The 72,089-nt window shown below is 40.4% G+C and overlaps 1 protein-coding gene and 1 long non-coding RNA gene across 3 annotated transcripts; one reads left to right on the top strand and one right to left on the bottom strand.

Annotated features, from left to right (window-relative positions):
• Positions 1-34,212: 34,212 nt before the first annotated feature.
• LOC139172027 (uncharacterized) lies at positions 34,213-35,499 on the bottom strand. Its single transcript, XR_011559829.1, has 3 exons — positions 35,267-35,499; positions 34,767-34,901; positions 34,213-34,658 (listed from the first exon to the last, which is right to left on the bottom strand). It is a non-coding gene; the product is annotated as an uncharacterized lncRNA (long non-coding RNA).
• Positions 35,448-70,897, top strand: ACCS (1-aminocyclopropane-1-carboxylate synthase homolog (inactive)). 2 transcript variants are annotated; one of them, XM_070760652.1, is made up of 15 exons: positions 35,448-36,520; positions 40,861-41,474; positions 49,669-49,728; positions 50,514-50,584; positions 50,704-50,773; positions 53,251-53,317; positions 56,095-56,192; positions 56,623-56,700; positions 57,748-57,848; positions 59,846-59,935; positions 61,461-61,506; positions 61,643-61,784; positions 62,299-62,441; positions 63,947-64,100; positions 66,720-70,897. In XM_070760652.1, the coding sequence occupies exons 1-15, from the start codon at positions 35,863-35,865 to the stop codon at positions 67,016-67,018; spliced, it is 2,691 nt and encodes an 896-aa protein (XP_070616753.1). In that variant the 5' UTR covers positions 35,448-35,862; the 3' UTR covers positions 67,019-70,897. The 2 variants fall into 2 exon arrangements, with proteins under 2 accessions (XP_070616753.1, XP_070616761.1); XM_070760660.1 differs by lacking the exon at positions 35,448-36,520 and adding an exon at positions 39,448-39,631.
• The last annotated feature ends 1,192 nt before the right edge of the window (positions 70,898-72,089 follow it).

The raw sequence follows: 72,089 nt of genomic DNA, 5'->3' as shown, positions 1-72,089 counted from the left end.
AAAAAAAAACATGTTTCTGAAAAATCAACTAAAAACAGCTTGGCCTTGTAGCAAGGACCTTTTCAGTAACTGTGTTGCAAGTGTTTGCGTCAAGCAGCTGGACAGCCAAGCAGAAGCTGTCTCTACCAATCTCTGGGTTGAAAAGGTACATTGAGAAATCTGATGCGAAATTATTTGTAAGAACTTCTGGCGCCTCATACAAAGAGCAGTGGTGCTATTTCTGCCCATTCTATCCTTCACCTTTTCTGACAATATTTATAGAATCGTTCCTCCAGTCAATATGTAAATTCTTTTTTGTTTTCTCAGTTCCCTTATTCCAAGGATACTTGGGGTTGAGGTGACTTGGTTTGATTTCCAGGGGAATTCCTTGTGATTGTTTTGATTTTGGTACGTTGGAATTTTGCCTGCTCATTTCAATACCCCCTGAGAATCCAGATAGTCAAGGAAAAGGCATCTGGGCAACATACAGGATATAAGGCTAATAACAAAAGGGAATTGCAATTATACGGTATGCATCCTCTGTACCTTGTCCTAACATGGGAGAAATGTATTGGTCTAATGCAGGGGTAGGCAAAGTTGTGGACTTCAACTCCCAGAATTCCTGAGTCGATCATGCTAGTTCAGGAATTCTGGGAGTTGAAGTCCACATGTCATAGAAGAGCCAACTTTACCTAGCCCTGGCCTAATGCATAAGATTTACAAGCTTCCCTTTATTCAGAGGATCTTTAGTTATTTCAATCAATTTATATGGCTGCCCATTTTGCAGCAATGAATCTGGACAGCTACCATTAAAACATCAATAAAACAATCAAGAACAATAGCAATAGCGCTTAAAGACTTATATACCGCTTCATAGTGCTTTACAGCCCCCTCTAAGCGGTTTACAGAGATTTCCCCCAACATTCTGGGTCCTCATTAAATAAACATATAGCGGTAGCAGAGGACAGAAACAGGTACATAAGTAAACCAACCTCAACCATCTCATGGTGGGTTGTAATTTATAAAAACAAGGCAAAACAATACAACCTAGTGCAGTGATAGCTAGGTGGCATGCAAAGCCACATCTGCTGGCATGCAAGCTGTTGCCCTAGCTCAGCTCCAACATGCATGTGTGTTCCGGTAAGATGATTTTTGGCTTGCGCAGAGGCTCTGTGAGGGTGTTTTTGGCTTCCAGAGAGCCACCAGGGAGATGGGGGAGGGCATTTTTACCCTTCCCTGGCTCCAGGGAAGCCTTTGGAGCCTGAGGAGGGCCCACCAAAAATTGAGAAACAGGCCATGTCAGGCCTCTAGAGGGTAGAGGAAGCTTTTTTCACCCTCCCCAGACATTGGATTATGGGTGTGGCTATTTGTGCATGCGTGAATGGGCACGCTTACGCTCTTTCGGCACCCGAGGAAAAAAAGGTTCACCATCACTGACCTAATGCATTCTCTATTGGAGAGAAATGAGTCATTTTCTCTGACTACCTTCTAACTATATCTTTTGTTAAGCTTCCTTAATAAAAGATATGGCAAGTCTCAGACTATTAACGGAATTTTGGACATTCTTCTGGCTTCATAACCCTCTTTTCTCTGAAAACACAGTCTTAAATGAGCAACACTGTTAACTTAGTTGACATCAACTCTGTGCTCGATGCTCATACTAGCTTGTTCAACAAGATCTACACTGATAGAAGAGTAGCTCTTCTCAATCTCAGGTGGAGATTTTTTGTAGTTTAACTTCAATCATCAGAATCTTCACCTTGAGATGCCAGAAGAAAAGTGTAACAATCTCCCACCCACGGTAGCTAGAATTTTATATATACAAAGATCCCAAGCTGGGACAAGAAGACATGGGAGTCCCAGGATTTAGGATTCTACCTTGTTTTGTCAAAATAAGCCTGCCATTTTTAAAATGGAGATACAGAAGGGTTACTACTGATGGAATGCCACTGAGGCTACAATTACTTTAAAACAGAAGGATTAAAAAGTATAACCATTACCACTACCATTACCACCATCAATAATCAAACAATCCCCAATTGTTAATCAACAGTACAATGGCAAACCTTGCCCATGTAATTTCATTTCTAAATATTAGGTTCTAGACAATAATTTGTACAATCTATATTGTTATTGTGTGTCTAGAAAGGACAAGCTGATTTAAATAAAATTGATTAGTCTTAAAAGTAATCACTTTACTAAGATAACCCCATTATCAGGAATTCCATAAGACTTAGGAAATGCTTGGTTGTTCCTACCTTATAGCTTTTTTCTAATTCGAGTGAACTCCTTCTTCTTGAAGGCTAAATCCAGCCTACAACTTGGAATAATAATTGGGTATCAAAGTGATGTGGGCTTTTTTTAGAATTTCCTTTTTTCTTATTCCCTCTCATCCACATTTCTTTTTTTATTAGTTGGATTGATTACCTTCCTCAAAGTCTGAACTAGAGAACATTCATTCATCCACAGAAAAAGCACATGAACTGTTAAGTCTCTGCTTTGCCTGATATTTAAATTTATAGTCTTCTTTCTAAATTTATAGTTTTCTTGTTTCCTCCCTTCACCTTATTCAAAGATGAAAAAAGATGGAACAGTTTCCTCTGCATAAAGAAAATTCAGTCCTGAAGTTATACCATAGTTCCTTTTTGTTGTGTTTTGGTTTTGTTATCGAACACCCAATTTCTGAGTTGGTATTCCTTAAGCAAAATGTTACCTCAGTTCAACTAAGCTGGCAAACAGCCCATCTGTAGACATCTGTGCTGTTCAGTTGATATTCTTACAGTATTGAGGAGAGAAAATTATATATTTTTGCACTGCAATTACAACACTATTTTGCCAAATCGATGCAGCAGTGTATAGTCAGCTTTTCCACACTGCCCATATTCTTTTGTTTTGGTTCTTTCCTTAGTTTGTAGCAAGCTAGCACATATCCCTTTCAGAAGGATAAATAAATGTCTGTTGCCTTATAAAGAATGACGCAGATCCATTTCCTGCTATGGCTTTTTCCAGCCAAGTGTAGTCAAACATAGTCCTAACTTCAGATAGCTATATTCTGTAATAACTGAAGCGAATATAAGATAATTTTGATTTTATTCACAGTTGAGATGCGCATATGGAAAGGGACATGTATGAAAAAGAAAGTACAGTGATACCTCGTCTTACGAACTTAATTGGTTCCAGGATGAGGTTTGTAAGGTGAAAGGTTTGTAAGATGAAACAATGTTTCCCATAGGAATCAATGGAAAAGCGATTAATGCGTGCAAGCCCAAAATTAACCCCTTTTGCCAGCCAAAGCGCCCATTTTTGTGCTGCTGTGATTCCCCTGAGGTTCTCCTCCATGGGAACCCCCACCTCTGGACTTCCGTGTTTTTGTGATGCTGCAGGGGAATCCCAGCAGTGCAAAAACGGGTGCTTCACTGGCAACGGAAGTCCGGAGGTGGGGTTTCCCAGCAAGGGGAGCCTCAGCGAAATTGCAGCACCACTAAAACACAGAAGTCCTCGAAACTCCACCTCTGGACTTCCATCTTTTTGTGATGCTGCGATTTTGCTGAGGCTCCCCTCGCTGGGAAACCCCACCTCCGGATTTCCGTTGCCAGCAAAGTGCCTGTTTTTGCACTGCTGGGATTCTGCTGCAGCATCACAAAAACACGGAAGTCTGGAGGTGGTATTTCCCATGGAGGGGAGCCTCAGGGGAATCCCAGCAGTGCAAAAACGGGTGCTTTGCTGGCAACAGAGGTCCAGAGGCAGGGCATCCCAGTGGCGGCGGCTTGGGTTTGTAAGGTGAAAATAGTTTGGAAGAAGAGGCAAAAAAATCTTAAACACCGGGTTTGTATCTCAAAAAGTTTGTATGATGAGGGGTTTGTAAGATGAGGTATCACTGTATAATGACTTGTAGAAAAGGATTGGCATCAGCTAGGAGAATGACTACCAAAAATGTTTGTTGACCAATTCAAGACGTTATTTGGTTTACCAACTGGAAAGTTACTTAATGCTGATTTACTGCTGCAAAGATTGTAAAATAAATATTTATTGGCTCAAATAGAAGCCATATCACTCTTGGGTTCTCTCTCCCAACTTTTTCCATTAATTGCATCTGGGCTAAATCCTGCCTATGCTGATGGAGTCTCATAATCTGCTTGCTATGATGCTGACTGCATGGAAGTAAAATTAACCTCTATATGCTTTACCCAAAATAAATATGCCCTCTAACCCTATCCTCCATTCCCACCCCACCTTTCCATAAGTGAGGCATGAGAAAGACATGATTTCATTATGGCATATGTAGCAAGTCATGAGACATTGTTGTTAACACTGCGGTAGCTATTACACTCCCCTTTTAACTGCCTTCACATCTGGATATCACCAGGAATGAAAGAAGAGTCTTAAGACTGAGCAGCCATGGCTGTGTGCATAGTCCAAGAAATACAAATGACCATTTGAAGCTAATAATAGCATTATCTTGTGCATATTTACTCAGAAACTAGTCATAGGGTTCAGGGCTTTATTCCTGTAAATCAACACAGGAATTGCACATCAGTGTTAGAACTATGAAAAACAGGACAACTCTGAAACATAGAAACATAGAAGTCTGACAGCAGAAAAAGACCTCATGGTCCATCTAGTCTGCCCTTATACTATTTTTTGTATTTTATCTTAGGATGGATATATGTTTATCCCAGGCATGTTTAAATTCAGTTACTGTGGATTTATCTACCACGTCTGCTGGAAGTTTGTTCCAAGGATCTACTACTCTTTCAGTAAAATAATATTTTCTCATGTTGCTTTTGATCTTTCCCCCAACTAACTTCAGATTGTGTCCCCTTGTTCTTGTGTTCACTTTCCTATTAAAAACACTTCCCTCCTGGACCTTATTTAACCCTTTAACATCTTTAAATGTTTCGATCATGTCCCCCCCACTTTTCCTTCTGTCCTCCAGACTATACAGATTGAGTTCATTAAGTCTTTCCTGATACGTTTTATGCTTAAGACCTTCCACCATTCTTGTAGCCCATCTTTGGACCTGTTCAATTTTGTCAATATCTTTTTGTAGGTGAGGTCTCCAGAACTGAACACAGTATTCCGAATGTGGTCTCACCAGCATTCTATACAGCGGGATCATAATCTCCCTCTTCCTGCTTGTTATACCTCTAGCTATGCAGCCAAGCATCCTACTTGCTTTCCCTACCGCCTGACTGCACTGTTCACCCATTTTGAGATTGTCAGAAATCACTACTTCTAAATCCTTCTCTTCTGAAGTTTTTGCTAACACAGAACTGCCAATACAATACTCTGATTGAGGATTCCTTTTCTCCAAGTGAAGCTGTACTCATATGCTTATTGACAGAAGTAAAACCTGCTGAACTCCATAGGACTTACAATAGTTTTGGGGTAAGTAATAATAGCATGCACACACAAAAAAAGAGCCTTATTTATCTTCCATCTGTTTCATTCTTAAATATCCCATTGAGACAACAATTGTCGGCTTAAAATGAAGCAAAAGGACCTTTTCACGGATATGGAAATAGGACCATTTTAGCTTTGCTTGTGATGCCAGTTTCCATCCTCAGATATTTATCACAATTGGCATCGCAAGTCCTTTGACGTGCAGCATGCTCTGATATGCACTGTGCTCTTCTCATCTCAATAATAAGTCCTTCCAAGTACTTTTTTGGTTTTGTTGCCCAACAGGCAAAGCTCACACAGCCTCTTAATGGTAAAAGTTTACCCCATGGAGGGTAAACTATGTAAGGAAAGCTTGGGGGTGGCTTTCTCTTTCTAGAATAGCGATAGCACATAGACTTATATACCACTTCCCAGTGCTTTACATCCCTCGCTAAGTGGTTTTATAGAGTCAGCATATTGTCCCCAACAATCTGAGGCCTCATTTTACTCACCGCGGAAGGATGGAAGGCTGAATCAACCTTGAGCCTGGTGAGACCTGAATTGCCAAATTGCTGGCAGCCAGTGATCAACAGTAATATGCAATACTGCATTCTAACCACTGTGCCACCACGACTATAACAGAAACTTCTTGTCTATGTACATGATAACAATTGATAGTTGGGCTCCTTTTGAACATAGCTGAGAAACCAGACTGGATTTTGATACATGATCAAATAGTTTTACAATCTGTCAAAACTTACCTCTAATTTGAACCCCACACCAAATTGAAGAAAGCGAGAGATTCCCTTTCCCTACTGCCACATACCACCTACTTACCTGTATTCCTGCTAGTTGGTGGTATTTGATAGTTGGAGAGGAAATAAAACAAGGGCACTACACCAATGCCACCATAAGCAAGGATATTAGCATGAGACAGCATTGTACCTTGGAACAGAATAGGGAATCTATAGTACAGGTAGCAATTTTTATGGGGGATACAGTTTTCTGTTGGTCCAAGGAGAAGATCGCTAAAGTATTCTGGAACCAGTGGAGATCTTATGCTCCCTTTTAAAATATCTGTAGACAGACAGTTGGAAACCATTTAGCTCTAATCTGACCAAATAATCTACTTGGCCCTTTTGTTTATCTTACATTATAAAACAAATTGCCTGTAAATAATTAATGTTGGACGAACCCAATGAAGTTCGGGTTCGGCAAACTCACCCGAAATTTGCCTTGAAGTTCGGGTGAGTTCGCCGAACCCGAACCCGAACAGCAGCAAGCCGCTGCGGCATCCTTTTCTGTAAAAATAAACAAGGAGGTGGGGAATTCCCCACCTCTTTTTGCTTCCTTTTATTTTTACAGAAAAGGATGTCGCAACAATGCTGCAAGCAAAAGTAGGTGGGGAATCCCACGATGGGATTCCATGGGCGGGGCTTTGACGTCACGGAGACTCCTTCCTCCCCGTTTCGACCGGCCAGAAAGTAGTCTCTGTGACGTCAAAGCCACACCCCCGGAATCCCATTGTGGGATTTCCCACCTCCTTTTGCTTGCAGCTTTCCCACTCTCCTCCCGGGCGGCGGCGTTTCGTGGTGTTTGAGCAAACGCCGAACCCAAACCCGAACAAAGTTTGGCACGAACCCAAACTTTGCAAGTTCGGTTCGCCCAACACTAATAATAATGCAATGGTGATTACATTTACCACTCCAAGGATCTGTAGAGACATGATAGACAGAGAAGAAATGCTTCTCATACAAATGTTAGGTTGGAAAACTTGCTTGAAATATACATGAAAACGTGTGCACCCTTTTGTACCTATTTTTTTTAAAAGAGCAATGTGATTAGTAGTAATATAAGCAGGATTTAAGATGAGAAAAATAGGTCACAAATTGAAACTGATGCACTGTTCACTTCATCTCTGACTTTTCTCAAATCTTTCAGTAGTAATAAAATAGAAGTTGATCTTGGATCTCCATTGCATCTTTCATGTCTTGGCAGTAGACATGTATCCACTAATCTGTCAGATTGTTGTTTGCAAAACAGAAATTATAAACGTAGAAAAGTGATTTTGCAAAGTGGAAAGAAAGAAGAGCCAATGGAACAATTCTATTGACGTCAATTCCCTTATACAGTACCTTGTTCAGAATCTCTTTTGCTTCCCGTTCGTTCTCGTTTATATATCTTACATCTGGCTTCTGCTTTTATTACTGCAGCTGACCCCACATTTTTGGTAGTTTCTCCATTTCCATTATAGCTCAGTACTCATTCCTTCTGTCAACAATACCTTCACCAATCTGTTCTCCAGAGCCATAGGCAAGCTGATGTTTTTTTATTAACACATAATCTCCAGATCACGTCCAGACTAATTTATTGCAATAATTTTGGCATCCCACGGAGATACAGAGGTCGGCTGCAAACTGATCTATGCTAGATTTTTTTAGGGTGACTTTTGTCTGGCCCACACTATTGGAGCTCGGTTTGAGAGCTTTGTTTATCTTCTCATATTTTTTTTCCATGCATCTTCATACAAGAGCAGAAAAAAAACAGGGAGTCTCAAAACAGCTTGTGATGCTGAGAACCTTTGATCTCTGTCTGAACTTCTAAAAACATGAACTCCTTTGTATGCCTTTAGCACCTATTGGGATTTGCCTTACCAAATATTTTTAAATGTAACTTTTAATTTCAAGAGAATGATTTAAAGCCAGCATGAAATATACTACAGTACTTGCCTGCAAACTTCATGCTTATTTCCAAGAATGACTCACAGGCGTTTATAGAAAAGAAGAATACTTGGTGCTTCCCTATCCAGAATATCTAACATAATCAGGGGTAGTAGGGTACATTCTGGAAACATCACCCTTTCTCATTTGCTTATAGCAAAGGCGTGTTTAGAGATTGGTCTTGCTTCCCACGGAAGCAAAAATGCAAGTTTCCATTTAACAGAACTGAGGAAAACATGATGAGTAGTAGTTTGAAGTCATTCTTGAAAGTATCATGACTAAGCAGGTCATTTGATACCTTATAGCAGTTTTGGCAAAACCTTCCAGCACCAAGTGCCAAAATGGGAGTGTATCCATCCGCACGCATGGGGGCACCAGAAGAACAGTTCCCCGGCACATATGTGCACTCCAGGAAGCTAAGCTTCCGGTTTCTGGTGTGCACATGTGTGCTAGTCGCCTGGTCTTTTGCTTTTTGGCATGTATGAATGAGTGAAGACTAGCTGGCAGGCATGCATGCCAGGGAGCTTCTCTTCTGGATTGTGGTGCTCCAGAGCACGAGTCCAGCTGGCTGGTGTGCATGTGCATGCTCCAGAGCAACAGGCGACAGATGGCATTCCCAGAAAAATGGCTCTGCATGCCACTTCCTGCACTCATGCCATAGGTTCCCCATCATGGCCTTATAGGCTTCTTTTGGTAGGTGTGTGAGGCCACATAGACTTTTTTGCAAAAACCTGTCACCATTCTGACATGTCATAGAGACCAGACTGCTGGGATGTTCAGTTGTTTCCGTATATTGATCTACTAAGATCTGCATTCTCCAGATATTCTTTGTTCCTTCACGTTTTTGTATCTTTATTAGAGAAAAGGTCTAGTTTGTGGTGGTTCTTATCACTGAAGAGTCTCTGGGCACTTTTTAAAAATGGTTAACATTTTTAGTTTTTTCCTCAGGACTTAAACATCCTAGTTTTAACCTTCCCTAAAACAGATAGTCCTCAACTTACAGTCACAATTGAACTTAAACTTTCAGTTGCTAAACAAGATACTGTAGTTGCTAAGTGAATTTTGTCCCATTTTGCGACCTGTCGTGCCACAGTTATTAAATGAATCAGTGCAATTGTTAACTTTGTAACAAGATTCAATTCAATTTAATTCAGTTGATTTGATTTATAAGCCACCCATCTCCAAAATGGACTCTGGGCGGCGTACAACAATAAAAACAATATACAGTGAATAAAACCCCAAAATTAAAACCATTCATCCATTAATCATTCATCACTTTGGGCCGGAGCTGTATGTTGTTGGCCTGGCGGCAAAGCCATGTTTTTAAGGTCTTTCCCGAAGGCCAGGAGGGTGGGAGCAGTGTGAATCTCCAGGGGAAGTTGGTTCCAGAGAGCCAGACTACCACAGAGAAGGCCCTCCCCCATGGTCCCGCCAGGCCAGCCGACACTATTTGGTCGACAATGACCCAGAGGAGGCCAACTCTGTGGGATCTGATCAGTCGCTAGGAAGTGTGAGGCAGAAGATAGTCCCATAAATTTTGTTTTGTTAAATTAATCTGGTTTCTCCATTGACTTTGCTTGTCAGGTCACAAAAGAGGATCAGATGATCCCGGGACACTGTAACTGTCATAAATACGAACTACTTGCTAAGCATCCAAATTTTGATCAGGTAACCATGGGAATGCTGCAACAACAGTCATAAGAGTAAAAAACAGTCAGAAGTCATTTTTCCCCACTGCCATTTGTAACTTCGAATGGTCACTGAATGAATGGTTATAATGGCTATGAAGTGGACATGGCCCATTGGAGATGTGAGTTCCGCCACCTGTTTATTGGATCCGTGTCCCTCCTTGCTGGTTTCGGCCAGCAGGGAGATGACAAGGAGCTGGGTCCAGGAGATTACCAATGCTTCCTTGAGGGAGGGGTACTTTCCAGCTCCCTACAAGGAGGCACTCACGCACTCCCTCTTCAAGAAACCTTCCCTGGATAAAGCTGTATTTAACAATTATCGTCCTGTCTCAAATCTTCCCTTTATGGGGAAAGTTGTTGAGAAGGTGGTATCGCTCCAGCTCCAACCCCAACAAGATGGAGTGGCTGTGGGTTCTGCCTCCCAAGGACACTTCCATCTGTTTGTCCATCACCCTGGGGGTGGACATTTGACCCCCTCAGAGAGGGCATCCTCCTCGATCCACAGCTGACTTTAGAACATCATCTTTCGGCTGTGGCGAGGTGAGCATTTGCCCAGGTTTGCCTGGTGCACCAGTTGCGACCCTATTTGGACAGGGAGTCTCTACTTATGATCACCCATGCCCTTGTCACCTAGAGGTTTGACTACTGCAATGCTCCCTACATGGGGCTACCTTTGAAGAGCGTTCAGAAACTACAAATTGTGCAGAACACAGACGCACGAGCAGTCATGGGCTTGCCCACACATGCACATATTTCTCCAACACTCCGTGGTCTGCATTGGTTGCCAATTGGTTTCCGGACTCATTTCAAAGTGTTGATTATGATCTATAAAGCCCTACATGGCATTGGGCCAAATACCTGCAGGACCGCCTTCTGCCGCATAAATCCCAGCGACCGGTCAGGTCCCACAGAGTTGGCCTTCTCCAGGTCCTGTCAATTAGACAATGTTGTTTGGCGGGGCCTAGGGGAAGACCCTTCTCCATGAGGGGCCCGGCCCCTGGAATCAGCTCCCCCCAGAGATTCATACAGCGCTTTAAGACTCATTTATGCCACCAGGCTTGGGTCATTAGACTCTTGCCCCTGGCCAATGAATGTGTTGAGAGAAAGTCGATCAAATGGAATGACTCTTTTTTTAATGGTTTGGGTTTTTTTTTAGATTTTAAATATAATTAATTGGATTTAAGATGTTATATATCATTTTATTATATGTTGTAAGCTGCCCTGAGTTATTTATTTTTATTTATTTATTTAGTCCAATACATAATACACATTGAAGAGAATAGATATGTAGTAATATAAATAAAGAAAAGAATAGAAGAAAAGATATAAAAGTATAGGTGAACATATTTGAAAGGAAGAAAAGATAAATGAAATAAGGAGAGACAATTGGACAGGGGACGGAAGGCACACTGGTGCACTTATGCCCGCCCCTTACTGACTTCTAAGGAACCTGGAGAGGTCAATCATGGATAGTCTAAGGGAAAAATGTTGGGGGTTAAGGGTTGACACTACTGAGTCAGGTAATGAGTTCCACGCTTCGACAACTCTGTTGCTGAAGTCATATTTTTTTACAGTCAAGTTTGGAGTGGTTAATACTAAGTTTGAATCTGTTGCGTGCTCTTGTGTTGTTGTTCCCGGAGTGGGGCAGCATAAAAGTCAACCAACCAACCAACCAACAAACAAAGAAGAGAACTAGCTGAAATTATAACCATTTCCTGGAATTTCATTACCTGAACTTTTTTAAAAAAATTGTTACCTGCTCTGCCAAAAAATGCTATCAATTGATAAACCGGTTATCTATACAATTAAAAGTACATTACGGTGTTTCTGACTCATGTTATACATGGCTTTCTCTAAATATGAACATTTTTGCAATACATTTCCTCGAGTGCAGTATATTTTTTGTTTACTTTCCCTAGGGTATATATCTATTCTGAGTGCATCACAGGATTATCAAACTATCATTGCTAAACTCAAAAACATTTAAATGGTATTTCTAATAATCTCAAGACTATTTTGGAATGGAACAGGAATAGAAAGCATATTTTAATGCCAACTGAAATTCTAATCAAAGCAAAGGAGATACAAAACTGGACAAGAAACATGGCTGAACCTGGATCAACACTTTCCTAATTTACAGAGTTAAGATAAATTGCTGCTAGCTTTTGTTGCTATATAGGGACTCTTTCTTGCATTTGGTACTATTGGCTGACGGCAGCTGCTACATTCCTTTTGAACACATCTGTACAAAATACTTGTGCCAAATATATATGATGCGTGTCAAAAGGAGGCAGGGCTTTTGTTGCATAGATGCACACACCACTTGGCTTCCACACCACAACCATGGACACCCTCTTCTCCTACTCAAAGAAAATTTCAGCTCTTGTACACTAGACCTCTTTATCATTTAGCTAAGGGCTTGAAAATGTTTTCTTTTTAAAAAATGTTGAAAGGCCAAGTAGAATTCTTTTCCCAAAAAAGGTATTCTGTTTCCACCCGATAGTTCTTATCCATCTTGCTAAAATGGTTGGTTTCAAGATAGAGCTTGCAAAGTTCCTGCATCTGTATTTTTTTAATTTCTTGTCCTCAGTTTTTGAGCTTTAAAAAGTTGGCCATATTACATGACAGCTGTGCCTCTCTCTTTCAATTTCCTAATATCTTATCTGTAAATATTTGATTTAGAATAATTTTCTAGGGGGAAAAAATGCTGGGCTGGGCTCCAGGCAGCCTAATTTCCTTCTTTATCTCAAAACATTCCTCAGTTTTAAAGCTGGAACTCTGGCAGATGAATATTTAGGGGGGGAAACTGGTGTTGTGTTACTCACATACATAAGTACACACATTCCCACACACTAAAGTTGAATTAAACTGAATTAAACTTCACTTTAATGGCGTTAAGCCTCCAATGGCTATTGCTTGTGTATGTACTGGGCCAAATAATATTTTTGCAAGAATCTTAATTAGGGAATATTCTCATTTAGGCCAATAGTGGAAAATCAGTAATATAAAAAACTAGTACCATAACCTTTGAAGGCTCAGAGATAAGTTGTGTCTGGAAGATAGATTTGGTTTTCTGGTTCAGGCTACTTCTTGGAAGCTAAGATTCTAAACCAACATGACCACTTGTCATATCTTATGCTTCAAGTGTCCTTTTTAAGGGATAATACAGAGCAAACAGTATGTATATCATCTATGCCAGTGATGGCGAACTTATGGCACGGGTGCCATAGGTGGCACGTGGAACCATGCCTGCTGGAATGCAAGCTGTTGCCCTAGCTCAGCTCCAACGTGCATGTGTATGCTGGCCAGATTATTTTTGGCTCTGGGAGGGCGTTTTTGGCTTCCAGAGAGTCCCCAGAGGGATGGGGGAGAGCGTTTTTACCCTCCTGCAGCTCCAGAGAAGCCTTTGGAGCTTGGGGAGGGCAAAACACAAGCCTAATGTGCCTACCAGAAGTTGGAAAACAGGCCATTTCTGGCCTCCAGAGTGCCTCCAGGGGGTGGGGGAAGCTGTTTTGCCCTCCCCAGGCATTGAATTATGGCTGTGGGCACTTGTATGTGCACAATAGCATGTACACACACTCTTTTGGCATTTGAAGAAAAAGAAGGTTTACCATCACTCATCTAGGCTGTTTGCTGTTTGGCAAATTGCTGGAAAGCAGAGGCCTTTTTTCCTTGTTTTCCTCCTGCAAAACTAAAGTGTGTCTTACACTCCAAAAAATATAGTAACAGGAATTCATATACAGTAGTGAGATATACAAGGCAAACTGCTTGGTTGGGAAGGACTGCTCTATCTATTGCCCCGTACTGTTGCTTAAATATGCACTCATATAGATCCAAACTGCAGCATACCTCTTTAATTTTCAACAACTGCCCAGCATTATTTTCTATAGTTATGGTGCTTCCATACCTATGTGGTTAAAGGAGTTAAGATGACCGCAAACATTTTCTGGAAGTCACGTAATTTTAAATATATTATATTTTGTCAGTAGGCTGGGGAGAAGAGGTGGTATCTGTTTCCCTTGAGTGCAAATAAACCCCAATGATCTCGTTAAGCAAATATTATAAAGCTGTCATCCTCTGCTGCAAGGATATTTTGGGTGATTTTGCTAAACATAGGCAGGTCCTTGAACTTTTCAACCCAACTCATACAAGCCTCCTCGTTGCTTTTTTCTGAATATATTTAAGTTAACCATATCTTATCCAAACATAAGCCTCAACACAGGAGGGCAAAGGTTTCCACAGCACCAATGCTCTTTCTTTGGGGAAGAGCTGCCGTCACATCTCTGGTGAGAACTTCAAGCTAGGTGGGGTTGTTATGCAATGCCATTGCTGTACATTCTGGACATGAAGTTCATGTTGTAATCTGTTAGATGTTCTTGTCAGATAGATACTTTCCAGAGCTCTGCAAAAGCATGCAGGACAGTTCTCTGCTGCTCTCTGGTACTTACTGTAAATCTTGAGAAGATTCAGCGTCTTATTTGGGGATTTGGGGAAGTGTTGGAAAGTAATTGTCTAGGAAAATTCCTCACTACAACCAACAGTATCTCTGTAAACTAAACTTGCTCTTCACTTTTTTAAACTTAGTGATTCTAACCAGAAGCAGCTAGATTAAAGCTTTTTGTTTCTTGATGTCCAATTTTCCAAGAGCCACTAACTTCATCATCATCTTCACCATCATCACAGAAGTCATCAGTCTTGTGAGTCCCATTACTATGTATAAGTAGCACTATTAATTTATATCAGAAGGGAACCCCCCATCATTATTATTTTTGCTGGGGGCTTTTTTTGAATCAGAGGTCTAGTCACTGCAACCATCAATAACTCCATTGAATATTTGTTTTCCCCTATTTTGCAGTTTAGGCTACATAAAGCGTATCAAAAAGCCTATTTACAGTTTCATATATTTCCAACATCAGAAGGGTTAAAATAACAACAAGTCAGTGGTACTTGTGACACTCTTTTAAATGTTCAGTTGACTGAGTTTCATGTTTAATGAATAAAAAAGATGATGATGATGATTCAAGGTGTTGGTTTGTTAGTACAAGGTACATGGTTGCTAGGGTTTGCCATTGTAAACTACCTATTGTAGTCTCTTGTACTATCACTTTAAATATTTTGGGCTGGTTCGCCATAAGAGGGCGCCAGTACTCCTTCCCTCAATGATGCTTTAACGCTCATTCGCTTTTGCTTTGCCTTGAGGGGGGAGTGTATTTGCTTAGTGCTTATTATATTGGATGGCTTAGTGCTTGTTATGGATTGTTTCTATTTTGTATATATGTAAATAGTACTTATTAAGCATAACTAAGTCTGTGTCTTTTTCTTTGGCTTTACCACACATCCACACTCTATTAAAATTCTCTGCTCAGTGTATGTCAAAGGTCTCATAGCCTAGCTATACCGAGACATACCAACATGGTTATTACCTATAAAGCCCTATATGGCTCAGAAACAGATTATTTATGGGACCGTCTCTTACCATATACCTCCCAGAGACCTATAAGAGCACACAGAGTTGGCCTCTTCCAGGTCCCATCAGCCAAGCAATGCAGGCTGGTGGGACTGCGGGGGAGGGACTTCTCTGTTGCCGCCCCGGCTCTATGGAATCAACTCCCGCCTGATGTCAATACTGCTCCCACCCTATTAGCTTTCCATAAGGCGATGAAGACCTGGTTTGCCGACAGGCTTGGGGGGCCATGAACCAACAACAACTATGGCCAAATTGTATGAATGTTTAGTATGCATGTTGGGTTAGTTTATCGTGTTTATTAGGGTTTTTAATTAATGGTTTTATAACTTAGTTTTATATTTGATTTCTTTTTATTGTCTTGTATTTTATACTGTTGTAAGCTGCCCTGAGTCGTTCGGTATTGGGCGGCATAGAAGTCAAATAAATAAATAAATAAATAAATAAATAAATAAATAAATAAATAAATAAATAAATAAATAAATAAATAAATAAATAAATAAATAAATAAATAATAGTAATAATAATAATAATAATAATATTTTTTTAAAAAGCTGACAATTTTCAATAATCATGCCGTCAGTGCTTAGAACTTCGTTGAGTTTTGGTGCTTCATCTGTCTATGCGAGTTTTGTAGTAATTTGTGTAGTGAATCCATGTATTTTGGAATTGTATATGATATGAACACGAACTGGCAGATAAGTAAGGCTTGAAACAGAAATTGTGGTTATTTCACTGTGATGCATTTAGATGATGTTGAGCTGAATGGACCAGAGTCCAAGAGTTTCCTAAGTTGTAGCACTTAAGAAATATATTATGTTTCTTATTCTCCAAGTTCAGACCTAGCCATTCTATGACCAGTGGGTGATATCCATCCCTTTGGCTGTCCCTGTGTGTTGTGAGTGCTCCTGTAATGCTCTGGTAATGATAGATTCTGAGGAGGATGAGCCAGGCCCATCTGGGTACCCTGGGCCAGTGGTGTTGCCAGCTGATGCAGAGTAAGAGTAAAGGATAAATAGACCTGGATGAGCCCAAGGGACCATCAGAGGTGGCAGATATGTCAGTGAGGGATTGGTCAGAATCAGAGGACGGAGGGGACATTAGTGATAATGAGCCACTCTTAGATACTCGCTTCAGGAGATTACAAAGCAGACAACACCACTTGTATGGTAAAAGGAAGTAGTTTTAACTCTGGGGGTTTCCTGACTACTCGCAGCAGTTATATAAGCCAGGCCTTTTGGGTAATTGTCGGTTGAGTTTCAATGTTGCTTTCATGGATGCTGGGATAGATCTGGGGTTTCAGAAATGTTCCCCGAAATACCTGATTTCTGCTCTGCAAAACTCATGTAGAAGCTGCCTGTCCTGCCAGAATGTGGTGAGCTGATTATATTACCTATAACTCATGCCTGGCTTATCTTGTTGGAATTCAATTATCCCTGACTCTGATGTCTTTTCTGGAAGTCTATCTGATAACTCTGCAGCTGTGAAAACTATTGCAATAAACTTTCAAAACTGACTTTTGCTTGTAAATGTGGCTTTTTCATATAAAGATTGTAATTCAAAAGCTTAAAAGCCTTTTGTTTCAAACTGAATAAGCCCGGAACAGAACATAATGGTGGCTGTGTCAGTGGCCATGGAAATTGTGGGGACTGCAGTGGTGGCAGCCCTACTGGTTTAGCCCTCCACAAGTCCCTGTCTGTAAAACTCTGTTTCTAAGAGGGTGCAGAAGGCAAGGGGTATCAGCAAAAATCCCCCCACTTCTTTCCAAGACATATGTCTCCTGTCTGAAGAAGAATACTGGGATACTTTGTGGACTTTGTGGACTAATTCTGTTTCTTCTGAGTCACTATAAATGGTTTGTATATTTTAAATGTGAGTGAATGTCAGGGTTTTTTTTGGTGGTCATGCCAAAAAACCTATTTTAGTAACATTCATCTGACTCCACATTCCCACATAAGCCCCCCACATCATGCCAAGCTACAGTATCTGAGATGCTTATTGATCTCTTTCCCACTGCCCACCCATTCTTAAGCAACATGGACAGTGTGCACCTGATTAGTTTATGTTAACAAGTAAAATATGAACTTTGCGGTAATGTTTTCAGTAAAATGATAAAGATTCTCTTGAATCAAGGTTGAGTCAAGGGTGATGGAAATGTCCTTCTAGCTTTCTTGCAGAAATGATTTACTGACATCTTATTCTGGGATGTTTTTAGACTGTCCAAACTAGCCTTGAGTTTTTTCTGATGATCTCTTATTAAAGTAATATCCAGGTCTGACATTGCTTAGTTTTTTTGAAAAGCAGCCAAAGCCACCTAAGTATATAGGTGATCTTCTCAGTTGATCTGCCCCAATTACTCAGTGAGGCTGTGTTGTGGCTTTGAAAACCAAGCCCAAAACAGTGCTACCATATTCTGTACTTTTTTGCTTTTCTTTATAACAACAGCAACAGCAAAAACAACAACAGAAGAGTCATCTTCTGCTAGCTTGAAAAGAAGCAGAAAATTCTATTTTTTTCAGAAATGCTAACTATACAAAGTATACTAGGAAAAAAAATCAGTTTCTCAGCGGCCTATCCAGTACATACTTATTAGTGTTTTAGAATGGCTTGAATATTTTTTTAAGCAAAAGTGTGGAATGTTCTTGCTATTTAGGTTTACAAATATGGGTATACATTAACCATTTAAAACTAATCGTTTGTTGTAGTGAAGAAATGAGTTGGGAAGTAAGTGCCTTCAGGAAAAGCTTTTATCATGCTGTCATTTGCAAAATCCTTTGGGTGGTCCTGGCAACAGGTTATATTTCCCCTTTGTTTCTTCTGATTAGCTGTGCTTTAAAACCATTCATCTGGGATTCCAAAAGAATCTGTTGAAAACCACACTAAGAGACAGCAAGAGAGGGTTTATTTTTTCCTTGTAACCCTGATTTCTTCTGCCCCCGTAAAAAATTTACTTCCCCCCCCTTCCTCTTTCTGTCTGTCTCCTTTTTCATCTTCCACTCACGTTATAAGAATCCTCCCAAAAAATTATGATAGAAACATAGAAGTCTGACGGCAGAAAAAGACTTCATGATCCATCTAGTCTCCCTTATACTGTTTTCTGTATTTTATCTTAGGATGGATATATGTTTATCCCAGGCATGTTTAAATTCAGTTACTGTGGATTTATCTACCACATCTGCTGGAAGTTTGTTCCAAGGATCTACTACTCTTTCAGTAAAATAATATTTTCTCACGTTGCTTTTGATCTTTCCCCCAACTAACTTCAGATTGTGTCCCCTTGTTCTTGTGTTCACTTTCCTATTAAAAACACTTCCCTCCTGAACCTTATTTAACCCTTTAACATATTTAAATGTTTCGATCATGTCCCCCTTTTTCCTTCTGTCCTCCAGACTATACAGATTGAGTTCATTAAGTCTTTCCTGATACGTTTTATGCTTAAGACCTTCCACCATTCTTGTAGCCCGTCTTTGGACCCGTTCAATTTTGTCAATATCTTTTTGTAGGTGAGGTCTCCAGAACTGAACACAGTATTCCAAATGTGGTCTCACCAGCATTCTATACAGCGGGATCATAATCTCCCTCTTCCTGCTTGTTATATCTCTAGCTATGCGGCCAAGCATCCTACTAGCTTTCCCTACCGCCTGACTGCACTGTGATCAAGATGCATAGTTGTTGTGCACCACTTTAATAAGCGATAATGAAGACTTTCAGTATTGACTACAATGTTTAAAACAATTGACTCAGGGGTGGATTCTACTTACCTTCCCCACCAATTTGCATTGCAATGGAAGTGTACATTTTGCGTCCATGCACATCATTTCCCAGAAATGATCCTCTGCACATGCACAGTATTATAAAACAAGATGAGAGAACTGGCTAGGGGGCAAGCCAGGCCTGGGTTCCAGCGAAACAGGCTGCTAAGTTACTATAGAACCGGTCCAAACCGGGAGGAACCCATTTATGAATTGACAGTAGGTTGGACTATACGGACGCTTGGCTCAATTTGTGAAATTCATTTCAAGTTTAGAGCTCTTGTTTATACATTCCCTTTTCCCAACTGAAAGCATATGGAATTTTGCCAACTCTTCCCGCTATGCATTTTCTTTCTTGATTGGTAGGGCAATGCTGGAAGTTTTAAGTGAACTTTCCAAAAAGAATGCAAATTAGATTAGATTAGATTTATTGGATTTATATGCTGCCCCTCTCCGCAGACTCGGGGCGGCTCACAACAATGGTAAAAACAGTACATAGTAACAAATCTAATATTTGGCAATCTAAATTACAGTTTTAGGTTAAAAAGTCCAAAAAAAAGAAACCCCAATATATAAAAAACAAGCACACAATCGAATCATACACAAAAACTACAAATGACCAGCTCTTCTATGTTTCTATAGAAAATATTATTTTACTGAAAGAGTAGTAGATGCTTGGAACAAACTTCCAGCAGATGTGGTAGATAAATCCACAGTAACTGAATTTAAACATGCCTGGGATAAATATATATCCATCCTAAGATAAAATACAGAAAATAGTATAAGGGCAGACTAGATGGACCATGAGGTCTTTTTCTGCCGCCAGACTTCTATGTTTTCAAGGAATATACATCCTTCCATTCCCCACCATCTAGTCAGATCTGAAGAAGCTTCTTGGATGAGAAACAAAACGTCTTCAAAGAAAAAATCAGAAAGTGCCTCTTGAAAAAGCCCCTTTGGGATTCCAAATCTTGTTCTATTTTATTATAATCTACAAATACAGGTGCATATCAACAACCCATGATATTGTTGAAGACAGCATTTTAGCTGCTACATTGTAAACAGTAAATTATATTGTATAACGTCCCTAATTTTTAAATACTTCCAGAATTTAGCAATCTCTGGATAAAGCACTAAGTAGAATTGACGTAAAGTAAATAAATTGTTAGCTAATATAAGAACAATCATAAAATGGCAAGACACAAGACACAGTTGGCTTCTTGCAACAGTTGAAATGTTTGCTGTCTGGGTTTAATGCTACTTCTGTCTGGGCGAAAAAAATTAAGCCTGAAACTTGCAAAGGCTAAAAATAATTCTTTCCTCATGAAAAATTAACATTGATGGTAACATTATAGCATGTCTACATGTACATATTTGATGCATCTTGGAATGATGCATAGGAAGACTAGCAATATAAAGTGTCAAGGGAAATAATTAATAAAATATATATTGTCGTGCAAAGAAAACCTTAAAGAGAATTTTTTTATCTAATGAAAATGTAACTGTTCTAAGATTTGTTTAGTTAGAAAAGTGGGGGGGGGGGAGATGGAATTAAATACATACAGTATTTCAATAAGGAACATGTAGTTCGTGCCATATCAGTATTCCTAAAGCTCTATGTCTAACACTATTAATTTAGCTATTCTAAATGTTACCTAGTTATTAACATCAGCCTTAATTAATAGTTTAACAAGAAAAAACTTCGTTCCACCAAATTCAGCACACTAAAGACAGAATATATTCCTGGATTTTAACAGTTATTGTATGTAAGAAGAAAATTAATGGTATTCTACCGTAACACTCTTCTGATTTGCCAAAAATATTTGAATGTGCTAGATACTTCTTAATAGTGACTACAGCAGTGAGTAAATATATTGCACATTCTCTATTAGAAACATGCAGTATTTCATATTGGAAATACTGTACATTATTTCTTTCATACTTGAATGATACAAAGAAGAAATTTTTAAAAACTGCTGTTTTGATTTAGCTAGCAATCTGATGTTTTGAAATGTCCCTTAGTCCACTCATGGTCAAGAGATAAGAATTATTAAAAAAACCCCATACTCATAATTATCACAATGACCTTTTTATTCCATAGTTTAGCCCATTTCTTCTACTTTATCCAACATAAAATTCAAATGCACATTTTTCATCAAGAAAAGAAAAGCTCATTTAAGAGCTTCCACTTTTAAGTGGTTAAATTGCCATCAATTTACTGGAAACCAGAACTTATCTATTCAGAAAAATGTAGTTTGGACCCATTATATTCAGCTTTAAGTCATCAAAGCTATATTGGGCCAAGGTTTGGAAAGAAATTATGAGGAAATTGTTCAATTTTGAAACATACGGAACAAATTTTCTGAATTAAACCAAGGGAAGCAACATTTGGAAAATCAAAATCAACACTTAATAATTCTTTTTCTTAGAATGCTATGACGGCCATTGTGAAAGCACAAATAGCTTTCAGACTGATCATGCCAAATCAGGATCAATAGACTTATTTAAAGCTTATTCATTCCTAATAAAATAGCTGGCATATCTAAAGAGAAAGAAAGAGAGAGAGGTGTATTTATTTATTGTTCACTTGTTTATTTGAAACTTGCTGCAATCCCAAGATTATCAATGAAGTAAAGAAGTGAAACACGAATGAAGTGTTCCACAATGTAATTCAAATTAAAATGTCTAAATGATAAAATCATAAGCATAAAGTCAACTGTTAACTATCACAAAGATCAAAAGGCAGAAATAAATAAAACATGAAATAATAGAAAATGGAGCTAAACTGAAGAATTTCGGTTGTTGACAAATTGTCCAATCACACCCATTTATCAGAAGGTCAAAAGAAAACAATCTGGAACACCTTGCAATTAGCAATGAGATAAGAGATTAAATTTTCATCTCTCGTAGCTGAACATATAATATATGCATATGCATATGCAGGCAAGGGACCGCCTTCTGTTGCATCCCTCCCAACAGTCGATGAGAGCTCACAAAGTCAGTCTTCTCTGGATCCCGTCAGCAGCCAACAATGTTGACTGGTGGGCCTGTGGGGAAGGGCCTTCTCTGTGAGGGATCCGATTCTATGGTACTAACGGCCTCCAGAGATTCATACCCTTCCCACCTTACCAGACTTCCGTAAATCCGTGAAGACCTGGCTTTTCTGGCAGGCTTGGAACTGTTGAGTGAATGGAATACTAGATTGGCTAGGAATGTGAGCGTGAGCATGTATGTTTGGCTGGGTTTTTATTAAATGTTTTAATACTGTTTTTATGTGTTGTTCTTATTCATTGGAAGCCGTTCAGAGTCCTTCGGGAGTTGGGCGGCATACAAGTACAATAAACAAACAAACAAACAAACAAACACTGCCATTTTCCTTTGTGAGATAACAACTTAACAAGTAATTTAAGAGATAAGAGAAATAAAAATAAAATGCAACAAAATGTAGTTTATAGCAGCACCATTCACTATATTTTAACATACTTTTTAAAAATTCAGGCATGCAATTCTTGCTTTTTCCACACGCTAATTCATTTATTGTATTTTGTGATTTAAACTTCTCACTTCTCAAATTTATTTATTATGAAGATTTATAGGGCCACCAAACTCAGCAAAGGTGATTCTGGACAGCTTGCAGAAGTATAAACAGAGAGCAAACTCCACTCCTTTGTAGCATTCAAGATGCCACCTAGTTGCATAATGAAACAACTGAAAGAAAATAACTAAGCTCAGAGAGCACCAAGGACTACTGTACAGTTGAATCCTGAGCTACAAATATTATCTTCTATTAGAAATGAAACTATTCATTTAGAGCTTCCAAATTCCAGTCCTGGTGGTAATCTGAAATGATATTGGCTACAGAGTATTGGCCATGCAGTTTCTTTTCCAAAGCTGAATTAAAGAGAACTCTGAAAGTGGGCTAAGATAAATCCTAAGAAATAAATAGAAGAAGTAATAGCTGTTCACATCCGGCTATCATTTGCCCAAATACGACCCATTTAAAACTAGCATCAGTGAAAGGTTCATCATGTTAATTCTCCTTTTCAAAGATCTCTGATGGCAGAACAAGATGCACAGTTAAATCTCTAAGGTAACCACAGAAATTTGACCAAGTCATGTTTACATTTTACAAGAATGCTTAGAATTTATACTGTAGAAGGAACAGTCGATCAAGAGAGTACATTTGTACCAATAGCATGGCGCAATAATACATTGCAATTATGAAACTAGACAGGCAGAGTAGGCAGCTGATCAGGATAAAAGAAACAAAAAACTGCTGGGCAATGTTGAGACTAGTAAACATAGTGTACCAATATAGTAACTGCTTATGCAGAAAGCGAGGAAAGCAGCACTTGTTTTGTTATTATTTCCTTTGGATTTTAGCAAACATAACATGCACTTCACTGACAGCTTTAAGTTTACCAAGATTCAATGCAAACAAAATAACTTTGACTGTATTTATTCTGTCTATAAGCACTGCTATCCTGTTCCCTTGCTGGGCTTCATTTCACTGTAGACAAATGCTTCCATTCCAGTCAGCTACTGTGTGGTGTGATATGAATAACCTGTCCCCTCCAGTCCCAGGCACTTTGTCCAAGGCTTCTGAAGGGACCCCAAAAAGCGAATCTCTGGAGGTTTGTTTCTTTTACAAATTCACTATGGAAACTCACCATGGGGTTCACTGGTTGAATCTGAAAGTTATTTCTTCCTTTTCCCTTTTTTAACAAGTTGCAATTGACAAGAGGTCTTTTGGGGAAAAGGAATCCTCAATCTGAGTATTGTATTGTCAGTTCTGTGTTAGCAAAAACTTCACAAGAAAAGGATTTAGGGGTAGTGATTTCTGACAGTCTCAAAATGGGTGAACAGTGCAGTCAGACGGCAGGGAAAGCAAGTAGGATGCTTGGCTGCATAGCTAGAGGTATAACAAGCAGGAAGAGGGAGATTATGATCCCGCTATATAGAGTGCTGGTGAGACCACATTTGGAATACTGTGTTTAGTTCTGGAATCCTCACCTACAAAAAGATATTGACAAAATTGAACGGGTTCAAAGACGGGCTACAAGAATGGTGGAAGGTCTTAAGCATAAAACGTATCAGGAAAGACTTAATGAACTCAATCTGTATAGTCAGGAGGACAGAAGGAAAAGGGGGGACATGATCGAAACATTTAAATATGTTAAAGGGTTAAATAAGGTCCAGGAGGGAAGTGTTTTTAATAGGAAAGTGAACACAAGAACAAGGGGACACAATCTGAAGTTAGTTAGGGGAAAGATCAAAAGCAACATGAGAAAATATTACTTTACTGAAAGAGTAGTAGATCCTTGGAACAAACTTCCAGCAGACGTGGTAGATAAATCCACAGTAACTGAATTTAAATATGCCTGGGATAAACATATATCCATCCTAAGATAAAATACAGAAAATAGTATAAGGGCAGACTAGATGGACCATGAGGTCTTTTTCTGCCGTCAGACTTCTATGTTTCTATGACTGTCACATCCATATAAGGATACACCAGGCAGAAAAGTACAAAGCAAAGTCAACAGAAGACAAAGGTTATCTCAATGGAAGTCAAATGTCTTCCAAAAATCACCAATGGAAAGCAAAGCACATGGAGATGGCTTTCCTGACACAAATGGGGCTGTTACTGAGAATCCAATTGGCCTTACTACCAGCAAATTTATGCAGAGATGTCAAAGTGGCAAGAGATGTCAAAATTGTAGTGGGGCAAATCTCTTAGATTTTCTTTTTACCAGGAGTGCATTGCGTTTTAGAAAAATGAACAAGCATCCTTGGGGTTTTTTCTTTGTTTATTACTAGATATAGGCAAGTTTTTTTAGTTTCATTTTCAGAGAGGTAGAACAATTTATGAAGTATTCTGCTAAGGCAGTTAAGAATAATGTCTCCTTCTCCGTAGCTGTAAATACATAGGAATCTGGCAGTGATTTACAGCTACTTGTGCCAATTTATCTAAGTTAACTTGTTTCACTATGTGCACTGTAGTTAGCTTAAGCTTGTGGCTATTAACAGGTAGAGTTTCTCTTCAATTTAATTTCTCTTCAATTCTTTCCTGACTTATCAGAGAGAAAAGGTGTTAAATTACACAGGTAATTTTTAATTTTCTCTCTCCCTCTCCGGCCTCCCTCAAAACATGTCGATTGCTGTCCCTCCCTCTTTTACCATGGCTTTCTCATCTGAAAGTACTTAAATAGTTTTGCCTCTGGCTCTCCTGGAATCATCAGGCATTTAGCACTTTACAGATTAACAAAATTGGAAGAGACTTTGTAGGTCATCTAGTCCAACCCCCGTCCTGCTCCAGCAGGGGACCCTACACGGTTTCCGAGAAATAGTTCCAATTTTCTCTTGCAAGTTTCAAGTGTTGGAGCTCTCACAACCTCCGTAGGCAAGCTGTTCCACTGGTTGATTGCTCTCACTGTCAGAAAGTTTCTCTTTATTTCCAGGTTGAATCTCTCCTTGGTCAGTGTCCATCCATTATTCTTCATCTGGCGTTCTGGTGCCTTGGGAAATAGCCTGAGCCCCCTCCTCTTTGTGTCAGCCCCTCAAGTATTGGAACACAGCTATTATGTCACCCCTGGTCCTTCTCTTTGCTAGATTAGCTATGCCCAGTTCTTGTAACCACTCTTTGTATGTTTTAGTTTCCAGTCCCTTAATCCAGTGATTTTCAACCTTTTTTGAGCCGCGGCACATTTTTTACATTTACAAAATCCTGGGGCACACCACCGACCAAAATGACACAAAATGACACCCTAAGACACTCTCCTCTTTTTCCATCCCTGTCTCCTCCCCACCCATGTATGTGTGTGCGTGTGTACACACTCTTGAACCATTTCCAAAAACAGATGAGGGCTGGGGGGTTTTCTCTCTTATTCTTTCAGTGCTTTTTATCATATGCTTTAAATCAAGAATCACTTCTCTCTCTCTTTTGTTTCTCTCTCTTTCCTCTCATTCTCTGTCTCAATCATTTTCTCATTTCTCTTTTTTCCTCCCCTTTTTGCTCATTTCTCTCTCTCCCTTCCTCTCCTTTTTTCACTCTCTCTCTCTTTGTCTCTCTCTTTCTCTCTTTTCTCTCTCTTGCTTTCTCTCTCTTTTCTTTCTCTCTCTCACACTCTTTCTCTCTCTTTTTCTCTCTCTTGCTTTCTTTATTTCTTTTTCTCTGTTTCTTTCTCTCTCTCACTTTCACTCTCTCAACAAAAAGTTGTGAGACTGGAACCTGAGCTTCCTTCTTCGCGGCACACCTGACCATGTCTCGCGGCACACTAGTGTGCCACGGCACACTGGTTGAAAAACACTGCCTTAATCATCCTGGTTGTTCTCCTCTGCACCATCTCTTGAGTCTTGACGTCTTTTTTGTAGTGCGGTGACAAAAATTGGCGGCAGTACTCTAGATGTGGTCTAACTAAGGTTTATAGTTGTATTAGTACCTCCTAGACCTAGATTGTATCCCGCTATTAATACAATTAATGTAATACAATTAATACAATTAACTTTCAATAGTCCATTTTAGTTTGCCAACCATATTTTTTCCCTCTCCTTCTTCAAATCCAGCCAGATTCCCACTTTTCTATGAGAAAGATTCTGCCTTTACAGGTTCCTCCTTTACAGAGAAGAACAAGCTTGTCTGGGAGTTCACGTCACAGGATGGCAGGTAGTACTTAACTGCCTTATGCATTACCTTCTATTTTACCTTTTTTCTTTTCTTTCTTGCTCACTACTTGAAAGAGATATTCAAGTGTCGTGATGTGTCTATACTTAAAAAGATCAGACTCATGCAATTCATGATATTCACGTTAAGACTGCATGGAAACAAAAGTTAGGCTTTGAAGAAGCAGATAAGAGCACTGATGCCTTTGAACTTTGATGTTTATTTATTTATTATTAAAGTTGAAAGGGACCTTACAGGTCATCAAGTTCAACCCCCTGCCTGAGCAGGAAATCCTACAGCACCCCACCCAAATGGCAGTCCAATCTCCTCTTGAAAATGTCCAAAGTTGGGGAGTCCACAACCTCCGCTGGCAGGCCGCTCCACTAGTTGATCACTCTCACTGTCAGGAAATTCTTTCTTATCTCCAGGTTGAATCTTTCCTTGGTCAGTTTCCAACAGTTGTTCCTCGTCCGGCCCTCTGGTGCCCTGGAAAACAGTGTGTCCCCCTCCTCTCCGTGGCAACCCCTTAAGTACCTGTATACAGCTATCATGTCCCCCCTAGCCCTTCTTTTTACTAGACTATCCATGCCCAGTTCCAGCAACCTTTCCTCGTATGACCTGGTCTCTAGTCCCTTTATCATTTTAGTTGCTATTTTCCCTCTCTAGAGTCTCTATATCTTTTTTTGAAGTGTGGTGACCAGAACTGGATACAATACTCCAGGTGCGGTCTGACCAGGGCCTTATAGAGTGGTATTATTACCTCTCTGATCTTGGAGTGTATCCCCCTGTTCATGCAGCTTAGGATTGTGTTGGCTTTTTTAGCCGCTTCTGCACATTGCTGGCCCATGTTTAGCTGGTTATCCACTAAGTGTCCAAGATCCCTTTCACAGTCACTCATGGTGAGTGTGGTTTCGCCTAATTTGTATGCATGTTTTTTGGGGGGGGGGGGGTTTGCCTAGGTGCAGGATTTTACTCTTCTCTACATTGAACTTCATTTTGTTCATTTCAGCCCACTGTACAAGTCTGTCTAGATCTTTCTGAATTCTGTGTCTATCCTCTGGGGTGTTGGCTCTTGAGAAAATGGGCAGCTCAGAAAACAGATTGATGTATCATCAAGCAAAACAGCTGAGAACACCAAAGTTCTTAGCTGAGAAACAAATGACCAATATGAAATTATGATACTTCAGGCACATTATGCAGAAACTTAGCTCTCTGGATAAGGCTCTAACCCTGGGAAAGGTGAAAGGAAAGGGAAAATGAGGATCACCAACAACACTGTGGATGAATTGGTTACATAGCAGCAAGGGCACCATTGGAAGATTTAAAGAACCAGGTTAGAGATAGAACAACATGGAGAAAATTTATCTATATGCTTTCTAGAAGCTGGAAATGATTTGATGGCACACCATCAATCAATTTTAAAAATCTTACTTTCTGAATTTTGCACAATGTTGCTTACCATGAAAGAGAACCGTGTTATGGGTAGATATAGATATAATGAACTTGCCATTAAGGTGGGAAAGCAGAATTAAGAATTTTCCAAGGAAGAAATTGCACACAGATAATGGTGCCACTATAAATGGAGCCAATTACTGCAGAAAAATGAAAAGATGGTGAGTATACATCTATCTATCTATTTTTCTATCTATCTATCTATCTATCTATCTATCTATCTATCTATCTATCTATCTATCTATCTATCTATCTATCTATCTATCTATTAGATTTGTATGCCGCCCCTCGGAGCGGCTCACAACAACAAAACAGTACAAATCCAATGGTTAAAACAATTTAAAACCCTTAATATAAAAAAACAATCATACATCTCATGCAAACCATATGTAAAGCAGAAACGGCCCAGGGGAATCAATTTCCCCATGCCTGACAGCAGAGGTGGGTTTTAAGGAGTTTGCGAAAGGCAAGAAGGGTGGGGGCAATCCTAATCTCAGGGGGGAGTTGATTCCAGAGGGTCTCTTCCTAATTCCTCTCTCGGGATCATCCACGAGTGCTCCAGACAGTTGTTCCTTGTGAGAAGACTGCAGTCTCTGGCTGGTTTAGAGGTCTTGGAGATGAAGAAGTATCCATATTACTCAAAACCATGGTTCGCACCTTTAAAAGGTTCTTTTCTAGGTTGAATGGAATTTAAGTGAATGGTGGAAAAATGACGCAGTGAGAAATGGAAGCATAATCATGTTATGGTATTGTACACCATGTGTTGCTGTAGGCAATGCAAGTAAGAGTTGCTCCAAATAAATTGGAAAACATCTTCTAGATCAGTGGTTCTCAACCTTTCTAATGCCACAACCCCTTAATACAGTTCCTCACGTTGTGGTGACCCCCAACCATAAGTCTAGTGCCAATTCTCCCAACAGAGCTTTAAGCTGATTGGCAGGAAGGTCAGAGGGACACCCCCACTATAAACGCCTGATTGGTCGGATTGTAAAAATATGTCCCAAGGCGCCAGAATAGAAGCTTTAGTTCCTAACACGATGGGAAATTTGTCTTTTTCCATGGTCTTAGGCGATCCCTGTGAAATGGTTGTTCGACCCCCAAAGGGGTCCCGACCCCCAGGTTGAGAACCACTGTTCTAGACGATCTAGATGATGTGCCATTATAATATTGTTTTTATCGTTGTTATGAGCCGCTCCGAGTCTTCGGAGAGGGGCGGCATACAAATCTAATAAATTATTATTATTATTATTATTATTATTATTATTATTATTATTATCATTATTATTATTATCATTATTATTAGCAGCAGATGTAGATGGGAAAACTCCAGACAATTACTAAATGGCAACAAAGAGACAAGAAAGTTTCTAGATTTTTGCACCCCAGATCTGATCCCCTTAAATATTTGTAGATTCTAACCATCACCCCCTCCCTCCCTCCCTAAAATCCCCAGATAGATCTGTATCATGTTTGTATATGCCTCATGAAATTCTCTAACGTTAATCTGCAAATCTTTGATTTATTGGTTTCATCTTGTGGAATGAGTTGTCCTTACTTACATCAGTTTTATCGAAGGAAAAAAACCCCATCCATTTTGGAAAACCAAACAGCACCAACACAACAGCATCAATGCAGCACTTGACCAAGTCCTTGAACTGCAGAGACTGTACTTGTCACGCACAGTTTCCCAGCCTTACTTGAACCTATAAATTTAGCTTGAGAAGTCAGCATGCTTGCCTTTTTTCTGGTTAGAAATTGAGGCTTTAGTGCCATCTGCAGGCAAGATTCTCTCGCAACTGGTGCTGCTTTCTGACTGTCTGCATTCCTTCATTGAGGTTTACAAACTTTCATGCAACATGAAATATTTTATTAAAGGATAAGGGAGTGACATATTAAATCTTCAGAACCACCCCACCCCAGCTATCTCTTTAGACATGCATAATTTTGATATTTCAGACTGATCCAATAACCACACAATTTTTCATGCACTAGTTAATGGCATGATGACCAGGTTGTGGTCAAGGCATAGGAGCTTGACCTAACAGAGTTTGTAGCTTGGTCCCTTTCCTCTAGAAATAAGCATTTTGACCTTTCCAATTTAGTTTCTTCTAAAGAATTTGCTGAGAAGTATCTGTGTGTTGCAAAAAAGAAGAAGCTACCGCAGCAGCAAATAAAGAACAGATTCACACAAAAGTGCTAAAACGATATAATTAATCCTCAACTTCTGACCACAATTTAGCCTAAAATTTCTGTTGTTAAGCAGAACATTGGTTAAGTGAACTTCCCCCATTTTATGATCTTTCTTGCCACAGTTGTTAAGTGAATAACTGCAGATATAAAGTTAGTAACACAGTTGTTAAGTGAATCTGCCTTCCCCATTATTGTACTTTTCAGAGTATAAGATACACCTTTTTCTTCTCTAAAAGAGGCTGAAAACTTGGGTGCCTCTTATACTCTGAATATAGTTTTGAAGCTTTCTTTTTCAAACTAACGAGGAGCTAACGATCTTCCCGGCTCTTATTGGCATGCAATTTTTTTTTTCATTGCTACTTGCTCCGAATAAGGCTTTTTCCATCCCTAAGAGGTGCTAACAATCTTCCCAGCTTGCAGGTTTTTTCATTGTTACTCTCTCCAAATAATGTTTTTTCCAGCGCTAGGTTTTTGCAGGCTTTTTTCATTGATACTTGCTCCAAATAAGTTTTTTTTAAGCCTTAAACAGGAGATAAAATAATGTGCTGAATCTGACCAGACTAAAGGACGCTAGTAGGCAGATCCCTCCCCCTCCCTATTTTCCTCCTCAAAAATTAAGGTGCTTCTTATACGCCAAAAATACGGTAACTTTGTCTGTCGGGTTACAAAAAGTGACCACATAACTCCAGGACAATGCAAATATCATAAATATGAGTCAGTTGCCTCTGAATTTTGATCCCATGACCATAGGGATGGTACAATGGTCATAAGGGTGAAAGAAGGTCATTAAGTCACTTTTTTTCAGCGCAGCTATAACTTCAAGTGGTCACAAAATTAAGTGTTCTAATTTGAGGATAACCTATACAGTATTTTATTGTGTTTATACCATAGGATACAAGCAGCATGATTTCAGGTAGTTTATTGTATAAAACAATGTAATTGTACAGTGTACAAATGACAGAAAAGCAGTAAATATAATATTGACCAATTATTCCCCAAAGGCCCTCCAGAACAAGTCTGTCATTAATTTTTTCTCGAAGGCCAAAAATGAGGATGGCAATCTAAGATTGAAAGGGAAAATGTTCTCTAACATGAAGGTTGAATAGTTGAATGATAATACTGGTATTTCATCCCAAACCAACAGCTTCATATAGGTCACCCAAAGCTCATTTCTATAACTAGAATATAACTGGGGGTTTGTTGATAACATCCTTGGCTTGATTCACATAATACACTAACCGATAAATCAAATCAATGTGCTTGTGTGTGTGTATTTCTGTATTCACGGTATATGTGTAAGTTTAAAACATGAAACTCCACGCCTTCAGTTAATTTCCTTTTTTAAAAAAATTGGAGTTGGCAAAGGGGTATTGTCTCCCCATGCAAGCTAATAGAAGTAGAGAAGCATAAGGGCCAGAACTGCAGTTAAGCTACATAATTTGAGTATGCGTAGAATAGAGTAGCTGAAAAACAGCTTTATTCCCATAGGAAAAAAAACCCGCTTTCTTTGGAACAAGGCATGGGTCCTCTAGCTTCAGGAATGTTTTCTGTCTTTGCTAAGCAACTTAGCCAATTGTGGTTTATTCATAAACAAACCTTGGTTAGCATGATGCATGACTCACCCTGAGCCACTTTTTAGAAAAGTGATTCACATAACTAAGCCACAAATTTTAAATTGATGGTACGGTTTATTGAATAAGACAGCGTTTCCCAACCGCTGTGCCGCGGCACAGTAGTGTGCCGCGAGACAAGGTCAGGTGTGCCGCAAAGTTCCGCTTCCAAACCGGAAGTTGAGTGTCCCGGCTTGCTTCTTCACACCTTCATTTTCGCGCCTTTCTTCTTCGTGCCTTCCTTCTTTGCAGCAGGTGAGCTTGGGACTCGGCGGGATGGCAATAGTAGCGGCTGAGGCTTTCACTTGTGGCATCGGGAGTGGTAATAGAGGCGGCGGCGGGAATAGCAGGGGGGGGGGCTCCTGCAAGTGGAAGCCTCAGCCCTGGAGCCCCCTCGCCCGTGGGAGTGCTAATGGCGGCGACGGCAGCGGGAATAGCGGGGGGGGGGGCTCCTGCAAGTGGAAGCCTCAGCCCTGGAGCCCCCTCGCCCGTGGGAGTGCTAATGGCGGCAACGGCGGCGGGAATAGCGGGGGGGGGGGCTAATGCAAGTGGAAGCCTCAGCCCTGGAGCCCCCTCGCCCGTGGGAGTGCTAATGGCGGCGGCGGCGGCGGGAATAGCGGGGGGGGGGCTCCTGCAAGTGGAAGCCTCAGCCCTGGAGCCCCCTCGCCCGTGGGAGTGCTAATAGCGGCGGCGACGGCGGCGGGAATAGGGGGGGGCTCCTGCAAGTGGAAGCCTCAGCCCTGGAGCCCCCTTGCGCCCATGGCTTTTCGTCGATGTCTCTGCCTGCCCGATCCGGAGTGCTAATAGCGGCGGTGGCGGGAATAGCGGGGGGGGCTCCTGCCCGCCGCCGCTATTAGCACTCCCACGGATCGGGCAGGCAGAGACATCGACGAGAAGCCATGGGTGCGAGGGGGCTCCAGGGCTGAGGCTTCCACTTGCAGGAGCCCCCCCCCCCGCCCGATCCTTCCTTCTCTGGAGCCCCCTCGCGCCCATGGCTTCTCGTCGATGTCTCTGCCTGCCCGATCTGTGGAAGTGCTAATAGCGGCGGCGGCGGCGGGAATAGCGGGGGGGGGGGCTCCTGCAAGTGGAAGCCTCAGCCCTGGAGCCCCCTTGCGCCCATGGCTTCTCGTCGATGTCTCTGCCCGCCGCCGCTATTAGCACTCCCGCGGATCGGGCAGGCAGAGACATCGACGAGAAGCCATGGGCACGAGGGGGCTCCAGGGCTGAGGCTTCCACTTGCAGGAGCCCCCCCCCCGCCCGATCCTTCCTTCTCTGGAGCCCCCTCGCGCCCATGGCTTCTCGTCGATGTCTCTGCCTGCCCGATCCGGAGTGCTAATAGCAACAGAGAGAGAGAGAGTGAGAAAGAACAAGAGAGAGAAAGCATGACAGAGAGAGAAAGAACAAGAGAGAGAAAGAAAATAAGAGAGAACAAGAGAGAGAGAGACTAAGAGAGAGAGAAAGAAAAGAGAGAGAGAGAGAAAATAAGAGAATGAGAGAGAGCAACAGAGAGAGAGAAAGAAAAGAGAGAGAAAAAATAAGAGAATGAGAGAGAGCAACAGAGAGAGAGAAAGAACAAGAAAAAGCACGAGAGAAGAAAAGCAAGAGAGAAAAAGAGAGATAGCAAGAGATACTGAAAGAAAGCAAGAAAGAGAGAGAGAGAGAAAAAAAGAAAGCAAGAGAGACAGATAGGAAGAGGAAAGGAGAGAGAGAGAGAAATGAGAACAAAAAGGGGAGGAGAAATGAGAAAATGATTGAGGCAGAGAATGAGAGGAGAAACAAAAGAGAGAGAGAGGTGATTCTTGAAGCATATGGTAAAAAGCACCCAAATAATAAGAAAAAACCCCCAGCCCTCACCTGTTTTTGAAAAGAATAAAAGAGAATAAAACCCCAGCCCTCACCTGGTTTTGGAAATGGTTTGAGTACACACAGACATATAAGGGGCGGGGGGAGAGACAGAAATGAGACAGTAGTATAAATTTGAGGAGGGATGATTGATGATTGACTGTATTTATAAGGGGATGTTACATGGGATTGTATGTTCTATGTATAAATACATGTAGAAATACTGTAAATCTGAAGGTCAGCAGTTAAAATCTCATCCCCAGCTCCAGGTTGACTCAGCCTTCCATCCTTCCGAGGTGGGTAAAATGAGGACCCAGATTGTGGGGGCAATATACTGGCTCTGTTAAAAAATGCTATTGCTAACATGTTGTAAGCCGCCCTGAGTCTAAGGAGAAGGGGGCATAAAAATTGAATAAATAAATAAATAAATAAATAATATTTACTGTCTTTTTGTGTCATTTTGGTTGGTGGTGTGCCCCAGGATTTTGTAAATGTAAAAAGTGTGCCGCGGCTCAAAAAAGGTTGAAAATCACTGGAATAAGACACCATTGGCTCATCTCACTCATAGTGTTAAATGCCATAATGCTTGATTTACAAACATATTTTTTGACTGACTGCAGGGATCACACATTAAACAAATCTGAACCACATAATCCATAGCATGGTTAGTGTAACATGCAAATCCTTAAATTCATATAAAGCCTTAAGCGCAACCTGACCTGCTTGTGTGTATGTCTTAGCAGCATGATATATCAAACCAAATGCTGGGTTTGTAAATCTTGCTTTATGTTTTTGCAAGTTATTGTGAATTCCACCAGCTGTGGTTAATTCATTAAACGACGGATACCCAAATCATGCACTGGATGTCTTTACATTCGGCCTGTCTTCTGTCTGCGGAGAGGGGCGGCATACAAATCTAATAAATAATAATAATAATAATAATAATAATAATAACAACAACAACAACAACAACAACAACAACAATAATAAATCACTGCCAGGACAGGTAAAAAGTAAACACAACCTTAAATGGAGTTTGACATCCAGCCACAGCATCTATTCAATCTTCTTGCTTTTATGTTACGCTGCAAATTTCTTGTGTGTGCAATCACACTTGGCCAATAAAGAATTCTATTCTATTCTATTCTATGTTTAGTCGCTGTAAAAAGAAAAAAAAATTCATCAACATTTGCACTACACTTTCAGACACTTAAACCACTGCTTTCAACGCATTGCAGCTACACTGCTCAAAAAATAATAATAAAGGGAACACTTAAACAACACAATAAAACTCCAACTAAATCAAACTTCTGTGAAATCAAACTGTCCACTTAGGAAGCAGCACTGATTGACAACCAATTTCACAGGCTGTTGTGCACATTCAACTTTGTACAGAACAAAGTATTCAGTGATAATATTTCATTCATTCAGATCTAGGATGTGTTCTTTGAGTCTTCCCTTTATTTTTTCGAGCAGTATAGTTCACAATGGACGCTCAATTCATCTGGCACGCTCTCTACTTACGCGGAAATCGTTCCCTCGCCTCTTGGTCCAGCTATTCAAAAGGGGCGGGCTGCGGAGGCGTGGCCTCCAGAGGCCCCACCCCACTATGCTGTCTTTGCACTTCTGCCTCGTTTAGCCCAGCCCGGCCGGGTTGCGGGATCGCTTTGATTGACACGGACCAAAGTTATCCCGGAATAAAGGAAGCACGCATGTGCCATCACACCGGATGTGAACATGCGTGCTTGCGCCCGCAGCTTGCTTAACCCGGGAACTCGCTTTGTTAAAAAAAAAAGAAAAAAGCTGGAATCCGTGCCGAGCCGTGCTAACTTATCCGAGCCATTCCGCGGCTTCCAGAGCTGCAGAAAGGGGTTGGAGCGGGGGGGGAAAGCCCATCCTTTTTCATCCTCTTTCCCTTCCCAGTGAACGGGAGCCTCAGGTTTCCCTGGACCAATACATTGAACCGAGCCAAGCCCGTGCCAGTCCCGGGAAGGAAGGCTTCGTTTGCGAAGGTCTCGAGCAATAGCCGCTTCATGGCTTTTCGTACCTCCGCTCAGGCGCCTTGGATCGTTTGATCCTCCAACCGGGGAGGTGGGGCGCAGTGGTGAGATCGGAAAGGCATGGATTTCCGAGGCAAGAAGTACGAGCGGGGCACCAACTGGTCGGACCCCGAGGTGGCGGAGCTGCTGCACTTGTGGGCCGACGAGTCGGTGCAGACGGAGCTGGAGAGCTGCCTGCGGAACCAGCACGTCTTCAGCCGGATCGCCGAAGTGCTGCGCGAGAAGGGCATCCACCGCACTGGCGATCAGTGCCGGGAGAAGATCAAGAAGATGAAGCTCGAGTACCGCCGCATCAAGGACAACAACAAGGCTCCGCGCGGGGGCAGGACGTGGAAGTTCTACGAGGTGATGGACCGCGTCCTGGCCAGCCGCCCTCCGCTCGTCTACACCGCCGCCGCCAACGGCAGCGGCGGCTACGTGTTGGCGCCGCAAGGGCTGCCGGGCGCGGGGGTGGACAGCTACCATCCCCACCTGGGCCCTTCCTCGGCGCTGAGCTTCCCGCCCTCTCAGCCCGCCGAGCAGATGGAGATCAAGTGCGAGGAGGTGGATTCCGAGGACCAGGGCTTAATGCCTGAGCCTCTGCCTTCTCTCACCACCTATCAGCCTGGAGGCTCGGCTGAGGAGCAGGAGATAGACAGGACCTTCCTGGAGAGGTCCCAGCCTGACTCACCGGTCTCCAGGGTGGAGATCCCCATTGAGACCACTGTCTCCCTCTCAGGTAGGAATGCCACATCCATGGAAAGGGCGTGCATAGGCGCACCATGGTGCCTACCATCCCTGTCCCCCTATTCTATTGCCCTCTTTTATCATTACTATTTACTTAGGTTTATACAAACTACTATCCTAGACGTGTTTGATAAATGAAATACAAATTTATTTATTTATTAGATTTGTATGCCGCCCTTCTCCGAAGACTCAGAGCGGCTCACAACAGGAACACAAAATACAAATCCAATGATTAAAAAAGCAGAACAGTTTAAAAAGCCCTCGATTAAAAACATTCATGCAACCCAAACAAACTACAGTGTATACATAAAACGGAGCGGCCAAGGGGAATCAATTTCCCCATGCCTGGCTGCAAAGGTGGGTTTTTAGGAGTTTGCGAAAGGCAAGTAGGGTGGGGGCGGTCCTGATTTCCAAGGGGAGTTGATTCCAGAAGGCTGGGGCCACCACAGAGAAGGCTCTTCCCCTGGGTCCCGCCAGACGGCGTTTTTTGGTCGACAGGACACAGAGAAGGCCAACTCTGTGGGACCTAATCGGTGGCTGGGATTCCTGTGGCAGAAGGCGGTCCCAAAGCTATTCTGGTCCGATGCCTAGATGGATAGATGGATGGATGGATGAACAAATAAGAAAGAAAGAAAGAAAATAATGAATAAAGCCATCCTGCAAAGCTTCTATCCTGACTCCTGAAAAAAAGGCTGAGCAGAGGGTGCAATCCTGGGTTCTGGGTGGTGGGAAACCTGCAGCTCCTGGACAGGTTTCATTAGCGATAACAATGGCATTTAGACTTTTATTTATTTATTTATTTATTCATTCATTCATTCATTCATTCAATTTTTTTTATGCTCCCCTTCTTCTTAGACTCAGGGCGGCTTACAACCTGTTAGCAATAGCAGTTTTTAACAGAGCTTACCATGGAAGGACGGAAGGCTGAGTCAACCTTGAGCCAGCGATGAGATTTGAACCACTGACCTGCAGATCTACAGTCAGCTTTAATGGCCTGCAGTACTGCATTCTACCTGCTGTGCCACTTCGTCTCATATACTGCTTCACAGTGCTTTACAGCCCCCTCTAAGCAGTTTACAGAGAGTAAGCATATTGCCCCCAATAATCTGGGTCCTCATTTTACCCACCTTGGAAGGATGGAAGACTGAATCAACCTTGAGCCTACTAAGATTCGATCTGCTAAACTGCTTCTGCTAATCCAGTGATTAGCAGAAGCAGCTTGCAGTACTGCACTCTAACCCCTGCACCACCGAGGCTCTCTTCATTGCTCACAGAGATACTTGTCATTATGAACGGTTTCTCTACATTTCCCATCTTCTTGCCACTTGAATTGCTTTTGCCCTGAGGAGAAGAGCTGATCTTTTTGCAGAACTTAACTGGATATCCTGTTAAATGGCCATCTGCAAAAAGAACCCCTGTATGGGTGTTGGGAAGCAGTTAAACAGCACACAGTAAATTGTAATCCTCTTTTCCAGGGTCCTGCAATAAAGACTACAAAAACAAACAAACTCCAAGAGAGGAACACTACTGCCCCGGCCACTAATCTTTCTTCCCTCCTCAATATTTCCTCCTTAAAGTTCTGCCATTTTCAGGGAACATTTCCCACCTCCTTTCTCAACTGGACACTGGAGACACTGCTTACAAGTCAAAAGTACCCTGGAGATTTAAAGTCCACCAAGCAAATGTACAGTACTTAATTACGAGGACTATCCGAAAAGTAAGGTTACAAGGCAGGTAACTATTGCAGGGAATGTTTGCAGGGGAAGTTGATATTACTATTGTGTAGCAGGAAGCCAGTGGAAGAGATTGAGCAGGGCCAGTGGTCAGTAGATCATTAACTGGCGTTGTGGTGAAGATTTCCCTCCAAGTGTGAAGTGTAATATGCTACTTGAATTATTATTATTATTATTATTATTATTTATTAGATTTGTATGCCGCCCCTCTCCGTAGACTCGGGGCGGCTCACAACAGTGATAAAAACAGTACATGGTAACAAATCTAATAATTAAAATGTAAAATAACAGTTTTACATTAAAAAGTCTAAAAAGAAAAAAACCCAATATATAAAATACATACACACAGTCATATAATGCACTAAACTACATAGGCAAGGGGGAGATGTCTCAGTTCCCCCAAGCCTGACAACAGAGGTGGGTTTTAAGGAGTTTACGAAAGGCAAGGAGGGTGGGGGCAGTCCTAATCTCTGGGGGGAGTTGATTCCAGAGGGTCAGAGCCGCCACAGAGAAGGCTCTTCCCCTGGGTCCCGCCAGACAACATTGTTTAGTCGACGTGACCCGGAGAAGACCAACTCTGTGGGACCTAACCGGCTGCTGGGATTCGTGCGGCAGAAGGCGGTCTCGCAGATATCCTGGTCTGGTGCCATGAAGGGCTTTATAGGTCATAACCAACACTTTGAATTGTGACCGGAAACTGATCGGCAACCAATGCAGACTGCGGAGTGTTGGAGTAACATGGGCATACTTAGGAAAGCCCATGATTGCCAAGGGCATGAACACTGGTGCGATGGGTTCCCAAGATCCTTACTGAAGCACACAAAATCGACAGAGTCACTGCCGTCTGAGAATTTCTTGACCATTTTGAGATTGAAGGTGAAGATTGAAGGCTTTTCTCAACTGTACCAGGAGATGAAACTTAGGTTATCACCATACTCCAGTGATCAAACGTCAATCAATGCAGTGGCGCCATACCCATTCTCCTTCAGCCAAAAGATTCAAAACTCAGTAATCAGCGAGAAAAATCTTGGGCACCCATCGCACACAAATCTTGGGCATACATCATAGCAGCGTTCATGCCTTTGGCATTGAGGTAGCATATTACAGCGTGCACTTTGCACTTGGAAGGAAACGGAATGAAGACGCTCATCTCTAATCTTCACCACAACGCCAGTGAATGATCTACCGACCACTGGCACTGCTCATTCTCTTCCGCTGGCTTCCCGCTACACGATAGAAATACCAACTTCCCCCGCGAAAATTCCCTGTGAGAGCTACATGCATTGTAACCTTACTTTCTGGATAATCCTCGTACCCTGACCTCCACCAAGCAAATATACAGTATTCAAATCTTCATAAGCAGTTACAAAGTAAGTTTCTGCTACTCTTCTCTACATTCATTTTTCCCAGGACCACAAGACCACCTGAACAGTGTAGCAGAAGAAACGTGTAGGTAATACCTTTGACTATGGATTGGTGGAGTTCTGTTATTTTTAGCAATAGCAAAGACATTTCTTTTAGCAATCTCAGCATATGATTGGTGACAGAATAATTTAGGAAATCAGCTATTTTTGGTTGGAAGCAAAACACCGGGATTCATAAAAGAAGATGATTACATGGCAAAGATTGTCTTTTTCATCACTTTTGGTCTCTCAGAAGTCCTTGGGTCTTAGAATTTTGTAGAAATGTCTTTTTCATCACTTTTGGTCTCTCAGAAGTCCTTGGGTCTTAGAATTTTGTAGAAATGTAGATATTTCAAATAGAATTGTCCATTTTACCCAGAGTTTAGTATAATCTAGGATTCTCTCTGTGTTTCTTTGGGGAAGCAAACAAATCTCAGTGCTTCTTTAAGTATTTTGTTTTGTTTTATTAATGGTACTTATATTCTGTAGAAATATATGAATTCAATTGTAAAATGAAACAATTGGTGTAATTTGGGTGACGAAATTAGACAAAGAAGGCAGCATGAGATTAATGATATACCGAGAGTAATGGATATGAAATTGAGACGTGTTAAGGATTAAATTTAGTAGATATATGTTTATTAAGTTGTACAGTATTGAAGTATAGAAATAATTTTTTTAAAAAAACATTGTAACTAGAATTATCCACTGAGGGAAGGATTTAGAGGATGCAAGAAGTAGAAGAGTAGGAGAGAGAGTAGAAAGGGATGTAGAGAAGCAAGAAAGGAGGAGGCGGAGATGGTAGAAGATATGAGAGGTGGTAGGAAGGAGAGAAAAGAGAGAGAGTAGAAGGGGAGGTAGAGAAGGAGGAAGGAGGAGGACATAAAAGTAGGAAAGGGGAGAGAAGATGTAAGAAAGTATTAGGGGTGTAATAGACACCTGAGATAGAAAGAGGGGAGTGGAGAGAGAGAAGATTGAGATTGAGAAGATTGCATTCTTGTGTCTGCGTATACATACATTATCTATTATCTAAAGGAAAATGCTCAGTGGTCTCTAGTGAAGTAACTCATTTACTCAGTTTGCCAGGATAATCAGATAATGAAAAAAGGACAGCAGATAATCATTTAAGCAAGTTTGACCTTTGCACAAAAAAAGAAATTAGTATGGTTATTTATCCTTAATCTGTTTGCTCTTAGGCTACAGGGAACCTAATGCAGTTTCTTCATCCCGGATCCAAAGTCTAGGGGCCTGGCCTGGTTTTTCTACTTTGCACCGTTTGAGGAAGAAAAGGAAAGGCCAGCGGTTAAAAGACCCTATGGATGCCCTGCTGTTGAAAACTTTATCCGCCCAGCGGGAAATGGAGGAGCGCTTTCTGCAGATGGAGGAACGCCGCCTCCAGCGAGACGTGGAAGCGGAGGAGCGCCGAATCCAACTGGAGCAGAGACGCTTTGAATTGGAACGGGACCATGACTTCCGTATGTTCAATGTCTTTGCCCAAATGCTGAACGTCTTGAAGCAGGGCAATCCGGGCTCTTGTGCAACAGGGACAGCTCCGAATGTAGACCTTCACCAAACATTCTCCAATTCCACAGAAATAGGGGAACGGCTGTCAGAAGAAGCCAAGGCCCTCCAGTTAGGGCAAACCAGATCGGATCGAGCAACTAAGGCGTTTCATTCCATCGGCCAGGCTGATTTTCAAAACAGCCCTTACCTCTCTATCCGAGGCAATAGGGCTGTTGTTTCGATGTTGCCAGAAGATGGGTACAAGCTCTACCAGGCTGACAAGTATGATGAGGACAAAAACCCCAGTGTGAGTAAAAGGTCTTATTGTAACCGGTTTCTAAATAAGATCCATCAGTGGAGGCTTTAGAGAAGAGATTGGACAGTCAATCAGGCATTTACAATGGGGGTGTCCCTCCTTTTGCTAATCAGCTTAAAGCTCTGTTGGGAGAATTGACGCTAGACTTATGGTTGGGGGTCACCACAACATGAATTGTATTAAGGAGTCACGGCAATAGAATGATTGAGAACTACTGATTTATCTGAAATGGCATAGAGATTCCTGCTTGAACAGGGATGGTAGTATGGTAGATTAGAAGGGTCTGTTCAAACTATTATTTATCCTGATTTTCTGTGACTATTTATTATTTACCATCAAGAGAAGGAAATAAAGAAGGAAGTTTGTTCATTCATGAACTATCTTGGTATCTTATATAGGATAAAAAGAAAGATAATTGCTATTCTCTATACCTACCAAGAGATTTATTTATTGAATTAACAACCATCTTGGACTAAAAACCCACTTTACAAAAAGATGAACTTTGGGGTGACGTGGTGTAATAATTTAGAAACATAGAAGACTGACGGCAGAAAAAGACCTCATGACCCAACTAGTCTGCCCTTATACTATTTTTTGTATTTTATCTTAGGATGGATATATGTTTATCTCAGGCATGTTTAAATTCAGTTACTGTGGATTTACCAACCACGTCTGCTGGAAGTTTGTTCCAAGGATCTACTACTCTTTCAGTAAAATAATATTTTCTCATGTTGCTTTTGATCTTTCCCCCAACTAACTTCAGATTGTGTCCCCTTGTTCTTGTGTTCACTTTCCTATTAAAAACACTTCCCTCCTGAATGTTGTTTAACCTTTTGACATATTTAAATGTTTCGATCATGTCCCCCCTTTTCCTTCTGTCCTCCAGACTATACAGATTGAGTTCATTAAGTCTTTCCTGATACGTTTTATGCTTAAGACCTTCCACCATTCTTATAGCCCATCTTTGGACCCGTTCAATTTTGTCAATATCTTTTTGTAGGTGAGGTCTCCAGAACTGAACACAGTATTCCAAATGTGGTCTCACCAGCGCTCTATATAGCGGGATCAAAATCTCCCTCTTCCTGCTTGTTATACCTCTAGCTATGCAGCCAAGCATCCTACTTGCTTTTTCTACCACCCGACCACACTGCTCACCCATTTTGAGACTGTCAGAAATCACTACCCCTAAATCCTTCTCTTCTGAAGTTTTTGCTAACACAGAATTGCCAATACAATACTCAGATTGAGGATTCCTTTTCCCCAAGTGCATTATTTTACATTTGGAAACATTAAACTGCAGTTTCCATTGCTTTGACCATTTGTCTAGTAAAGCTAAACCATTTAACATATTACAGACACCTCCAGGAATATCAACCCTTTTGTACACTTTAGAGCAGAGGTCCCCAACCGCCGGTCCGCGGATCGGGACCGGGCCGTTGGGGTTTTCCAGCCGGTCCGCGGCGGCGCTGCCCTCCCGGCAGAGGACATTATGCAGGACAGGGTGGGGCGTCGGGCAGGGCGGGGAGAATCAGGAGCCTCCTTTGGGGGCTGCCTGGCTTTGTGATTTTGGCTGGGGGGGAGTTAGGAAGGTCCTACTTCTCCCCCCCCAGCCAAAAACTCAAAGCCTATCTGCTGGATACGGGCGATGAGCAGGACGAGCGGCGCCGAAGCCGGTGGCTGTGGCAGCTGCTGCAAGAGGCTTCTGCGCCGCTCTGTCCCACTCATCGCCCGTATCCAGCAGATAGGCTTTGAATTTTTGGCTGGGGGGGGGAGAAGTAGGACCTTCCTAACTCCCCCCCCAGCCAAAATCACAAAGCCAGGCAGCCCCCAGCCGCGAGGTGCCCCCTCCCCTCCCATGGAGCCCTGCCCTGTTTGGTGCCCGCTGGCCGGGCAACGGCCTCCCTCCCTCCCTGCCTCGTGTTTGCAGAGCTCTGCCAGGCAAAGTTCGGACGCCTTCCGGGCACACGCACACATCCACACCTCCACCCCCCCCGGGAGGAATTCGACCCCTGCCCAGAATTGGCCAGCCCAGCAACGCTGCCCTGCTCCCTTCGGAGGTGCGGAGAGGGCGGGGAGAGGAATTTAACCCCGAAAGTGGCCGGGGTTGCGCAGAAATTCCCCCAACCTTCGCTGGTTTCGGGCCAGGGAAGAGGGGGCCGTGTTTACCTGGCTGATTCGGGGATGAGAGACCACCAGGAGCTCCGCAAGGCTGCGTGACTTGGATTGGGAAGTCCGAAAAAGACCCCCGGGATGGGTGAGTGGAGGGAGAGGGAGAAAGAGAGAGAGGGGGGGGGGGAGAAAGAGAGAGAAAGAGATAGCAAGAGAGGGAGAGAGAGAAAGAGATAGGGAGAGAGGGGGGAGAGAAAGAGATAGCAAGAGAGGGAGAGAGAGAAAGAGAGAGGGAGAGAGGGGGGAGAGATAGGGAAAGAGAGGGAGAGGGAGAAAGAGAGAGGGAGAGAGGGGGGAGAAAGAGAGAGAAAGAGATAGCAAGAGAGGGAGAGAGAGAAAGAGAGAGGGGGAGAGAAAGAGATAGCAAGAGAGGGAGAGAGAGAAAGACAGAGGGAGAGGGGGGAGAGAGAGAGAAAGAAAGGGAGAGGGAGAAAGAGAGATGGAGAGAGGGGGGAGAGAGAGAAAGAGAGGGAGAGGGAGAGAGAGGGAGAGAGGGGGGAGAAAGAGAGAGGGAGAGAGAGAAAGAGAGAGGGAGAGGGGGGATAGATAGCAAGAGAGGGAGAGAGGGAAAGAGGGGAGAGAGAGGGGGCAGAGAAAGAGAGAGGGAGAGAGAGAGGAGATAAAAAAAGAGGAGAGATAGAAAGGAAGAGAGAGAAAGAAAGAGGAATAGAAAGAGAGTGAGAGATGCTCAGTGAGCCTTTCTTTGAAGTTGCCTTTCTTTCTTTCTTTCTTTCTTTCTTTCTTTCTTTCTTTCTTTCTTTCTTTCTTTTGCTCTCTTGCTCTCTTGCTCTTTCATTCTTTTTTCTCTCTCTTGCTTTCTTTCTTTCTCTTGCTTTCTCTCCTTCCTTCCCTCCTTCCATTTCTTTCATTCCCCCTCTCTATTTTTATTTCCCTTTCATTCTCTTTCTTTCTTTCTTTCTTTCTTTCTTTCTTGCTCTTTTTCTTTCTCTCTTTTACCTTCCCTTCCTCTATTTCTTCTTTTCTTTCTCCTTCCTACCTTCTTCCCTCCCTCCCTTCCTTCAGTCTTTCCTCTCTTACTCTCCCCTTTCATAAGTTTCCTTGCTTCCTTCCTCTGTTCCTGTCCCTTCCCCCTTTCTTTCTTTCTTTCTTTCTTTCTTTCTTTCTTTCTTTCTTTCCTTCCTTTCCTCCCTCCATTTCTTGCTTTCCTTTTCCTTCCTCCCTTCTTTCCTCCCTCATTCCCTTCTTTCACTCCTTCCTCTCTTACTCTCCCCTTTCACCCCTCCCCAAAGAAGGTAAATTTCATACATAATTGGTATGTCGCAAAATAAAGTAGTTTTAAAATGGCGGGGAGGGGGGCCCCCAGACACTTAGGCTGTATGGGGCCCCAAAATTCCTGATGGCGGCCCTGGCTCCACCCCTCCATAACCCCACCCCCATATGACCAAAGCCCCCCCCCCCCCCACCGGGCCATGGAAAACTGGTCTAGCTTAAAGCCGGTCCCTGGTGCAAAAAAGGTTGGGGACCTCTGCTTTAGAGTCATCGGCAAATAGGCAAATCTTCCCTTCCAAACCTTCCCCTATGTTACTCACAAACATATTAAACCAGAACAGACCCTTGTGGCACACCGCTTGTAACCTGTCTCTGCTCAGAATACTTGCCATTAACAATAACTCTTTGATGTCTACGCTTCAGCTAGCTGCAAATCCACTGTACTATCCAGGGATTAAGTCCAATCTTCACTAATTTATCTATCAGCTCTTTATGTGGAACCGTATCAAAGGCTTTGCTGAAGTCCAGATAGGCAATATCCATGGCACCACCTTCATCCAACACCTTTGTGACATAGTCAAAGAAATCAATGAGATTAATCTGATATGATTTGCCTTCAGTAAAGCCATGCTGATTTGGGTCCAGTAAGTTATTGTTTTTTAGGTGCTGATTTATCCTCTTTTTGAGTAGAGTCTCCATTATTTTAACTATAACTGATGTCAAGCTAACTGGCCTGTAGTTACCAGCTACTTCTCTACTGCCCTTCTTGTGGATAGGCACAACACTGGCCATTCTCCAATCCTCAGGATCATCTCCTGTTAACAGGGATTGGTTAAACAAATCAGTCAGAGGGGTAGCAATGATAAATCTGAGTTCTTTAAGAACTCTGGGGTGGATGCCATCTGGACCCATTGCCTTATTTATCTTTAATTGTTCACGTTCTTCTAAGACATCGGCTTCTCAGATCACTGGAGCTGAATCTGTACAGCTGGAAGCAATGCTATATCCATCTATAGTATTATATTGTAAGGTGTCTTTTGAGAAAACTGAACAGAAGTAGCTATTGAAATGGTCAGTGATGGCATGTATTATTCCCGGTACTAAGCTTCATGATGCTGCAGTTTTTCTTCTTCCTATCATTAATATATCTGAAGAAGGTTTTATCCCCCTTCTTTACAGATTTGGCCATTTCTTCCTCTTTTGAGGCTTTAGCAGCATATATTATCTGTTTCGCCTCTTTCTGTCTCATTTTATACACCTCTCTATCAGCTATACTTCCAGACTTTTTATACCTCCTGTAGGCAGCCTTTTTTTCATTGACTATAGCCCTTACATCATTGCTAAACCATAGCGGTTTCTTCTTCCTTTTACCTTTAGTTATTTGCCTTACATACAGTCCAGTGGCTTTTAAGATGGCGTTTTTGAATACAGTCCACTGGGTGCTCGCTCCTGCCATTTTATCCCTCCCCTTTAATTCATTATTTAAATATTCCCCCATTGCATTAAAATTTGTTTTTCTGAAATCCAATACTTTGGCTGCAGTATAGGATTGCTCACAACCAGTTTTTACATCAAACCACAAACATAGATGGTCACTGCAACCTAAATTTTCTCCCACCTTAACCTCTGAAACCCAATTCCCATTCGATAAGACTAAATCTAGAATATTCTCCCCTCTAGTCGAAGTTTCCTCTATAATTTCCATGTGAATTTCCTTGTCCCACAAGGCAGGAATGAATATTAGATTAAAAGATCTTCGATTATTTATTTTAAAATGGCTTGATTTTAAAGTTAATTCTACTAAATATGGCATATCAGAACATTTTAAACCATAAAGACTAATGTTAATTTTTAATGCCAAGAAACATTGCCATCCACACTAAGTCATTGTGATTGAGTCCTATTTTTAACCCTGCTGTTCTGTTTTAAAAAAGTTAAAAATCTTCTGTTCCCGGGTCACCCTGACCCGGACCGAAAACTCTTCATTTGCAGTGCTTATGTTTGGTCAATTTGAATACTTTTTTCACTTGGAAAGTAGTCTGAACATTTCTGCACACAATGATATGAAAATTGAACTGAAGAAATTAATCCTTATTGGTTTATTTTGCACATAAATATGCCTCCCCCCCCATTTTTGTGAATTTGTTTTAGGTTTATTGATAATTATGCCTGCAAAATGCATTCTATTTTACTAAAGTTGGTGTGGGATTGGTAGCTTGAACATTTCTGAACATAATGATATGAAAATTGAACTGGAAAAATTGATGCATATTGGTTTATTTTGTTGATGAAATGCACGCCCCCCCCCCGTTTTTTTAAAATAGTCTTCACTTTATGGATAGTTTTGCTAGCAAAATACATTCTATTTTACTAAAGTTGGTGTGGGATTGGTAGCTTGAACATTTCTGAACATAATGATATGAAAATTGAACTGGAAAAATTGATGCATATTGGTTTATTTTGCACATAAAGTATGCCTCAATTATTTCAATTTATATAAAAATTATGCTGTTAATTTCAAACTTACATACTTTTTTTTAGTAAAATGGATTTGTTTCATAAAATTAGTTCTCTGGCTACAATGTGGTTGATTTTCAAAAGGATATTCCAAATATTTCTAGCCAAATATGTATAAAAAGTGACAATAATGGCACACAGCAAGGCCGAGGGGGTGTGTGGCCCTTTTGTGGCAAAAATAAACCAATAAGAACCATTTTTTCCAGTTCATTTATATTTTTCTTATATTCAGAAATGTTCAATTTAGTATATCAAACCTTTTGGGGGAAAATCCCTTAGGGATTTGTAGCCTTAAAAAATAGAAATTGACACGAAATTAAAAAAGGATGGGGGGAGGGGCTTTTTGATCAAAATAAAAATATAAGTCTCAATTTTTCCAGTTCAATTTTCATATCATTATGTTCATAAATGTTCAAACTAGTTTTCCAGTTGAAAAAGTTTTCAAAAAGATCAAATTCAAGTACCTAAAAAAATTATTTTTGGTCCGGTCATATACGAACAAAAACAGACTCGAAGTTATGATTTTTTTTTGCCCAGAAAACAATTAGCCACCACCCCAAAAATATTTTTTGATGATCAGCATTGTTAAATTGAGTAAATGAATGCCTAAGATTTTAAAGAATATTTCGGATTTGGAGCATAAAAAAATAAAAAGTGAAAATGGTTGCAAGCAGCCGAGGAGGGGGGGGGGTATTTCTGATGTTAAAAAACCAATAAGAATCATTTTTTTCAGTTCCTTTATATTTTTCTTATATTCAGAAATGTTCAAGCTACCAATCCCACACCAACTTCAGTAAAATAGAATGCATTTTGCAAGCAAAACTATCCATAAATTGAAAAAGATTTCACAAAAACGGGGGGGGGGGGGGGGGGGCGTGCATTATATCCGCAAAATAAACCAATAAGATTTACTTTTTTCATTTCAATTTTCATATCATTGTGTGCAGAAATGTTCAGACTACTTTCCAAGTGAAAAAAGCTTTCAAAAAGACCAAACATAAGCACTGCAAATGAAGAGTTTTCGGTCCGGGTCAGGGTGACCCGGGAACTGAAGATTTGTAACTTTTTTTGCCCAGCAAAAACTAAGCCCCCCACCCCCCAAAAAAAATTCTCATAGAGAGAACCCCTGAAATGATGAAAAGTCATGAAATTTCAAGTTTCAGATATGCAGGGAAATTTTTTTACAGGGACTCAAACTTGGCTTCGGGTCACATACGACCCGAACAGAACTTAAGAGACAAAATAACCCTGGTAGTTTACTTGATATGTGCTTCTAAATTGGTTGTGCAGATGACTTACATAGATGACTAAATATTTTAAATCAAAGAAGAGTAGTTATGCTCTATTTCACATCTAACAATAGATTCAAGGTAGATTTTCAGGTAGTTTCCCATCCAGACCCAGGCTAGACTATGACCTGTTGGCTTAAATTAGTTGAAAGTTGGGGCAACAGTGCTGGGAGATAGAAAAATGCCCCCATTTTTGTGAAAAATGGGCCCATTCACAAAAATGGAGGCATTTTTACCTTTCCCGAGTCCCCAGGAACTCTTTGCAAGCTTCCCAGACCCTTTGCCCACCCATTTTTTTCAAAAATGGGATGCGAGGGTGGGGCATTGGGAGAGTAAAAAGTGGCTGTATTTGGTGTATAACATGCACTGACATTTCCACCCTCTTTTAAGAAGGAAAAAGGTGTATCTTAAATTCCAAAAAATATGTTATGTGCCCCTCTTTCCATTTTTTATACTTGTCATTTTTGTCTTTCAATTTGTCAGAAAGTTCTTTATGCAGCCGTGCTGATTTCTTTTGAGAACTGTTATGTTCCTTCTTCTAAATGCTAAAGTTTTATAGAACATAATTTTTGAGGTAGCTAATAGAATTACAGTGATCCCTCGTTTTTCGCGGGGGATGCGTTCCAAGACCACCCGTGAAAAACGAATTTCCGTGAAGTAGGGGAAAGATATTTGTTAATGTATTTAACAAGTATTTGGACTTTTAAAACCCACCCTTTGCATTAAACAGTCATTCTATAATGTTTCTCAGCTGGAACTACATGTGATATCCTACCAGTTTCTTTAATAGAGTACAGTAGTACTATAGAAGAATTTTATGAATTTTTAATGGATTTAAAATTTTTAATGGATTTAATGGATTTAAGCCCCTTTGAAAACCCGTGAAGTAGCAAATCCTGTGAACGATGAACCGCAAAGTAGCGAGGGATTACTGTACAACTAATTCTTGTTTTTAATGAAACATTTATCTGTATTCCCAGGGCATCATTAATTTTGGTATCAGTGAAAACAAACTCTGCTTTGATCTAATGTCCAAAAAGGTAAGAATATTGTAAATATCCATCATTCTTAAGTAATAGTGATCACCAGGTGATGTCATTTTATGATGATGTCACAAAGAAAATAATTTCCCAGACGAGTGACATAAGACTTATATTGTTTTTATTTATTTTATTACCTGTTTTCATAACCGACTTTGTTCTCTTCCTGGTTATTCATCTTCGACTATGGACCTTTGAGAAATCTATTTAGGGACATGAGTCACTAATACATGAATTACAATACCAATCTAGTTTTTATCCATGAACCTCAGACAAATGATTTCATGCTAAATGGATAAGTTCTTTTAGTCCCTTATTCCCCATGCTAGGTCTTTTATGGAATAAGAGGAGAGGGGAACAGTAGACAAAACCTAGGGTATTGTGATAGAGGAAGCAAAGCCACTACTTTCTTTTAAATTGGTGGCGATGCACTTTAAGCACAATATGTGTATGCATTTTATACATAGTTTGTGACAATTACTAAATCACTCAATTAAAACATAGGCCTATTTCATACTATTCAAAGTCATGGATTGTACACTTGTAGTTTCTTAAATGAACAACTCTTAATTGAATTCATCCAACTAAATCAAAAAGAAAGGAATCATAATGTGCATATCAGCCTCAGTGTGTGTGTGTGTGTGTGTGTGTGTGGTTCATTTGCAAGACATCTTCCAAGTGAAGAAGAAAATTATCAATCTTCATAGCTTTTACTTGCTAAATTTCCAGACCATTTCCTGGCAATATGCATAATAATTCTGGCCTCTCCTTCTCTTTGCTGATAGCTGACCCAAAGTGCCGGGAACATCACAGATCCTTCTCTGCTGCAGTACTCTGATTGGAAGGGCCATATGTTGTAAGTAGCCTTAGTCACCCTATTTTGTCAGAAAGTCTGAGTCTATGTTTTCCATGATACAGCCTAGAGAAGAATGAAGATATCGCTTAGAAAACTAACTGCTTTTGTATCTTCTTCAGTGTGCGAGAAGAAGTGGCTCGATTTTTGACCTATTACTGCAAAGCCCCTGCACCTCTTAAAAAAGAAAACGTAAGTCAGCCTACTTTTTGGTTTGTCTGATTTTTTTTTCTCCCTGTAAGTGGCTACCATTATATGTCAGAAAGTCTTCTTGTTTAACAACCAGTCTATCAAGGTTCCAAGTAATTATTATTATTATTATTATTTATTGGATTTGTATGCCGCCCCTCTCCGCAGACTCGGGGCGGCTAACAACAATGATAAAAACAGCATGTACAATCCAATTAATAAAACAACTAAAAACCCTTATTATAAAAACCAAACATACACACAAACATACCATGCATAACTTGTAATGGGCTAGGGGGAAGGAATATCTTAACTCCCCCATGCCCAGCGGTAAAGATGGGTCTTGAGTAATTTGCGAAAGACAAGGAGGGTGGGGGCCGTTCTAATCTCTGGGGGGAGTTGATTCCAGAGGGCCGGGGCCGCCACAGAGAAGGCTCTTCCCCTGGGGCCCGCCGAATGACTCTGTTTGGTCGACGGGACCTGGAGAAGGCCAACTCTGTGGGACCTTATCGGCACTGGGATTCGTGCGGTAGAAGGCGGTTCCGGATGTATTCTGGCCCAATGCCATGTAGGGCTTTAAAGGTCATTACCAACACTTTGAATTGTGACCGGAAACCGATCGGCAGCCAGTGCAGGCCACGGAGTGTTGCAGAAACGTGGGCGAATCTAGGGAGCCACAGGATGGATCTCGCGGCCGCATTTTGCATGATCTGAATGAATAAATGAATGTCATTTAGCAACTGTTCAAAGTTTTGATGGACCCACCAAAAAGTATTTACAAACTGGATTTGAATTCTGACATCCACCTTCATGGGATTGCAGTTTGGACATTTGGCAGCTGGCCCGCATTTATGGCCATTTACAGTGTCCTGTGGTCACATGACTGCAATGTACAATGTTCCAGTCTTCAGCAAAAATGCCCATTGTGAACAATGGGGTTGCTTAATGACCACAGTATTTGCTTAATAACCTTGGCTTTCCTTTGCATAACATTTGCTGCAAATAGATATCCTAAAATTGGGCTGCTGATATGACGACCCACTTAACAACAAGCACAATTTATGACCATAATTCTGGCCTCAACTATGGTTATAAGTCAACGACTATGTTAGGAGTGGGTAGAAACCAAGTGGATGATACTGGGAAAAGAAGTTGCAGAGTGATGAAGACAGCAGAAATTATACTTTTGTGTCATAGGTTTTCTAATCTCTTATCCCGACCCTCCAATTTCTCAACACATGTATCTATTGTAGCAATGCAAAAAGAAAATAAATGTTTCCCCTCCCCCTGGGGTGGACAAGCTTAATGTATTCTTGAGATAGCTTCTGCTAACACAACATAGGTGCACACTTTAATCCCAAGAATGTATTAAGGCCGAAGTTCCATCAACCCAAGGATAAAATAGCCGGACACAAACTGAGCAATGTGCTATATGCAGTGCAATGCAGCAAGATATGTGCAGATCTTGGTTCCTATCACTCATCTCCTCCCACTTATGACTGCATGACTGTAACTTTCTTGCTTGTATCCTTACGATTTATATATTATGTTTCCTAATGTGATTTGATTGCTTATGTGTACACTATGACTATCATTGTGTTGTACCTTCTCCGGGTCCCATCGACTAAGCAATGTCGTTTGGTGGGACCCAGGAGAAGAGCCTTCTCTGTGGTGGCCCCGACCCTTTGGAACCAGCTCCCCCCCAGATATCAGAGTTGCCCCCACCCTCCTTGCCTTTCGCAAGCTCCTTAAAACCCACCTCTGTCGTCAGGCATGGGGGAATTGAAATTTCACTTCCCTCTAGGCTTATAGAATTTATACATGGTATGCTTGTATGTATGAGTGGTTCTTTAAATTGGGGTTTTTTAGATTGTTTTTAATATTAGATTTGTTTTCATTGTCTTTTCATTGTTGTTAGCCGCCCCGAGTCTTCGGAGAGGGGCGGCATACAAATCTAATAAATAAATAAATAAAATAAATAAATAAATTCCTGACAAACGTATCTTTCTCAATTTCGGACAAACTTCTTGTATGAGAAGTGAAGCATCTTCAAGGAAAAATTAAATGCAATTGTCTTTTGAAAAAGCAGCTTTGGGATAAGAGAGGTTAAGGGTAAAAAAGGAAGAGAATGGATAATCCTTGGTGCTAAACTCAGCCGCCCTGAGTCCTATGGGATTTGGCGGCATAGAAGTCAATTAAATTAAATTAAATTAAATTAAATTAAATTAAATTAAATTACATTACATTACATTACATTACATTAAATTACATTAAATATTAAATATTAAATATTAAATATTAAATATTAAATAAAAAAATTAAATTAAATTAAATTAAATTAAATTAAATTATTAAATTAAATTAAATTAAATTATTAAATTAAATTAAATTAAATTAAATTAAATTAAATTAAATTAAATATCTTATTGGAAGAATAATCTCTCCAGAAAATAATATCTGTCTGAATATCTTTTCTCTAGGTGATTCTGCATAACGGCTGTGGATCTTTGTTTTCTTCTTTGGCTGTGGTTCTGTGTGATCCAGGAGGTAAATCAGCTGGAGCAATTTAAAATACAAGTTTGTTCGATGGCAACAAAGCACTGGGTTTGTTTGTTTTTTGCAGAAAATGAATGAAACTGCTTAGGGTTTTTTTAGATATTGTGTCTAACATAATATAGAATGCCTTTACTAAATAACTCAAATTCATCAGAGTAGATATGGAGAAGACTTGATTAATTAGTTGCTGTGGTTGGTACATTAAAGGTTTTTTTTTTAAAGCTACTTGATTATGAAAGTTTACTCCATGAACACTGTTACTGTATGTGATAATACCACAAACTCAGTGAAGGGCTACCAAATTTTTTACTACCACACTGTGGGCATGGCTTATGCATTTTGCACCTTGCATTTTCTTTCAACATCTTTCAGTGCAAATTGGGTGTTCTGGGGTGGAGCTCCATTTTTGGTACCCCTCTGCGTCCCCCTGTCCCCCGTCTGGGCAGCAGCCCACCCCTGCAGAAACTACACTATATTTATCATATTTGTATACAGTACTGCCAATGATTTATGAGCCAAAAGAAGATGAATTCTGTGGAAAAAGAATATCTGTGTAGGCATACTGTTATATATTATATAATAGAACTCATTTCTTTTCTTTTTGTTACTAAATTCTACTTTACTTCATGTGTACAACATTCATACATTTGACCTAGTATGTGCACTCATCCAAGAATACAGTGAAAAACAACAAACCCCCCACAGAATTCCCATCTCTTTTTTTTGAAATATATTTTTATTGATTTTATAAAAGTGGTTACATGAAAACAAACATAAAACAGTGCACAGTGCATGTGCCCATTACCTGACCAACAGAGAAACCCCCATCACCACCACCACCCATTACAAGGGGTTCAAAATTTACTAGTTTATATATATATATATTTCCTTGGCTCTACTTTGCATTTGTTATTACTAAAAGAGTGATTGCAGTTTATTTTTCACATTTACATCACAGATCCTACTCAACATATAACCTTTCACCTTATTCCATCGTACCATCAGCTTCTCCAATTTATTTTCATCAAAGTTGTTTAATCTTATTTCCATGATTTCAAAATGTATGTGATCCACAGAATTCCCATCTTAATAATAATAACAACACCAACAATAATAATAATAATAATAATAATTATTATTATTATTATTATTATTTATTAGGTTTATATGCCGCCCCTCTTCAAAAACTCGGGGCGGCTCATAACAAATATTATAAGGATATTCCCATCTTAAATCTGAGTATAAGGCTTCATAAAATTTAATTATTGTTGTCTTTATCAATTCAGTTTTTCTTTCCATTTGAATTCTTTTTTTAAAATATATTTTATTGTTTGCATATAGATATATTGAATAAAGTGTAATTGTCCTGGTATTCCACAAAGGTGAGATAGATAGATAGATAGATAGATAGATAGATAGATAGATAGATAGATAGATAGATAGATAGATAGATAATTAGATATTAGATAGGTTAGAGTAGATTATAGATTACTATATATATATATAGTATTTATTTATTTATTTATTTATTTATTTAGATTTGTATGCCGCCCCTCTCCGCAGACTCGGGGCGTATATATACAGTATATATATACTGTATACTGTATATATATATATATATATAGTATGTACAAGATTATATACTATTTTAAACAGTGCTAATTTTGTACAATTATTTTGACCATCATATTCTAGAGTATAAGTTTGTCTATCATTCTAATATCTACATTCTAATAATACATATTCCAACTTCCACTTCGTGTTTCTAACCATCGATAAATCTATTCCATGTAGCATAGTATTCTGTATCTTCTTTATCTTTTATTTTTAACGTTAGTCTGTCCATTTCCAGACCAGTATCCATTTGAATTTCAGTTTGAATTCTATTCTACTTTAAATGTTCTCTAGGAGTGATGAGCTAGGAAATAACAAGAGGATTTTTTGTTGTGGGGTGGAGATTAAATCCAAAAGGAGAAAGGTGTACAGTATATTTTTCTGTACTCCACATTGAGTTCTCTCTTCCTTCTCAGGAAGAAATTATTGGGATAGACCTATTTTCCTCTGCTGATACTACAAGATCGGTTATCTTTTTCACTGCCATCAAAAAGTTTGAGGCCTTTCTATTTGTCCCTTTTCTCATATGCTGCTGTTTGAATTGCTGTCTACTGTTCATGATGATAGAGTGTGATGGGAGTTACAGTTGACACAATTTTTCTTGGGAAGCTGTGTAAAACTCCATCTCACAGGGGCGGGCAAACTAGGCAGCTGCCATCGTCCCATCATCTCCAATGTTTTTACAATAAAACCACCCAACTTGTACTTTTCCATCTGAAAATAAAATTGCTTGCCCTCTCTTAGCTCTTTAATTTTTTTTGTTAATTTGACTGAATTCTTGAGTAGTTTTTTTAATTTTTTAAATAATCCCTTTTCCATTCCATTGAGGGATGTATATTCTGTCTTTGAAGTGTGGAAATGACATTAAAACAATCAGAACTGCAGACTACAAAATCAAAATTAACCCTGAAATTAACATATACAGTAGATCAAAATCTCAAAGCTGCTTTTTCAACAGGCAACTGGATTTCCTGTTTTTTCTTTGAAGATGTTTTGTTTCTTATCCAAGAGCTAAAGAAGTCAACTATGAGCTGGATGACTGAGAATCTCCATAGACATATATATCAAATGTTATAAATAAAAGAACTGATCCTCAGTTATATAAGGAATGACAGTAGCAGCAGTAGGTTATTGATTTATTCTTTTTATTTCAGAAGCGTTCCTGATTGCTACTCCGTTCTATGGAGGGATCATCAAAGATATGAACCTGTATGCCAGGGTCAAGCTGGTTCATGCTTATTTAGATAGCCAGGTAAGGAAGCAAATAACCACCATATTCTGGAATCTCTTGGCATTCCATTCAGCTTTCTGGCTTTATCACTAGATCATAGGAACAATAAGCTTGTAGCCAGTTGGGTTGGTCTTCCCATCAACCAAATGTTCTCTGTTGGATTGGGCTAGCAGAATGTTAATGCTAATGTCGCGTGATATAAAAGTAGATAGGAGAGTAACTTTGGAATTTAAAATAGATCATAGGGACTTGGAGATACAAACATTTGGGGATCTGGATAAAAATAATGGATTTTTCAGGATTTGCTGAAATATATTTCTTCAAATAGAATGCAGATTCCAAGTTCTTTGAATATCTGAATGATACCACCTTGGTTAATAATCTTCCTTATTAATGTTGCGTGTGATGGATTTGAAAGCCACTATTCAATCTTTTGTTTGGTATATATCAGGTCACTGGCAGTTGCACTCGTCCATTCCAGCTTACAGTGGATAAACTAAAGAAAGCCTTGCAGGATGCACAATCAAAGGTGAACTTTGCTGATTCAATTCTTGCTAGATTATTTCAGTGACCAAGGTAGTCCGCCAGGCTTAACTGTTTTTCTAAAGATTGCCTGTCAAGTGCAATATGAGCTCATCTGGATCAATTTTCCTTGTTCTGTATTTAAACCCTTTAAAATGAATAAACCTTTTTTAAAAAGTTATTACTTTCAACCAGTAATTTCCACAACCCTGACTTTGACTTTGAATGAAATGAAGATCAGAGTGCTACATATAAGTGCCCTCTTACTAACCTAACGTCCAAATGAATATATGACAAAGAAATTTGCTTTAGCAAAGATTCCCACCATTTGTGTTCTAACATAATTGTTTTTCCACTAGAAAATGAAAGAATTGTTCACTGGAAAGACATTTTTTCTTCTTCAGTATGGATCATTTTAGAGAATTTTAAATTACCTGTATTATTTTATTACCCTTTCTAGAATTTTGTATTTGATATGTTTATCAATTAAACATTTTAATGTTCTGTTCTAATAATTATTTTTAAAAAAGTAGGCTAGAGTGAAGTAAAATCATGCATAAAAAGAAAATTGAATACGTTGATTTAAAGTGTGAAATCAAGCTGCAGCTCTCAAATACTTGTGACAACTCATCATGCCCAATCAATTTTATTAAAAATGGGGCAGGCATCAGGGACATTGGAAAGATGTAGCTTCTAGAAGAGTAGACACTCTGACCTCATCTTGCAGCAACCTTCTTCCACTATTTTCCCAAAGCACTCATAAGAAAGGGTGGGGCTACTTTTGCATTAGATTAATACATAAGGAGCAGTAGAGATGATTTAAATCCATCAGGATCATGCATAAAAAGAAAATTGCCACACTGTAGGATATGTTGATTTAAAGAGTGAAATCAAGCTGCCTGTTTCAACCACTTAATAATAAAAAGTCAGTTTTTACAATCACCTTCCTGCAGAATAAATAGATTTCCTGACAGGCTGTATTTGATATATTGATGTGTTTAGTTCCCATATACACATATATATGCACTTTTAAATGCTCTTGTTTCTTTTATAGGGCATCAAAGTAAGGGGTTTAATTCTCCTGAACCCACAAAATCCCTTGGGGGATATCTACTCTCTCTCAGAGTTACAGGACTACTTGGAATTTGCAAAAAGGTGTGACAGTCTTACATGTTGTAGAAAATCTGATGGGTCAAAATTTCAAAATGGTATGTGCCTAGTTCACAGATAATCTCAAGGATTTTATCTGGATTTTGAACAGCATGGAAAAGGAAACAGGCCTATTTAATTATTATGGTGTGCCTGCCATGAAGTGAAAAAGTTTGAAACATCCACGTCAGTAGGACTAGAGCAGTGATTCTCAACCTGGGGGTCGGGACCCGTTGGGAGGTCGAACGACTGTTTCACCGGGGTCGCCTAAGACCATGGGAAAAGACAAATTTCCCATGGTGTTAGGAACTAAAGCTTCTATTCTGGCGCCTTGGGACATATTTTTACAATCCGACCAATCAGGTGGTGTCCCTCTGACCTTCCTGCAAATCATTTTAAAGCTCTGTTGGGAGAATTGGTGCTAGACGTATGGTTGGGGGGTCACCACAACGTGAGGAACTGTATTAAGGGGTCACGACATTAGAAAGGTTGAGAACCACTGGACTAGAGTCATTGAAGAGCAATATCTCCAGTTTCTATGGGAGAGAAAGAGAAACTAAAAAATACGAAGTAAAAAAATGTGCTGAAAGAGGGCAACAAATATGAATTTAAGGAAGTAGAAGATACTAAGTTATCAGACAATGATAAGGCTGAAAGACATAAAGTCATTGTTGTGAGTGCTCCTCGTCCACCTCTGATAATGATAGATTCTGAGGAGGATGAGCCAGGCCCATCTAGGTGGTGTTGCCAGCTGATGCAGAGAGTGAGAATGATGGAGAAATAGACCTAGATGAACCTGAGGACCACCAGAGATGGCAGATATGCCAATGACAGTAGAGACTGATTTAGAGGAGGAGGAGGAAGATCTGGAGCCTTTGCTAGATGCCTGCTTTAGAAAATTAAGAAAAAGACAAGAATATTTGTATGGAAAAAGGTATTAATCTGTAGTTTGTTAAGTATTGGGGATTGTTGACCACTTCCTATAGTTTTTAAGGGTGGAATATGGGTAATTCAGGGTGGAGTTACAACATTTTACAATGGAGTCAGATGATGATTTGAGGTCTCAGCCAGGTTACGCTAGCCACCTGTAATTTTCCTGCTAAAAATCCTTGGAGAGAAAGTGCCCTGTCTGCTGAGAGGCTGGGAAGCTGTAATTAGTAAGTCTGTGAAACTGTAGAATTCTCATCTCATGAAGGAATGCACCAGTAGCTTTGATCTTTGGCAGCAGCCTTGCCATGGAACTGTTATATTTTAATTACACTCATTGCATGTCATTGGGACTTTATATATAAAAAGACTGATTTGAAAATATCAATGAGTGAATTCCTCCCTTGTTTTCAAGCTGCATAGGCCAGGATACAAGAGTCATGGAGGATGGGATTTCTTTTTTTAAAAAAAATATTTTTATTAAATTGCATAGACAAACATGACATACATAACATTTAACACTTAGTGGAGCTACAGTCGCTCCACTCAGAGTAGAAGTCATCTTTGTATTTTTTTTAAAAAAAGTAAAAAAAAAAGATCTTATTGTTGTTTAACACCGTCTATAAAATACTTGAAAATATCAATTGTAAGGTAATAGGTAAAAGCACATATAAAGTATTTAAGAACATATATAAAAAAATTTAAATTATGACTTAAATTGAACTAAAATAAGGATTTCTAATTTCCTTCCATTTCATTCATTTCATTACATTACTTCTCTATAAGCTTTTAGTGGAAGAGTTAAGACAGACTACTAATCAGTAGGCTGCTTTATGTATCAAAACATTTATGGGAAAATTGTAGTATCTGTTGAGATTGTGTTGTAATTTCTAGCAATGTGTATATTCTTGATTAGCTGGTGTTTGAATCCCATTCTTATTATCAAACATTCTTCGAATCATGGATGTTCTTTTCTAGTCAATCATTATAGTCACTGTCCATGAAAGAATGCAAAAGAGAGGGAGCAAGACATTTTTCTAACGTCTGCTGAAGTCTTCTATTTCCCTTTGTTCTAGACATGAGCTACACGTGATTGTTGATGAGATCTATATGCTGTCAGTTTTTGATGATTCTGCCACATTTCACAGTGTACTGGAAATGGACAGGTAAGACCTGCTTTAACAGCTTCACGCATCTAGTAGCAAAGATCACCAACACTAGCAAATCATTATAGAGTTAGAAGAAGCCTTATGCATTTCAATCAATCAATCAATCAATCAATCAATCAATCAACAAACAAACAAACAAATAAATAAATATTGCAATCTGTGAATGAGAGGAGTGTCCTTCCAATTCAGAAGTGGAAATTGTTTTTTGAAGTAAAATATTCTATATTCCCTAAATGGGAACAGTGATTTGTGTGTTTGTTTCTGCATCAGCATATCTCGTGGCTTCAGAAAGGTGTCTTTATAATCTATTTTTTCCCCCTCGTTATAGAAAGCACTACCTAGAGAATATCTCCTTCTCTTTCCACTTTATATCATTCTCACATTTTGTAAGCAGCCACATTGGCTCATCTCAGAAGCTAAGCATGCTCAACTCTGATTAATACTTTGACGAGGGATACCCAATTGTCTGGGAAGAAGGCAATGACAGACAAATTCCGTAATGTGGTTGAGAAAATTGTATGGAAGCAAAGAAGTTGAGCTGCCTTTTTACTTCCTGAAACAATTTTGGGAAAATATAGCTTATAGGTTATAGAGGATATACTCATAGTAAAATATATCTAAGAAATAATAGAAAAGAAGATATAGTAATAGAACATATCAATGAAAGAATAGAAGAAGAGATATAGGAATAGAAGAAAGGTATAGGAGATATAGGAGAGCAATAGGACAAGGGACAGAAGGCACTCTAGTGCACTTGTACTCGCCCCTTACTGACCTCTGAGGAATCTGGATAGGTCAACAGTGGATAAGCTAAGGGTAAATTGTTGGGGGTTTGGGGATGACACTATGGAGTCCGGTAATGAGTTCCATGCTTCGACAACTCAGTTACTGAAGTCATATTTTTTACAGTCAAGTTTGGAGCGGTTAATATTATGTTTAAATTTGTTGTGTGCTCTTGTGTTGTTGTGGTTGAAGCTGAAGTAGCCGCCGACAGGCAGGACATTGCAGCATATGATCTTGTGGGCAATGCTTTGATCTTGTTTAAGGCGTCTTAGTTCTAGGCTTTCTAGGCCTAGAATTGAAAGTCTAGTCTCGTAGAGTATTCTGAAGTCCTGAACGAAATGTTCTCTTTGAAGTTTTAGCTTTCACTTCAAATAAAATGGGGGGGGGGGATATTGTTGACAATTAAAAGTTCAAATTCTCCACTTTTTTCAGTTCACAAAGGTAGCAGGTGATTCATTTGGCCCTGTTTTCATTAAAGTTTCCATTAACAATGGTTATTAATTATGTTCTTTGTTGTTTTGGCATTCTGGGTTGATGGTGAAGAACAACCTTTCCTAATTTAATGCCTTGAGATATGCTTTACTATAACTCCCATGATTCCAAATGAGGTGACTTTGTCTCTGGAAATTTTGGGAGTGGTAGTCAAATATTTTTAGAAAGCACCAGAGTAGAAAAGGCTGATCAAGAAGTCTCAATTATTAATTGAAAATGTACATGTAAGTATTCTTCTTACATACAGATTGCCTGATCCACAAAGGACCCATGTGTTATGGGGGATTAGTAAGGTAAGTATTATTCTACTATTATTCTACTATTATTTAGGTGATACTCCCTTAAATTCCTGGACTATGAATGTTGGTTCAATATTTACAGTACTTATATTATGGAAGTTGGATTAGTAATTTTTCTCTTCATTTGCAGGATTTTGGTATGTCTGGAATCCGGTTTGGTACCTTGTACACATTAAACCAAGATGTTATCAAAGCTGTGAGTTGTTTTGGTTACTTTCATGGTATCTCTGGGCTTATGCAATACCAAATTGCCCAGCTACTCAGAGACAGAGGTGAGTAATCTGCGATCATCTATATTCATTGCTTCTCTTGAGAAGAGACTTGCTGCATGTGTTCCTATTTTTTTAAATTTATAAATATATATCTGTCATATAATTTTGAGTTGTATTCTAGAATTTCAGGAAACATATTGAAGGTGATTGCCAGTTTGACAAAGTTGGGTGGGTTTTTTTAAACCACTTCACATTGCATCAGAACCATGTTCACTTAAACCTATGTGTGTTAACATTGAAGCACATCAAATATATAGCCTTGCAAATCCTTGACTATTTGTTTCCTTATGGCTTAGTTTACATAGGTTCTTGTACAGTATCAGTGGCAAATGATGTCTAAAAATGAATGATCACAAATCAAATGCAGCTGGTGGAATATGAATATTGCCTTATTTTACATACAAGGGCAATATTCACAATGGAGTCTGTCCATCCATTGATCTATCAGGCTTTTAGAAATTAAGCAGTAGTACATATTTGTGTCTTTGCTAATTGTCTTTCTACTGTTGGCTAGATTGGATCAACCAAGTATACTTACCCACTAACCATGAGAGACTGAAAGCTGCATACAGTTTTGTGACAGATGAACTCAAGACCCTTGGCATTCCCTTCCTCAATTGCAGTGCAGGTTTTTTTATATGGGTGGACTTCCGAAAGGTCAGTGGTCTTCAGATGCCCTGGATCTATTTGCCAGTGGAAAAAACAGTTGGTATGAAGGCAGCTGGTCTTGTTTATAGTTTGCATTTAGAATATCAAATTCCACTTAGTTTATCTTGACAAAAAAACCTTTACAATCCAATTTGATTGATCTTTGTGAGAAACAGAATAGATAGATTGGATAGACCAGAAATTCTCTTCCTGGTCACAGTAAATCAAGTCAATAGATAACATTTTTTTAAAAGTGGGGAAAAATACACATATTTAAAAATATGGGATATAAGTATCTGATACATTTGAACAGCCCAAGTTTGGGAGGGGGTGATACTCCTCATTGTGAGTGTATTTTATGTGTAAATGCATTATGTACAGACAGTGGTACTTCTACTTACGAACTTAATTCATTCCGTAACCAGTTTGTAAGAAGCAATTTTTCCCATAGGAATCAATGTAAAAGCAAATAATCCGTGCGATTGGGGAAACTACAGGGAGAGTGGAGGCCCTGTTTCCTCCCAGGAGAATCCTATAAATGCCCCACGGAGGCTTCTCCCTGCCTTTTCCGGTTACAGTTTCAGAGGCTCAGGGGTTGTAAGTGGAAAATGGTTCTTGAGAAGAGGCAAAAAAATCTTGAACACATGGTTCTTATTCAATTCAATTCAATTCAATTTATTAGATTTGTATGCCGCCCCTCTCCGAAGATTCGGGGCGGATCACAACAATAATAACAATATTCCAGCGAAAAACAAATCTAATATTAAAAAGCACATAAAACCCTATCATATTTTAAAAAGCAAACAACATGTACATACCCAAACATAAATATAAAAAAGCTTGGGGGAAAGGTGTCTCAACTCCCCCATGCCTGGCGGTATAGATGGGTCTTGAGTAATTTACGAAAGATGAGTGTGGGGGCTGTTCTAATCTCCGGGGGGAGTTGATTCCAGAGGGCCGGGGCTGCCACAGAGAAGGCTCTTCCCCTGGGGCCCGCCAAACGACATTGTTTGGTCGACAAGACCCGGAGAAGGCCAACTCTGTGGGACCTTATCGGTCACTGGGATTTGTGCGGTAGCAGGCGGTTCTGGAGGTACTCTGGTCCAATTTTCTTATCTAGAAAAGTTTGTAAGTAGAGGCGTTCTTAGGTAGAGGTACCACTGTATTTGCATTCTCACATATATACACACACCATAGCCGCCTCTCTCTTTTTTTGTTGCTGTTTAGATAAGACATTTTACTTTTTTGCTTGGTACTCACTTTACCCTTAATCTCTATGGTAGAGATAGGAAATCTGTGGTTTACAAAGATTGCTGAGCTATAGACCTCCTCATGTCTCATCATCAGCTGGGGCTGCCAGGAGTTATAACTTTGCCACCTCCGATGACACAGATTGTCTATCCATCCTGTGTGGGTTAAATTATCTGCAGTTTGAGAGAGAATGATGCAATTTTTTTTATAGGATTACAATACTGGTCTTTTTATTTATTTACTCTCTTCTTAACTGATTCCAGTATTTAAGAAACATAACATTTGAAGAGGAGATGCTACTGTGGAAACGTTTCCTGGACAAAAAGGTCTTACTCGCTCCTGGTATCCACTTTGAGTGCAATGAGCCTGGCTGGTTCCGCATCATCTTTGCTGATAAGATGAATCGACTGCAGCTTGGTTAGTGCTGTCCTCATCTATATTGTATCCAAGTGTAGTCCAACTTCTACCACATAAGATTAGATTAGATTAGATTTATTGGATTTATATGCCGCCCCTCTCCGCAAACTCAGGGCGGCTCATAACAATAATAAAAAACAGTACATAATAACAAATCCAATGCCCACCAATCTAATTACAATTTAAAATTAATAAATTCATAAAACAGTCCCAATATATATAAAAAACAGGCACACAGTCAATCAGTCAAATGGCAAAACAACATGGGCAAGGGGGAGATGTTTTAGTTCCCCCATGCCTGACGGCAGAGGTGGGTCTTAAGGAGTTTACGAAAGGCAGGGAGGGTGGGGGCAATCCTAATCTCAGGGGGGAGCTGGTTCCAGAGGGTCGGGGCCCCCACAGAGAAGGCTCTTCCCCTGGGTCCCGCCAGATGGCATTGTTTAGTCGACGGGACCCGAAGAAGGCCGACTCTGTGGGACCTAACCGGTTGCTGGGATTCGTGCAGCAGGAGGCGGTCCCGAAGATATTCTGGTGCCATGAAGGGCTTTATAGGTCATAACCAACACTTTGAATTGTGACCGGAAACTGATCGGCAACCAATGCAGACTGCGGAGTGTTGGAGTAATATGGGCATACTTAGAGAAGCCCATAATTGCTCTTGCAGCTGCATTCTACACGATCTGAAGTTTCCGAACACTTTTCAAAGGTAGCCCCATGTAGAGAGCGTTACAGTAGTTGAGCCTCGAGGTGATGAGGGCATGAGTGACTGTGAGCAATGACTCCCGGTCCAAATAGGGCCGCAATTGGTGCACCAGGCGAACCTGGGCAAACGCCCCCCTCGCCACAGCTGAAAGGTGTTTCTCTAATGTGAACTGTGGGTCGAGGAGGACGCCCAAGTTGCGGACCCTCTCTGAGGGGGTCAATAATTCTCCCCCCCCCCAGGGTAATGGACGGACAGATAGAATTGTCCTTGGGAGGCAAAACCCACAGCCACTCCGTCTTGTCTGGGTTGAGTTTGAGTTTGTTGACACCCATCCAGGCCCCAACAGCCTCCAGGCACCGGCACATCACTTCCACTGCTTCGTTGACTGGACATGGGGTGGAGATGTACAACTGGGTACAGGACATGATAGAGAACCTATGGCATGCGTGCCGCAGGTGCCATATCTGAGGACACGCCAGGCATTGCCCTGTCATCTCCAGCATGCATGTGGTACTGGGCAGCTGATTTACACCCTTTTCAGCTGCTTTCATTCTTCCCAGACTTCAGGAAAGCCTCCTAAACTCTGGGGCAGGCAAAAAATGGTCCAACGGTCCAACTGGAAGTTCAGAAACAAACTTCCATTTGGCCCGTTGGCCTGTTTTCGCCATCCCTAGAATTTAGGAGGCTTCTCTGAAGCCTGGACATAGCAACAGCCCAACAGCCCAACCAGAAGTTCGGAAAGGAACTTCTGGTTGGATCGTTTTCACCATCCCCAGGCTTCAGGAGGCTTCCCTGAAGCCTGGGGATGGCAAAAAACAGCTAAATGGGCCAAACAGAAGTTGGGAAATGTTTGGTCTGTTGGGCCATTTTCGCCATCCCTATGCTTCAGGCTTCCCTGAAGCCTGGGGACAGTGAAAAATGGCCAATAATGAACTCAATCTGTATAGTCTGGAAGACAGAAGGAAAAGGGGGAACATGATTGAAACATTTAAATAGGTTAAAGGGTTAAATAAGGTCCAGGAGGGAAGTGTTTTTAATAGGAAAGGGAACACAAGAACAAGGGGACACAATCTGAAGTTAGTTGTGGGAAAGATCAAAAGCAACATGAGAAAATATTATTTTACTGAAAGAGTAGTAGATCCTTGGAACAAACTTCCAGCAGACGTGGTAGATAAATCCACAGTAACTGAATTTAAACATGCCTGGGATAAACATATATCCATCCTAAGATAAAATACAGAAAATAGTATAAGGGCAGACTAGATGGACCATGAGGTCTTTTTCTGCCGTCAGACTTCTATGTTTCTATGTTTCTATGTTTCAATAGCCCAACTGGAAGTTCATTTTCCAACTTCTGTTTGGCCGTTTTTTCACTGTTCTAGCTTTAGGGGTCCCGAGGTGCATGTGTGGGGGCAGTGGAATGGGTGGGGCAGGGAGCAATGTGGGACTTGTGCGCATGCACGAGGGAGAAGGCACGGGCGCGGGCACACATGCGCGCAATATTTTATTTATCTGCTTTGAATACATTTCGAAACACTGAAGTGAACTGAAAAGTCCTGGAATGGTTCATTTGTATACTAGAAAAGAGATAGTTGGTGGCAAGTGTAGATTTTCATGGAATCCAATATAAGGGCATTGTCTGGATTTGTTTAGCTGAAAACGGAGAGGGACGGCATACAAATCTAATTAATTAATTAATTAATTAATTAAGAAAGAAAGAAAGAAAGAAAGAAAGAAAGAAAGAAAGAAAGAAAGAAAGAAAGAAAGAAAGAAAGAAAGAAAGGAAAGGAAAGGAAAAATCTTGTGGTGGCTATGTTTCTACTCTTTATTAAGGTATTCTCAAATATCTGCATCCAACTTTTATTTCATCCTATTTATTTCCCTTCCTTCCCACCACCCGCCACCCATTTTTCCAGGGATGCAGAAAGTCTGTGAAGTACTAGAAGAACAAGAACGCGAAATCCTGAATGAAGACAAAGATCCGCTGTGTCTGTCTGAATCAGAAGGCACAGTAGACAGCACAGATGAAGTCATCTTTGTGTCTCACCACCAGGAGCCAACTTCCTCCGGGAGTTCTAACCTTGGCGATCTAATTGGTCTCCTTCAGCAACAAATGCGCTCATCTGATTGGTTGCAGAAAAATACAGTGGAGCAGTTCGCACAAGAGAAACCAGAAGTCTATGATGTTTTCAGCAAGTTAGTGGGGAAAAAATAGCATTGGTGCGTTCTTCCAGGGGCTATCAATCAATTTTGTCTTTTAAATTACTTATTGATATTTCTTTCCTATCTACTAGGAAACCATTTATTTCTTTTCAGCCTTCTCATTATTATGATGGATAGGACTCAACTAGTAAGTGGTTAGCATTTTTGCAGTCTCTAACCTGTGTATTATCTTTTTTTTTAATGAGTAGATTTGTTTCTTAAACAATTTCATATTTTTCTGAAGGTTTTCCCCCCCAGCTAAACAGATGTTGTTTTCGATTTTCAAAGAATTGTCATGTTTTTAATTTTCGTTTAAACCCAGAACTCAGCTAACTAGGATCTAAATTACACATTTTGGGAAGTAGTTTAAAAAATTAGAGACTGGTTTAAGTGTATTTTTACATGGCTAACGAAAGTCATGCGTGGATCTCATGTGTACCATTGTGAGAAGATTTATTAATGAAGTTGAGGATTCTCAAGGCCAGAAGACATGTTGCATTTCCTATCTCTTCACTGTTGGAGGGATCAGGAGACCCCAGAGCAGTGATGGTGAACCTTTTAGGGACCGAGTCCCCAAACTGCAACCCAAACCCCACTTATTTACCACAAAGTGCCAACACGACAATTTAACCTGAATAATGAGGTTTTACTACCTAAAATAACATAAACAAGGCAGAGTTCAGCTAAGAAAAACATGTCCCCTCATTTTTTTCCTGCTTTTGAAAATACTAAGTTTAGCAATAATAAGAAAGAAATATCACGTCTCTCTCTCCTCCCTTTTCTTTCTCCCTCTTTCTCTCTTTCCCTCCCTCTCTCCCCCTCTTTCTCTCTCTCTCTCTCTTTACCTCCCTTCCCTCCCTCTTTCTCTCCCTCTCCCTCTCAGTCTCTCTCTCTCTCTCTCACACACACACACTCACATGCCCACCACTGCTGCGACGCTTCCGCTGTCCTCGTCACTGCACTGGGTCAGCCAAGCCCTTATGCCAAGGGAAGATCGCAGCATCTGCAGGGTTCCCACCATCACCCTCCCCTCCCCAGGTCAGACTTTTTCTGGGTACCCTGCCAAAGTCCCAGGGGAGATGACCTCCATTTACCTGCTGCTGCCACTGGTATGGGAAGCGGGAGGGAGAATAAGAGGAGGCAGCGGAACCTGGCTAGCCTTAGAAGGGAGATCAGGCAGTCTCCCGAAAGGAGACATGGGAGCAGTCCTTGTAGGAATGCGGCAGGGAAGCGGGGTAACTGTGAAGGATCCCCATGGCACAGGCAGGCGGGACCAAAGAAGGGCAAAGCTAAAGAGCCCTCCTCTCCTTTCTATTGCTCTAGTGAGGGCTGAAAATTTGCAGGGGTTGATTTGAAAGGTCTAATCCTAGTCTGAACCTTGGGGGAGGGGGACATTGAATGGTTAAGGCACTCTGCACACAATCCGAGACAATCCTGCCACAGGTAAAGAACACACCAAGGAGACCAAGCATGGGGCGAGGAGGTGGACAGCGAGGGATCCATTATTGCTGCAGAGATAGAGAGCGGTGTACAAGATCCTTCTAGTTTAGTCTTAAACTCCCCCCTCCACAGCATTTTTTGCAATTAGGTCTCATCAACACACAGGTTATTCGCTTGTGTATCTCTCTAATTTTTGAAAGAAGGCAAGCAAATGACAACTACCAGAGAGAATAGGGAAAAGTGAAAGGCTGGGGAGGGTTTTTCAAAACAGAAGGAAAGGAGAGGGACCATTCACAAACAGCCCCCTCCCCACTTGGCAGCCTATCAACTTAAACAGGAGGCGCAAAATGAAACCGCACCCACCAATCAGAGCCCTGTTCTTCCCATCGCTTGTTTCGATGCGCATCCGGCAGTGTTTCATCTGTGCTGGGGTGACCATGTGTATGCCCACAGAGAGACCTCTGCATGCCACATCTAGCATGCGTGCCATAGGGTCGCCACCAGGGCCCTGGAATCATCCCATCCCTGCAAGTTCTTCTATCAGACATGAATTGTTATGGCCAGTGAAAGGCTGCTCTTACCTTCTACTGGAACTCCCTTGGAGGCTGTTGTGGGCCGGGGCGCACCGCGCACCCATCAGAAGTCTGTGTATCCATTGGAGCGATATTTGGCTTCTGCACATACTCAGCAAGCCAAATCTCACGCGAGGATGCGCGCAAGAGAGATTTTGGCTATTTATGCCAATATTTTTGCTTTCGCGCATGCGCAGCAGCAAATAATTGGTGAAAATAGCCAAAATCTCGCTCTCACGTGTGTCCTTGCATGAGATTTGGCTTGATGCACATGCGCAAAATCCAAATATAGTGCACGGGTGCGTCAGGGGCATGTAGCTGCGTAAGCATCTGGGATCTTCCTACCGGAGCCGCATACCTGCTGCCTACCACTGGTTATGACTGACATTAATTAACTACAGTGAATTGTACAAAATACTATCTTTTAACTAGGATTTAAAGGGTAGTTAAGCATGCTTTTCTGTAGGGAGTGTGCATACTTTGTTGTCTTGGGAAAAAAATGGCCTTTGGGATCAAGAAGGCATGAAAGTGATATATATGTCACCAGAAGAGGCAGGGCATAAAGCACTTTTTAAAAGTTAAAACAAATCTATTTTGAGGGGTTGGTTGGTTATACAAACAGAAAGAAAACCAAAAAAAGTATCACATCAGCAAAAATCATTCACTTTCTGCTAAACAGTGGCAAAATATTGCCAGACTCCTGAAGTTGCAGAAATGGATCTTATACAGTTATGGGCTAAAAATTAACACATCTAATTTAAAGCAAGTATGCAGAAGCTGTGGCCTTCTAAGCTTGGGTGCCCCTTCTAAAGTTATAAATATTAATGGTAAATTAAACTATTCACACACCAAAAGCGAAGTGGGACATGGGGTTCTGAATCCATTCAGGATTATTAGCAGGCTGACATTGTTTCATTGATCTGGAATCCTTCAGAGTCAACACAAAAGCTTAAATTTTGTAATAGTTTAAAACATTCCACCTTGAGATTACTATGTATCTGGATATGCTTCTTTTTATAGCTTGGATTAATATCTGAAATAAAATAATAGTCTCTCATCAGTCCTGAAACAAAACAATATCATTCACATTTAGAGAGAAATGCTGTTCTATAATAAATTTTGCTAAGTTGATTGTTTAAAAGTTCTATGGTAAGATTGTCACGTGACTTGGCCAAATCCTACCATATTTTTCGGAGTATAAGACATAGTGTTCCCCCCCCTAAAAGAGGGTAGAAATGTCGGTGTGTCTTATAGATCGAATATAGCCATTTTTTTGGCCTTCTCTAATCCCGCCCCCACATCCCATTTTTGTAAATAACAAGCCTTTTTTGTTTGCAAAAATGGGCCATTTTTTGCAGAAACGGGGACTTTTTGCCTTCCTTCAGCTCCCAGGAGCACTCTGTAGACTTCACAGATCCTCCACACACACCATTTTTACAAACAAATGGGTGGAAAAACAGGACACGCAGAGGGTTTGGGAGGCTTGCAAAGTTCTTCTGAAGTCCGGGGAGTACACAAACTATTTTTTCCTTACTTACCTGTTTGAAATCCTAGTGTGTCTTATAGTCTGAAAAAATACTAATTTAGATAGCTGCATTGTAGAAAAGTGAAAAATGTACCATCACATGAAATGGACCTTAAATAAGGATTTGCAAATTAATACTTATTGAAGAAAATTGGTTGTTTCTTAAATTGTTTTTAGAATAAATTAAGATGATTTTTATCCAACAGGAGGAAGAGAAAGAGGAAATAATCTAATATTTAATTGTTTGGCTTAGCACTTTGATAGTAAATGATGATGATGGGTCAGTGTGCCTTATCTGGATTGTTTCATAAATTTTTAAAATTTCTTTCCTAAAAATAATAAAAAATGAAATTGCGATCTGTTTTTCAACATGTAATTGTGCTCACATTCTGAAAACTGGAATTTTTGTAAACTCTAGGTTTGATATGAAGGTCATGTTCAGATGACTTTTTGAGAACCACTTATCTGGGAATCACAAATTTAGCTAGATTAGTCCAAACTGGATTACGGCTGGTCTGTTTCCATTCTGTATATTCTGCTTCTGTGATGGCAGAACATCTAAGAACAAAATTTCACACTTTTCAGGGAGATTAATGAACCAGAAATTCCTTTACCTTTTTCCTCTGTTCCTCTACTCCGTACACTCAAGCTCCTTCCAGCCAGATAGAATCCTTTATTTTTCAGATGAACTCTTATTACCTTTTCTTACATAATATCAGTTATATATACAGGTATGGTCAGGTACGCAGAACCGGTAGAAAATTTTTCTTTTTTTTTCTTTTTTCCCCTTCTGGGCTCCGGGTATGTTTTTCCTATCACTAGAGGTATAACAAGCAGAAAGAGGGAGATTGCGATCCCGCTATATAGCGCACTGGTGAGACCACATTTGGAATACTGTGTTCAGTTCTGGAGACCTCACCTACAAAAAGATATTGACAAAATTGAACGGGTCCAAAGACGGGCTACAAGAATGGTGGAAGGTCTTAAGCATAAAACGTATCAGGAAAGACTTAATGAACTCAATCTGTATAGTCTGGAAAACAGAAGGAAAAGGGGGGACATGATCGAAACATTTAAATATGTTAAAGGGTTAAATAGGGTTCAGGAGGGAAGTGTTTTTAATAGGAAAGTGAACACAAGAACAAGGGGACACAATTTGAGGTTAGTTGGGGGAAAGATCAAAAGTAACATGATAAAATATTATTTTACTGAAAGAGGAGTAGATCCTTGGAACAAACTTCTAGCAGATATGGTTGGTAAATCCACAGTAACTGAATTTAAACATGCCTGGGTTAAACATATATCCATCCTAAGATAAAATACATGAAATAGTATATGGGCAGACAAGATGGACCATGAGGTCTTTTCCTGCTGCCAATCTTCTATGTTTCTATGTTTCTATCACAGTAAATGAGGAATGTGTATAATTTTAGAAGAGCTGTGCATGTGTGTCTGTGGGTACATACACATACAATTTATATAATAGATAATATATATTTTTGTGTACCTGTGTGTAATATGTATGTACACATATATACATAGAATTA

The sequence above is a fragment of the Erythrolamprus reginae genome, chromosome 1 (assembly GCF_031021105.1).
Source record: "Erythrolamprus reginae isolate rEryReg1 chromosome 1, rEryReg1.hap1, whole genome shotgun sequence".
Taxonomy (NCBI): Eukaryota; Metazoa; Chordata; class Lepidosauria; order Squamata; family Dipsadidae; genus Erythrolamprus; species Erythrolamprus reginae.
This window is presented reverse-complemented; position numbering and strand designations above follow the sequence as displayed.

Bases quoted from the DNA above. Each gene is read 5' to 3' on its own strand.
- ACCS (XM_070760652.1), top strand. From the start codon at position 35,863: ATGGATTTCCGAGGCAAGAAGTACGAGCGGGGCACCAACTGGTCGGAC. The intron at 57,849-59,845 runs GTGTGACAGTCT...CCTTTGTTCTAG, and splicing joins TACTTGGAATTTGCAAAAAG to ACATGAGCTACACGTGATTG. The intron at 59,936-61,460 runs GTAAGACCTGCT...TCTTACATACAG, and splicing joins AGTGTACTGGAAATGGACAG to ATTGCCTGATCCACAAAGGA.